The sequence below is a fragment of the Tiliqua scincoides genome, chromosome 3 (genome assembly GCF_035046505.1).
Source record: "Tiliqua scincoides isolate rTilSci1 chromosome 3, rTilSci1.hap2, whole genome shotgun sequence".
Classification (NCBI taxonomy): Eukaryota; Metazoa; Chordata; class Lepidosauria; order Squamata; family Scincidae; genus Tiliqua; species Tiliqua scincoides.
Genome location: NC_089823.1, coordinates 197142406 through 197214494, shown reverse-complemented (window position 1 = coordinate 197214494; position 72089 = coordinate 197142406).

Here is a 72089-nt window from a genome sequence, read left to right as displayed (position 1 = left end):
AATGAATGCGGGTCTACCTGAAATTGGCTTGCAACTCATCTAGCGGGCCCCAACCCATAGTGTGAGAAACACTGCTCTAGCTTGTATTATTATTTTTATTATTATTTTAAACACACATTTCTAATCTGTGGCACTAAGCTTGGAAATGTGTGGGTAATACTTGGTTAAATGTTGGCTTCTGGGATAGAACAAGGGGCCACGCAGGAGCTGCAATGCTCAAGAAGCGAGGACTCGGCTGCCCCGCATATTCCGACCTCTCTCCCCATAACTAGGAGAAGCATTTCAAAAGAGGGTCTTCCTTCTAAAGAACTGGAAAAGGTGACCCAGGTCAAGGCCCAGATATGCATGTAGATGAGTATTCAGATTTGTCTGGTGCTAGAAATACAGACATATGCGAGCTGCACGAGGGGAATCTGGAGTGTTGCCGGGGATTGGCCAGCTTGAGTCCTACAATTTGTTTTGAAAATTCCACCAAATAATGGGCCCAGTTCCCCATTTATCATGAAGTGAAAGCACACCCCTAACATGAAAGGATGTAGAAGACAATGCTGCATTAGTGCATGAACAAGGAGGCAAATCGCTGTATGCCTTTGAGGGCAAGTAATCTGGTGGCAGCCTCTCTGCTGTGACTATAACTAGTTTTCCTGGTACATGAGCATCATTCATCAAAGCCTGCTTGGCTTGATAACACTGTTGCCGCAGCATCTACTCCAGTTCTTTGCATGCTCTGTTTTAGGCCTTCCGCGTTATTGCTTCTGAAATGCACTGTACCCTTTTCAGCTGCACAGTCAGAGTTCTGCCTATCTGAATCCCAGCTGGAGCAATAGGATATGGTGTTGTTACAGCATTTTAAAAATGCAGTTTACCATTTCTGACCAACCTTAAAGGAAAGTGGGAGAGGACGCCTGCTAGGGGGAGAGGTGATGCCTCAGTGGTAGAACACCTGTTCTGCATGCAGAAGGTCCAAGGTTCAGTGCTGGGCACCTCCAGATAGGGCTATGAAAGACCCCTATCTGAAAACCCTATCCTAACAGGCCATCGCACTGTCAGAACTCACATTCTGGCAGCAGAGTGGCTTTTCTGGCGTCACAAAACACGATGCGCTGTTGCATGCAACCAATGGTGAGTGATGGCAGCCATGTGGGAGTGGCAATCCCATAAATTACTGAATCCCAGTAAGTTAACGTGGGGGTGGGTGGGGCATGGGCAGAATAGAGCAGAGAAGGGGAAGAATAGAGCAGGGACGAGGTAGAGAGGGGGGCATGTCTAAGGTAAGTGGATATTTTTCCCCTTACCCTGAGTAATGCTCCAGCCTGCCCAATGGGGCTACTTGGATCTGCGCCAGCTATTTAGCTGGAGCAAGTTTGAGCAGCCCTGTAAAGGGCATTCATACCCACGAGGGAGGATAGGAGATGATGGAGGCCTGTTCCGCTGATCCCATCCCCTCCCAGTTCTGATCCTCCCCCCATTCTGCTCTCCCCCACTCAGAAGCCCCCGCCTCTGTTCCACCCTCCCACCATCCCTTCGCTGCCCAGCGTGACTCTTAACTGCACTGGAGGCCGATCATCAGAATGCAGCTTCAGCAGGGTGGTGCAGATTTCCCCACTGGGAGGGTCTACTTGTGCGGTGCCACAAATGTGCTTTATAGCACATTTACAACACAGTGCCAGCTCAGGGACCATTGCACCAGCAGAGCGGGGAAGTAGGATTGGGCTGAGAATTGGTGTTTTTCACCTGCGTATCTTTTGCTTATAAAAATAGACTTATTCACTATTTAGAGGCTGTGAATTGACATCCTTCAGGAATAATGTGGAAGGATCATAGATTCTTCTCTATGATTGCCTTTCTGAGCCCAAATAGCAGTGAACATGTGGCACAGGGCCCAGAGAATTTTGGTGCCCAAGGTAACCATTTGGCACTGAGTGCGCTTCCTGTCTTAAAATCCGTCCTTCAGATGTAGTGATATTAGAATGTGATTCTGTCTTTGCCAGTCACAAACATGTGGGCCAGCAATGCTGCATAGCACATTTTGTATGTTCCTGTTGCTTCACTGTCATGGAAACTTTTAAGGAACCCCTGTTGCCACTCTCACATGTCACCTTTGTGGAGTTGTATAAATCTCAACAGTTGGAGGGGAGATGTTGTGAAAAGGGCTTCTGTGGTTGTGGGTTTGTGTTTTCATGTCCTCTCCACAATGCACCATTTACTACAGTAGTAATGCACGCTAGTTGATGCACTGGATTGCACATAAAAGGCAGAATTACAAAGCAGTGCAATCACCGGAGCTGCGGAAGGCTGTAGATAGAGCTGTGCTGTGTTCCTTCCTCTTGCCAGGTGCTTTTGATGAGTTCTAGTGAAAGATCAAAGTCCATTATCATTAAGTCTCCCACCTCCTGCTCCCAAATTCACAGTGCAGCATAAAAATTAATTTGCTGGATTTTGCGATGTACTGTTGCCAGCTACCTCCACTGACTCCTCAACTGCAAGGAAACAAATTTTCCCCTTAAGCACTTTCTACTTGACCTGCTCTTTTCTCTGCACAGAAAATTGAGGTCATTGAGCTGGTGTTCAGCAGCAGCAGCCATTTTCCGAGTGCCCTCGGTGCAATGTGCACGTGCTACAGCACCGCTAGGCCCCTGTTTCCTGAACCACCTCACATAAATGGTGGCTTGGCAGCCTTCTCACTTTCTCCCATATGCCCTTCTCTCGAGAGATCCTGTACATCCAAGGGGACATTAGTAGGGTGGGGTTTGAACTCCCAAGTGGCTCTATTATTTTTCACTGCTCTGATATTCTGTACAAAAGGTAATGTCTGACAACTTCAGTAAATATAACTAGGTCAGAAGTGGATTTGAAAGGGTGAAGTAACACTGCTAAAGAGCATGAAGGGTTGAAAGAAAGAAAGAAAGAAAGAAAGAAAGAAAGAAAGAAAGAAAGAAAGAAAGAAAGAAAGAAAATATTATTCTTCATTTTAGGGATATGGAACCATAGTTCTAACCAATTGTGATCCTGGCTCTTGTGCCACCTGGGGCCATGACTACAAAATGCCACCCCCATGCCACCCCACCCAAACCGGACATGTCAGGAGGCCATCTGAGGTCCAGAGAGGCCACCCATGGCCTCCCTGACATCCGGAAGGCCTAAAAATGTCACTTTTGATTTTCAAAAAGCCTTTGAAAGGCCTGTAAAGGCCTGTTTAAAAAAATATGGTAGTGAGGCATTTGCCCCTTTGACCCCTCAGGTACGCCAGTGGTGCTAACTTACAGGTGAACCTGTGCTGTGCATTAAACTTTTAATTTCTGAATTATTTGGATTCCTGAATGAATGGATTTCTGTGGATGATCACAGTTCACTCACAGTTGCACTGCATCATGGATTTTGTAGACTCCTATAGCCCTGCCTCTACCTCCCTCTCATTCCAAGAGGAGAGGTCAACATATTGGGGCTGCAGGAAAGATATTGAGGGTGCCACTTCTTGAGGAAAAAGTGGCACCCTTTGGGCACCCTGCCATTTATGCAATAGGCAGTTAGCAACCTTCAGCTCTCCCCCCACCCCAGTGCCAGTCATGCTTTTTAAAACACATGTAACATGTACACACAGGGGGGGAAATTTTGTGTGAGGACTCAGTGTAATGGCCAATGATACAACTGTGTGATTCATGAAAAGAAAATCTCAACTGCAATCAGTAAATTACTTGAATTAATGACCCACTCTTACTCAGGCATTACACCACCAGAACACTCACTGTTGCAAAGCAGAACACACAACTTGGAGTGATCAAATCGGCATGCCAGTGGATTGAGGATTTCCACCGACACCATTAAGTCAGTGCAGGGGCGTGGGAGGCAGGTGGAGAGGGTGTGGAATGGGGCAGGGAGGGGAGGAAGAGTGTGGAGATGGGGGCAAGGTGGAACAGGGCCAGGAAGGGGGTAGTATTGGCAGCAGAGGCTCACACTGATATCCTATCACCCTTCCCGACCGCAACCCCCCAACCTGTGTCCATGTGGACGTGGGCCAGCAGTATAGCTGTCACAAGTCCAAGTACACCCAGCCAGCTGGCACAGGTCCAACCACACCCAGCTGGATGGTACGAAGTTACTCTGGGGCAAGGGAATAAATGTTCCCTTACCCCAGGGAGGCCTTCAGGGCCTGGAACGCTCCTGCAAGATGCAGCAGACACCACATTGGCAAAACCTAATCGCTGCACAGGCAGTTGTGTTGGTTTGGGCTGTTCGTCTCATTAGCCACAATCCAGCAGAGAAGAATCCTTTGAAAGCAATGGGTTTGCTAGCATGCTGAATTCGGTGCTGTAGTATGGCCACTGAATTCACTGAGAATTAACTGGCTTCAGTTGAAGTATTCTGGTGTCAATGATTTGTGGAGCAAGCTGTAAAATTATGTATGATCAACATCAAGAGATGACCACTAAACAATTTTCTCAGATTTATGCCAACTTTAGACAAAGGTGAAAGATAAACATTTATCCAAATATTTATGGTTTTTTAAACCATCTAAACTTAAAATCCTATTAGCATTTTAAAAAAAGATTCCGTTAAGCTCATGTAGCTAATTTGTCATTTCTTCAGCAGCAGCAGCCCTTTTGCTCTGTAATCGGCAGCACTTTTTTGAAAGACATTGCAAGAATTACCTGCTTTTGCTCAGGCTGTTACTGCAATTAAAGTTGTTCAAAGACTATCTTTTGAAATCATGACAATGGGGACCATAATGAGATTTAGGATTCTTACGAAGCAGACTATCACAATGGAACTAATTATCACTAAGCCAATGAAATTAGTGCATCACATCAGAAAAAGTTACTCCACAGTGACTTTAGATTCATGAATTTGATCATATTAAATGATAAAAATGTACACAAGACAAAGACAACAATATATATATATATATACTGTATAACAATGGAGACATGTTTGTTTCAAATACTGGTATAAAAGTTTTGAATGTAGAAAAGGGTAACTAAACGAAATAACTAAATCCTAGATCATGTAATATGATTTGCAAAGTGCTCTTGATCAGATCCAGGTGACATTATCATCTTGATTACTGTTGCCTTTCAATTACTGTGGCTTCTTTCTCTCGTGCCCTAGTTTAGTCTCGTTTTTTTCTTTAATGGTAAGCCTGCAAGTGGGTCCTGTATTGATTTTCATTCTTGTTGTGCTCCTAGAAATTTTAGATTCTGCATGCATTTATCATCATGATGTCTAAGTGGCGACATCACAAAAGTCTGCCCCCACTGAAGATGGCAAGTCTCACAGTGGCCTCTAGACAACACTAGCATATGTATCGTCATGGATTGGACGGACCAAAAGAGGTACTGCATCACACAGCACATAAATAGTCTCTGGAATTCATTGTCACAAGATGTGATGATGGTTACTTACTAGCTTAGATGGCTTTAAAAGGGGATTGGACAAATCTGTGGAGAACAGGTCTCTCCGTGGCAGCTAGTCATGTTGGCGAAGCACTACCACCAGCCTCAGCAGCAGTATGCCTAGTGCAGGGGAGAAATGTTGGGAGAATATATCTTCTCTCCTGGTTACTGGGGTATCTGGTGAATTACTGTGGGACACAGGATTCTGGATTAGATTGGCTTGTTCCAGCAGGGATTTTATCATATGGCTAACTGACTTACAGCCCAATCCGAGTCCCCACCAGTCCATAGCATGCCACCAAGGGAGGCTGAACTTCATGCTATGGGGTAGCAACCAGAAAGAAATTTTTTTTTAACTTACCCCCATGTCATCCTTCTGACTACCTATGGGTCTCCTCTGATCCATGTCAGATTCGGAACTGGTGTAAGTCTAAGGAGAGGAAAGGGGCAGATGCACTAGGAAAGAAGGAATAGGATCATGGTGCAAGTTGCAGTCACCAGGATGCACCCAGTCCCTCCCCCAAACTGACCTTGCTTTCCCCACCCTGAAAAGCCACCTTTCCTCCCTGCCCACAACATGCCCCTGCCACTGACTTACTGGAGTCGGTGTAGCCTGAGCTCACAATCTAAAGAGATCCAGAACAAACACCAGCATCAGCCACTAGAAAAGACAATGTTTTAGGGTGAAGGCTCATCGCCTGCTACTAACTCTTCTTGTGGTAAATGTAAGAGAAGCACCACTTGAAAATGTTCCTCTTTGTCTAATTAGCAAGCTATTATGTTAATACATTTGTTCCACATTTCCAACTATGGGTGCAATTGGTTTTAAAGAATCTGAAAAAAAGACATATCAAGTACTGCACTTAGCAAATTGATAACTATTTTGTCTTAAAATTCAGCAGCAAAAGGCTTTAGTGGGTTTTTTAAACAGCCTCTCTCAACATTCAACTTCAAAATGCTCTATGGTAAAAAAAAAAAAATAGAGTTTTAACTCTAAAATCATCCAAACATGTTATTGCTACTTCAAATCAGCTCCAGTGTGGATCTGGTGGTGCCCCACTCAAGTGGTGGTGTTTTGTCTCAAGAGTTGGCACCAGAGCTTCTTATGAACTAGTGACCTTTAAGAAAATGTTTTGCTTTGGCTTGGGTCAGTTTGCAAGGAGTTAATTCCAAAGAGCTGCAACAGGAGCAAAAAGTGGAGCTTGGAAAAATACATGTCGTATCTCTAAATGAAGAAAGTGTTTGGGAAAATAATAACAATGTTCATCATGCAGTGTGGCCACCACTCATTCTGACATTACTTTCAGAAACAACCGCCAAAGATTTTTTATATATAAGGCCCTTATAAGATTTTGCTGTATCTTTGGCAACTGCATCACAAAACAGAAAGGGAAGAATATAGTGGAGAAAGACTCTAGTAAGTTATTGGCCAATGCACCATATGCTCACTACATTTGGCCTCTCTCCTTTTTTGCAGGATGCACATTAGTGGACTGCAATTCCCCCCCAATTTACATCATTAAAATCATTCAGCAGATGGTATTATAATTTACTGTTGGCTATATGTGCTAATTTTTAAGGAGGTCACTGGTCTGAGTATTTGATAGTAACCATTGATGCTATGCCAATTAGTTGGCATCAGTTCTATAAAGCTATGCAGTAATTTTCTCTTGTCAAGCTGGCTTGATCTATGCAGTTTTAAGTCCTTGGTCTAAATAGGTCTGTAGTTGGCAATGGGGCTTAACAAATGGTCTTGCTTCAAGAAAACACAGGAATGCTGAATCTACATGATCAGTGGTGCTCAAAGTGCTGACCACTGTGCACCGGGAATGCGTTCCCCGGTGCGACCCGCACTTTGAGTTCCAGAATGCCATGTTTCTCCCTGTCCCCTGATCAGGACAACGTGATGCTCCAGCCCATCGTGTCTATGGTGCAATGCCCCAGTAGGCACTGTGCCTGGATTTCCGGGAAGACATGATTGGCTGGAGAGTCATGTTGTCCCTATTGGGGGACGGGGAGAGACACGGTGCTCCGGATCGAGACGTGCCGATCACAGGAAGGAAGGAGTCACCTGAACACTGGATCCAGCCCTCAGGTCAGGGTTTGGCTAGCTCTGTACAAGATAATTGAGCATACTCTCACATACTAAATATTCATATATATGTATTATAGTTGTGGGCGTCTGCCTGGCAAAGGAAGGGCCATAGTTCAGTGGTAGAGCACATGTGTTGCATGTAGAAAATCCTAAATTCAGTCTCTACAGATACACCTGGAAAAGACCCTTGTCTGAAACTTTGGAGAGATGCCTTCATAGCCAATCCTGAACTATCTGGATTCATGGTCTGATTCAGTAGAAGGCAGCTTAAGAATTTCAGTGAGCTGTCGATTTTACCAAGATTACTGTAACTGTTCATCAGAGGTAGTAGCATTATTGATATTGCTCATCATTTATGGAAGCTTTCCAATTAAAAAATATCCTTTTCATCTTACAGACCTGCCCAAGGCATTGTTTCTGGCAACTGTAAAGAATACTGTGAAGTTTATTAAGTGTGTAGGAAGACTGGAAGATGTTTCAGGTGCCTGGTCATCCATACTGATTTTAGAAATGGGCTATGTCAGATGCAAGGGAGGGCACCAGGATGAGGTCTCTTGTTATCTGGTGTGCTCCCTGGGGCATTTGTTGGGCTGCTGTGAGATACAGGAAGCTGGACTAGATGGGCCTATGGCCTGATCCAGTGGGGCTGTTCTTATGTTCTTAAACTACAATTCCCAGGAGGCCTTGCAGGTCTCTTGTTGTCTGGTGTGCTCCCTGGGGCATTTGGTGGGCCGCTGTGAGATACAGGAAGCTGGACTAGATGGGCCTATGGCCTGATCCAGTGGGGCTGTTTTTATGTTCTTATGTTCATACTCTTAAAAATTCCAATATCTTGGACTAATCACGTAGGTGCCAGAGCAATGTACTTGCCTCAAGAAAGAGGTACTACAAAGTCAGGCACAAGGTCTGCAGGACTTTGGAGAGTTCTCAGAAAGCACAGATGTTACTCTGATAAGATCTACAGCTCAGCTGTGCTCTGAAATAACAAAGCAGGTAAATGGCTGACCTGAGTTCAGCCCTCAGCTGGGAACTACTTTGTAAAGGAACATAGGCCTGGCTTGGTTTGCACTGTTGCTTCTAAGTAGACTTTCATAAGGAGTGACTTACTATATTGACAGTTGTGCAGGCTTCCTGCTAGAGATGTCAACTTGCCAGCTTTAAAAGCAGAAGCAGATGTAAATGTTTTCAAGCTAGACACACAATCCAATCCTATGAGCCTGCTGCACTGCGAGAACTTGCACTCTGGCTACTTTATGGCCTTTGCAAAATGCAGTGTGCCATAAAATGGAGCCTGGCCTCTGCTACAAATTGTAAGCTGTGGCTCCTGGGCAACACTGACCACCATGGGGGTCCTGGCACTGGTAAATTGTTGCAAAGTGGGTGGGTGGGTGGGTGGAACATCTCATGGAGGGGGAGGAACAGGGCAAGGAATGGGGAAGGGGGGGTCGAAGGCAGGAAGGGAGCCATTATGGGTGATGGTGGTTTTGCTGATATTCTATTCCCCCTTCCTAGCCTCGATCTACATGCCTGGGTCCACCTAGACATGTGCCAGGAAAGTAGCTGGCACAAACCTGAGTTAGACCAATCAGAACAGTGGAGGCATTTCCTGGGGCAAGGGGGAAATGGAGGAGGCATCTGGAGTTCAACCCCCTTCCCCTCAGGATGCAACCCCCCTTCCCCATTAGCCTGGTTCCATCAATAAAGGAGGGTCACTGTATTGAATTCAGCTACCCATTTTTTTCTCCTTGAAATGTTCTTGGGTAGGCTTCAGGATCATGAGGGATTCTCAGGGAGGCTTCTCCACCTCGAGAGCAATATGTGAAGTGTTTGAGCACCTGAAAATTTGGTTCCCACAGATAGAACCAAAAGATTTCAATATTGTCATAGTTGTGTAGAGGGATGATTCCGATGTAATTGATGCTGGGTCTTTGAAATTTGAAATATTTTTTTCAGTCCCACATTACAGTTTCATTTTGCATGAGTGGAATCATTCAAAGCAACTGTGAGTGCTGATATTGTCCTGCTTGCAAAGAATGTGTTGGAGTTTTATGGATTTGTATTTTTAGAAAGCCTACAACTTCATTGCAAAATGTAGTTAATGGTACAAAATGTGGATAATATAGTTATTGGCATATTACTCATCCACACTTAAGTACTGGAAAATGAAGAGCCAGTAACCTCATAAATCCTACATCTACTATATAATACACAAATATATTACTTTCATCCTGTACTACTCATACACCCACTTTTAAAGTAAACAAATATATTTCTGTGATCAACTCCCCCCCAAAATATATTTCATCAAGTCATGACAACCAGAACATTATTAGGTCTTCTTATGATTATTTATTGTGAGTATTAGTGTTGCGATATGTAACTCTTTTCCTTTAAAATATATTTTAACAGAAAATATTATAGTATAAGAGTGCGACTGAGTTCTTAGCTTTTTTGCAGATGAAGGCTGAAACTGCAGTGTTGCTTGGAGTAAGACTGATTAACAGCTCAATCCTATTCCCCGCCACCTCATAGCAGGCCTCCAATAGGCCTCCTTGGACCAATGCTAGCTATTTAACTGGTGTAACCCTGAGGAGAGTCAGGGAGCATGTTGGTCCAGGAAAAGGGGATAAGGGGATAAGATCTCAGTGTGCACCACTGCCTCTGAGATCCTTCCCCTTTCACCCTCAAACTACCCCTGGCCCAGTCCCTGCCCTTGAACTTCTCATGATCCTCCCATAAACCACCCCTACCATTAACCTACTGCTCCAGCAACTGACGGCCACTGCTGCTGGTGTGGGGCTTCCCTCCTCCCATGCCATCATCAGTGTGCCATCAGCTGTCAGAAAGGCTTGTGCAATGGTGTCCAAGGCCTTACACTGGCGGATCACAAGATCTGTCAGCATATGGCCACCATAGGATTGGGCTGCAAATCCCATGACTTCAATAGGATTAAGATTGCAGTCCTTATGCACAAGGGAGTAGGTCCCACTGAATGGAGTGGAACGACTACTTACTCCTGAACTAATGTGCGTAGGATTGAGCTGCTAAGTAACCAAAGTATGTGAATAGCAATTTTATACTGTATTGACACAGTTAAACTGAAGTACCTTGTAGTACCTTGAAGTACCTAACTGAAGTATTGTAACATTGTTTTAGACTAGTGGTTCTCACACATTTAGCACGGCAACCCACGTTTTAGAATGAGAATCTGTCAGGACCCACCGGAAATAATGTCATGACTGGAAGTGACATCCTCAAGCAGGAAATTTTTTTAACAATCATGGCTGCAATCCTACCCACATTTACCCAGGAGTAAGTTCCATTGACTATCATTGTTAAAAGAACACACAGAGTAGCTTGTTAAAAGTACACTTCTGTAACATTTCCTCAAATGCAGTTACATCCCATGGTAGCATTAAGTCTAATATATTAAAAATATTGAAATGAATGGGGATCCACCTGCAATTGGCTTGTGACCCACCTAGTGGGTCCTGACCCACAGTTTGAGAAACACTGTTTTAGACTAGAGGTCTCCAAACCCCGGCCTGGGGGCCAGATGTGGCCCGCAGTGAGCCTCTATCCGGCCCGCAGCCAGCCTCTTGTCCCCTGAAAGCCTCTGGTCCACTTGACTGAACGTGACCAGAGCTATGCTCTGATTGCATCTGAAGGGTGTTCTGAGGACTGGAGAGGCTCATTCATTTATTCATTCATCTAAATTCCATCTCTAATTTATTTATTTAAATTTTATATTTGAATTTTTTTCCAGCCCTCAGCACTGCGCCAGATATTTCATGCGGCCCTCTGGCCAAAAAGTTTGGCCTTTGTAAATCAAAATATCTCATTTTTGGATCTTCTCTTTTCATTACTGATTAATTTTTTTTTTCCAATTGGTTAATAGCTTATGGTTATGAGTTTGTGTTGCTGTCAGGCTGCTATTCAGGGCACACTTACTTGAAAGTAAGTCACATTAAACTCAGTGAGTAAACATATACAGGATTGGGATGTCAGTCTCTGTGAATTCCTCACTTGCTTTCATTCCAAATATTCAGAACTTGCAAAGCAAACAAGTGATTTGCAATTAACACATCGTTATCTCAATGGTATAATGCCAAGACTCTGTTGGGAAATTGTGTAAACAGTGTCACTGCCCTAAAAACATTGTTTTTCCACTCTTTCTTAAATTTGTGCCAAAGGAGAAGATACTAGTTAGAACATAAGAACAGCCCCGCTGGATCAGGCCATAGGCCCTTCTAGTCCAGCTTCCTGTTTCTCACAGCAGCCTACCAAATGCCCCAGGGAGCACACCAGATAACAAGAGACCTCATCCTGGTGCCCTCCCTTGCATCTGGCATTCTGACATAACCCATTTCTAAAATCAGGACGTTGCACATACACATCATGGCTTGTAACCCATAATGGATTTTTCCTCCAGAAACTTGTCCAATCCCCTTTTAAACGCATCCAGACCAGATGCTGTCACCACATATTGCGGCAAGGAGTTTCACAGACTGACCACAAGCTGAGTAAAGAAATATTTTCTTTTATCTGTCCTAACCCTCCCAACACTCAATTTTAGTGGATGTTCCCTGGTTCTGGTATTATGTGAGAGTGTAAAGAGCATCTCTCTATCCACTTTATCCTTCCCATGCATAATTTTGTATGTCTCAATCATGTCCCCCCTCAGGTGTCTCTTTTCTGGGCTGAAGTGGCCCAAATGCCGTAGCCTTTCCTCATAAGGAAGGTGCCCCAGCCCAGTAATCATCTTAGTCATTCTCTTTTGCACCTTTTCCATTTCCACTATGTCCTTTTTGACATGTGGTGACCAGAACTGGACACAGTACTCCAGGTGTGGCCTTACCATCAATCTGTACAACAGCATTATAATATTAGCCATTTTGTTCTCAATACCTTTTCTAATTATCCCAAGCATAGAATTGGCTTTCTTTACTGCCGCCGCATGTTGGGTCAACACTTTCATCGATCTGTCCACCACCACCCCAAGATCTCTCTCCTGATCTGTCACAGACACCTCAGAACCCATTAGCCTGTATGTGAAGTTTTTTTTTTTTTTTTTGCCCCAATGTGCATGACTTTACACTTACTGACATTGAAACGCATCTGCCATTTTGCTGCCCATTCTGCCAGTTTGGAGAGATCCTTCTGGAGCTCCTCACAATCATGTCTGGTCTTCAACACTCGGAAAAGTTTGGAGTGGTCTGCAAACTTTGACACCTCACTGCTCACCCCTGTCTCCAGGTCATTTATGAAGAGGTTGAAAAGCACCGGTCCCAGGACAGATCCTTGGGGCACACTGCTTTTCACCTCTCTCCATTGTGAAAATTGCCCATTGACACCCACTCTCTGTTTCCTGGTCTTCAACCAGGTCTCTATCCAGGAGAGGACCTGCCCTCGAATTCCCTGACTGTGGAGTTTTCTCAGTAGCCTTTGGTGAGGGACCATGTCGAATGCCTTCTGAAAGTCCAGATATATAATGTCCATGGGTTCTCCCGCATCCACATGCCTGTTGACCTTTTCAAAGAATTCTAAAAGGTTTGTGAGGCAAGACTTACCCTTTGAGAAGCCATGCTGATTCTCCCTCAGCAAGGCCTGTTCATCTATATGTTTTGAGATTCTATCTTTGATGAGGCATTCCACCGTCTTACCTGGTATAGAAGTTAGGCTGACCGGCCTAGAGTTTGCCGGGTCCCCCCTCTTTCCCTTTTTAAAGATAGGCGTGACATTTGCTATCCTCCAATCCTCTGGCACTGTGGCCGTTTTGAGGGACAATTTGCATATTTTAGTCAAGAGATCAGCAACTTCATTCTTTAATTCCTTAATAACTCTTGGGTGGATGCCATCAGGGCCCGGTGACTTATTGATCTTCAATTTATCAATGAGGTCTGAAACATCTTCTCTTTCAACCCCTATCTGACTTAATCCTATCTGACTTAATTCCTTGGTCAGGAGGGGCCATTCGGGCAGCAGTATTTGCCCGAGGTTAGCCCTTCATGGGTGACGTAGTCAGTGTGATACTCCCAAGAAACCTTTGTTAGTTCTCATTTTCATTTTGGACCTACATGAAAAATTATCTGGGGAAAAAATATAAGTGCTAATGCAAGATGTAAATCCTTTGGGCTTTGCTTGATAATTGAAGCCTTCTGTTGAATTTTTTTCTGTTTTATCCTGTACTAAATTTCCCCAGTGACTTTAAGTATGAAGGTCAATATCCCTGAGCACTTATTCCCACACCAAGCAATTGCTAGTGGGAGAATGGTCAGACCCAAGAAAGGAATTATTGGGAGAGTTAACAGCTGTAAGTGGAAAATTCACCCTTCTTAGCCTGAGGTGAAATGTAGGAAGGAAGGGAAAGAATTCCTTTTGGCTTCTCTGTGGGATGTATAATACTCTTAGAGTTTACTTATTGTGACTAAGCAGGTCTTGGAGTTGCTGCGCTGACAACATTTATGAAATAGGAAGGAAGCACCCAATCAGAATACTGCTGCACAAAGAATTCACAAAATAATTGTGTGTGTAGAGCCATAACTAGGGCAGAGCCTGAGGGGCACCTGCCCTGGTCACTCTGCTAAGCGGGGATGTAGACTACTCCCAGGCTCCATCCTAATTACAGAGGAGGCGTTGGTAGCTTTGTGCACCCTGGAGGCTGGGACCCTCCAGAGGAGAAGAGGTGAGGCGTGTGATGCCATCAGCGCATCCTCCTCCAGGGAGAACCCAGAATGACTGACTTGTGCCGACTGACAAGTGACTGACTTGTTCCAGGTTCTCCTTAGAGGAGGATGCACTCGCAGCATCACGCGCCCTGCGCCTTCTCCTTTGGAAGCTCCTAGCCTCCACAGAGAAGGCACACAATGTGGCCACAACTAGCACTCCCTCCTCTGGGGAGAACCCGGAAGTGACATCATGGTATCACATGATGTCGTTGCCCTGGGTGCTGCGGAAGTCCATTACAGCTTAGTGTATATGAACACAACTGGGGCACAATTCTGATAAACATGTGTGCTGCCTTGCTGAATTGGCTCCCCTAGCTTCATCCCCTTTTATCAGCATCATTGTACCAGGTTTAGCATTCTAGAAATGGGTATGCCATGGCCACCATCCTTGCTTCTTGAGTCAGTGGGAAGAGAAGGTAAAATTGTGCGGTATATGGCATCCCCATGTTGAAATGTGTGGGTTGTACCAGACATGCGTTTATCTCATGCCATTTTTCTTATATTCAAACTAGAATTGTTTTTTCTGTGCCGGGTGCATCAAGGCTATTCAGTCATGAGGCATTTCTTGGAATAGAGCAAAACTACTTCGCTTTGATATGGCAAGTCCCACAGATAGCCATGCAGCCTAGATGATGATTGAGGGCTACCAGATGGCTGCAAAAGCAACAGGTGATGCTTTAGTTGCATGTATCATGGAGTTACTGATCCATAAAGAGACATCACTGCTGCATGAGCCAGCAGCTTTATACATCAATTCCCCCTGGCAGCTTTATGCTCCCCATCCCTTCCATGTTTTACCTCCCTGCCCCATCTTGCTTGGCTGAACAATCACCATTCATTCATCATCATGAGACTTGACTATTGCAAAGCTTTTTTTCAAGACCATTCAGAAGCTCATGTGCATCAGTAGTCTATGTCCAGATGTGGATAAATCAGAGGGAACCCATTACAGAAGTCTCACAGAATTTCATGGGCTCTTCAGTGCTATGCGTGAATCACTGGAAGAACTGGTGATATATAGAACAAACCTCTAAGCCACTTGGACTCAGCAAACCATGGAGCAAATCATGGAGATACTGGTGACTCCAGCATTTGAGGGGGGCTTGGGGCAGAAGCTCTGCAGGCCCCCCAATGTGAATTCCCCTATGCTTTGAAAAACTTATGTGAGCAAAAAGCAAGCTGGTTATGGTGACCAGGAGCTGAGCAGCAGATGGACACAAGGCCTTCTACAAGCCACCATGCATAGCTATAGCAGCAATGGTGAAGTAAGACTCCTGTCTCTTTTCCAATTCTTGGTTAGCCTTAGTATTCCTGGGAACCCAATGGGAAGGCTTAATGGGAGGCAACAGAGAGCTGGCAACAGCACCAGGTCATTCTCTTTCCTGCAGATGTGTCTGTGAAGAAAATCAGACCACACTCCTTAACGGCTGTGTAATCTCTTTATTACTTTCAGGGTGATCAAGTAGCCATAAACCCTTATGGTCACTTGGCACCCTCAGGTCTACCCAAGACCAGTTGCCAAATAGCTCTTAATCCGCAGAGCTTCCAACCCTGGTAGCCAGGTCAAATTTGGGGAACCCTCCCCTGAGTCATACCCCAGCCCTCCAGGGTACACCCCAGACACACTGGATTGCCTCCCACAACCAGTTCCTGTGGCTTCTCCAATCTCAATAATCCAGTCAGTTGTAATAAGTAGGATTTATTGAATAAATGTTTAAAGCATAGTTATACAGACAGCACTGCATCAGTCAAAAGTTTAGGAATTTAGAGAAGAGCTCACCAATACAATACAACACCCAGCCTAATAAAACAATAACAACTAACTCCTAACTCTAACTATCACTCACCAAATTCTTAGCTTTCCAAAGTCCAATCTGACCCATCCTGCTGCAGACAAGTTGGGTTGCTCTTGCTAGAGTGGTCCAGGGTCTCAGGCCCCCTCAGCCAGAGACAAAGCTAGAACAACAACAACAAAAAAAACCTCTTCTCCCTCAACTTAATAGGTCTCCTGACCCATCCACCAATCAGAACTCGGTTCCAGCCGAACATTCTGTGGGTGGACGTGCCATGCCACAAGCCTTCTTACTCATGGTGGAATCCCCCCTCCCAACCTGAGACGTTCACAGCTGAACCCTGTTGTTAATCAAGTTGGCCTTGAAGCCCACTTGGTAGCTTGGTACGCTATCAGAGGGCCCTGGGAATCGGCCTCCCCCACAGTTCTCCCAAGCCTGGTATGCACTAATTGAAAGTTGGTTACAGCTGGGGCCCTGCACTTGGGCCTAACGACATGGCTACAAGCAGACACTTTCCTTGTTCAGATGTTACCTGGCCATTAAATTCTCCCTTTTTTGTCACAGTGTCAAGGGATAGGACATTGGAAATACATAATGGCACTGGGGGCAAAACATCTGCTGCTATTTTTGCTACTGCTTCCCTGCAGTTGTCCAGGAAGCACCCCATGAATCCCAGCATACCAGGCAGTGGTGGGCAGCAGCAGTACACCCTCACTGCCTCTGGACATGGCTGTGGGCCATTGGTCTATGCCAGGGGTGACCAAACATGGCCTACAGGCCACTTGTGGCCCGCGGTGGGTCCCCATCTGGTCCCCAAGTGGGTTGTGTGCCTCCAATGGGCACACGGCCCGCGGAAAAATCACCGTGGCCTGTGCTGACCCGGCGCACGAGCTCCCAGTATGTCTTTCCCTCGCTGCCAGCAGCAAGGGAAAGACCAGCCCAGCATCTGCGCAGGGCCTTTTATAGTCTTAAAGTAACACGAGACTTGCAGGTCTCGCATTACCTTACTGCTGAAAGCCCTTGTGCGCACGCGCTGGACTAGTCTTTCCCTGCCAGGCTCCCGGGCAACACGTGGAGCCTGAAGCAGCAGGGAGAGACAGAGTGCCTGCGTCGCCACCTCCATGAGGTGGGCGGGCAGGCGAGCAGGAAGGCAGGCAGGCGGGTGGTTCGCCAGCAAAGCGTGGGCGAGCGACGCCGATGCCGCCTAACAGCAGCAGCGGGTACCGTGGAGAGCGGGCGAGAGACTGCTCCTCCACCACTGCACAGCAGCAGTAGCACATGCCAGGGAGAGTGGGCGAGCGCCACCACAGAAGCAGCAGCAGCAGCCACCACCTTCACCTACCAGGCTCCCTCCCTAAATAACTTTGGTGCAAACCAAAGAGAGAGTCTCTATTTAAAAAAAACTTTATTCCTTTTTTACTGCTGCCTGCAACCTTCCCGCCTAAAATACGTGCTTGCTCCGTTGTGGAACTTTTCCTGTGGTTCCCTTCCTCTGCCCCCCCCTCCTTCCTGGATAAAAAGATGCATACCTGCCCTGCCTCTGCCTCTGGTTTTTAAAATGCTTGCTCTGTTGCTGTGGCCAGGTGCGGTGGGCAACAACCCCTCTGGTGTTTCCCGTTTCGTCCCTCAGATATATCTGCTTTTATAATTTTTTTTAAAATTCTCCTCTTTCTTTTGGGGTGGGGTTTTGTGCAGCAGAATGTGTATTTAGCTCCACTATTCTGTCACTGATGCTTCCATGTGTTCCATGTCTTTTTTCTTCTTTCTTCCTTGACAAAAGGTGTGTGCTTCAAGGCACATCCTGCCTGTTTCTGAACAAGTTATATCTGTGGGGGTATCCTGCCTCAGAGTCAGCTTATGTCGCCATGTATTTCTAGCTTTGTCTGTATGCTTTTTCCTGGCCAAGAGGTAGGTTCTTGTGGTGTGTGTGTGTGTGTGTGTGAGAGAGAGAGAGAGAGAGAGAGAGAGAGCACACACACATCAGTGACTTTACTAATACTGCTGTCTCATTACTTCCCTCAAGTATGGATAGAAAGAGGAGAAAAGTGGACAATGAGGGCCGTCTTTTCAACCCAGAATGGGGCACCAAGTACTTTTTCACACACTGCAATGAGAAAGCCCTGTGCCTTATCTGCAATAAGAACGTTGCTGTTCTCAAGGAATACAATCTGTGCCGCCACTATGAGACTAAGCATGAGAGGACATATTCGCAGTACACAGGAGCACAGCGTTCTGAGAAACTGGAGCAACTCAAACGAAATTTGGAGTCACAGCATGCTGTGTTCGTGCACAGGAGAACAGAGAATGAAGCTGTGACCCTGGCCAGCTACAAGGTGACATACAGATTGTCTAGAAGGGGGAAGTCATTCACAGATGCAGAACTAATCAAAGGCTGTACAGTGGATATGGTGGAAGAGATAACCCCAGGTTATGAAAGTGTTTTCAACATGGTGAGTCTGTCACAAAGTACTGTAACTCGAAGATTAGAAGATATTGGAAACAACATTGTCCACCAAATTGTAGACAAAGCAAGCCAGTTTCAGATATACTCTCTGGCTCTCGATGAGTCTACAGATGTGTGTGACACCTCACAGCTCCTGGTGTTCTTCCGTGGTGTCGACAGCGAATTTAATGTGACTGAAGAATTGGCATCAGTGCACAGCATGCATGGCACAATAACTGGGGAAGACATCTTCAAAGAATTAGAAAAGTCTTTATTAGAATACAAACTGGACTGGAGTAAGCTGAAATGTGTGACAATTGATAGAGGAAAGAACCTGTCTGGGGTGAAGAAAGGGTTGGCTGGACAAATAACAAGAAGAGTGGAGAGTAGTGGACTATCAAAGTCCATGTTTCTGCATTGTATCATCCATCAGCAAGTACTGTGTGTAAAATATGTGGACATGACTTGTGTTCTGAAACCTGTGGTAGATACAATAAATTACATAAGATCTCAGGGGCTGATTCATCACCAATTTTGTGAGTTCCTGAAGGAGACTGATTCAGAGATCATAGACTTGCCCTTCTATACAGCAGTCAGATGGCTCAGTTGCGGGAAGGTCCTCTCGTGCTTTTTCCAGCTCAGAGAGGAAATAAAATTATTTCTGCTACAGAAGAATCACCATGTACCAGTCCTGTATAACACTGACTGGCTTATGAGACTGGCTTTTTTTGTAGATTTGATATCCCACGTGAACCAACTCAATATCAGTATGCAAAGAGAAAACAATCTAATCAGTGATGTCTTCTCACTTGTGAAGACATTCAGGTCCAAATTGCTGCTTCTTGGAAGGAATGTACACCACCAGAACTTGGAGCACTTACCCACCTGTGCAAAATTGCATGCTGAGAGTGGAGCAGCATTTCCATCATCATTTGCTGCAGAAAAAGTCAGGGAGCTGCACAAACAATTCACAGAACGCTTCTCTGACCTCACGCGGAGGAAATAAAAATGTTTCAGAATCCCTTTGACTGTGATGTGGACAGACTGCCAGGTCGGTTCCAAATGGAGATAATTGAATTGCAGTCACATGATCTGCTGAGAACAAGGCACAAGGAAAGAGACCTGGCACAATTCTATAAATCTCTGCAGCCTGAGAAATTCCCAAATTTGAAAGAATTTGCTCGTGGATCTCTCTCTATTTTTGGGACAACATACCTCTGCGAGCAGACATTTTCAAGAATGAAATATGTAAAATCAAAATACCGGTCCACATTAACTGATGAGCATTTGAAGTCATTACTGATCATTGGCTCCTCCAAACTAGTACCAGATTACAATGAACTATTGAGATCAAGACAACAGCTCCACCACTCTCATTGAAAGTTCATAGTGCTCAAAGTTCATAGCTTATATTGCTCAAAGTTCATATTGCTCAATAGTTCATAGTGCTCAAAATTCTTAGTTCTCTTGTGTTTTGCCTATATTATAGTTCTCATGTGTATTTGTATTATAAAGTTCAGTAAAATTGATTTGTTCATTTAAGTTCCATCTGTAATGTATTCATTTATGTAAATTTATTCAAATTTGAAATGCAAATTAATTGGTTTTTTTCTTTGGCCCCCCACACAGTGTCAAAGAGATGATGCGGCCATCCTGCCAAAATGTTTGAGCACCCCGATCTGTGCTTCAGCAGGCCCCACCTGTGATGTCACTTCTTCATGGAGATCAGCTCTAGAAGTATTCCCCCTTATAACATTTATCTCTAATTTTCAGCAGGGCATGTGAGGAGAGATTGGCTGTCCTCCAACACTGAAATTTGTGTGTGTGTGTTGGTGCTCATTTTGGGGAAGTGATGCAAGACTTTTTATTTCAGCAGGCTTTCAGTGACTGGAGACACACAGAAGGCAGTTTTAACTGCACCATTTAATCTGTATTTAGTACAGTTTATATAATTTTTAATTGTTGTTACTCTCCTGAGCCTCAGGGATATAAACATTATGCATATAGAAAAATATCTGTCCACTTTTAATAGCGGAGCGTTTAAACTTTTCCCCATTTCTGCCCTTGAAATTGTCTCGCCCATGCAGTGAAAAGGGCCTCATTAGTTCAGGCTCAGCGAGAAGCTCTTTGCCAGCATTTGCTTTTGCATGGGTTCTGCGGTCACGTTAGTTTAAGTTATTCCAAGCGTTCTGCCTTTACGATGGCCTCCCTTCGTGCTGTGAGGCACCTGGTAAGTGTTACAAACGCTGCTTGCAGGTCTGCAGCGCTTCTCAGCACAGAAAGTCATTGTCAATGCCAGAGAGAAGCAGGAACTGTCAAGGGGTTGATGATACTGCTGGAAATACCGGCTGCACATGCATGTTTTTGTGGCTTCACTTTCCACAAGGCATACCCATGAGCTGTGCAGAGACCGGCAGTATAGAATAGGGAGATCACTTCTGATCGACATGTGGACATAACAAATAAATACGTCCAGAAGCATGGAAATGGGTCACATAAACCAGACCGAAGCTTCTAATAAGCTGCATAACAGCACAATCCTATGCATGTCTTCTCACAAATAAGTCCCATTGAGCCCCATTGAGTCCAGCACAAGCTGGACTTATGCCCAGATAAGAGTGTATAAGATTGCACCCTTACAGCCTAATCCTATCTCCTACCAGCCCATAGCACATAGCGCTGCTGCTGGAGCTTCCATTGCATGCTATGAGAGGGGCATCTAGACAGCCCTGGAGAAAATATTTTCTTACTTACTTCTCCATAGGCTACCTGGGTTTCCTTGGCCCTACACCAGCTACTTGGCTAGCATGAGTTCAAGGAGACTCAGGGTGCACCACATTTCTCCATGTCAAAGGGTAGAGCTGTTGCTCAGGCAAAAGCAGGTATGATAAAGAGCAAGTTGCTGCCTTTATACCATTGACCTGTCAACCTCAGTATTGTCAACACTGAATGGAAGCAGCCCTTCAGATTTGCAGACAGGATGTGTTTTCTGCCCAGCCTGGAGATGTGAGGTATGACACCTGAGTCCTTTGGAATAACACCACTGAGCCTCAATCCTTCCATGCTACCAAAAGTTGTGGCATACTCTTTGTGACATTAATCCCATTCTTCCTTTTGCTCTGATTAATTCTTTTTTTAAAAAACCCAACAAACTGAGTTTTGAAAATCCCAGTCTGAAATGAGCTGTTGCAGCTCTTTGGAAAGACAGGCTGAGGTGTTGTAAATAAGCTCCAGGCATACATAAGCTCTTTTTCTGCAAAGAGCTATATTCACAGCTGATACAAATTAGAAAAAGTCCTCTTGGAGTCTAAACGGAATATCTCACCTGTGTACGTAATGTGGGAGAATTACAGAGAACCAAAACATTGGAAAGCATAAAAAAGCCATGTTGTTCAGTAGTATTCACCTGTATCTGATGATCAGTCTTCGCAGTCCAGACCCTGGAATGGCACAAACAGAGAGCTGGTGCACTGCAGAAGCTGCCTGGTCAACAAACAGTCCCAAATAAGTGTTGTAGTAAGAAACGTTCGGGCCTATTGGCCATGGTCTATGAAGATTTTTATTTCCTAATGTTTCGCGCACAACTATGGTAATAAGTCAACAACAACAATAGGGGGAAGTAAGTCCCAAATAAGACCTGCAAATATTGCAACTGAAGGGAAAAAAAGCATCCCCCAAGATCTCTCATTTAATCTGGGCTGAGAGAATATTCCTTTCTGAGCATGCATATGATAATACAACCATGACATGCAGATAGCAAGCCCACCTACTGGAGAAGCACTTAATGCAGTTCCATTCCTGGCAACTATCTGACTGCAGTTGCCACCATCCCAGAGGTTTCTCTGATGCCCCCATGGTGGGTAAAAGAGTGGCTTCAACATACCACAGACCCATCTAAGCGAATAATGGCAGTTTCGAGGCAGCAAATGGAATTCTGAGACTGCATCTCAGCTGGGGGAATCAAATTGGAAACCTCTTCCTGACCCATGGCTCTTTGAAATCTATGCCCCACTGATCTGCTGAAGAGAAAAGGAGAGCCGCGACTGACTGTTCCCTCTTTCATACCTTTGTGTCTTTCAACAGACTGCTTGGAAGAGACTCCTCTTCAGCCTCCATTATTAGCCGGAGTAAAGCAAAGCTCAACTGAGTATTTCTAAAGACTTTGATCCCCTGTCAGCTGAAAAGATGGTATAACACAGTCTTCCCCCCCCCTCATCTCCTATGCCTCTATTGTGCAGCAAACGCTTCAGAGTCTAAGTAATTGGTGGCAAATCAGAGATCCTGCTTCCTCATGGTAGGTGCATGGAGAGGCCAGATTCCCTGCTGCCATAAACCTGTGCACCATCCTTGACACTGATGCTCCTGAACTCACTGCCTTTTGGTTTGTCACTCCCAGCAGTGCAGTCAGATATCTACATGGTACTGCTTGCCCATAGCATCCCTATGGGCAAAATGCCACATGCAGAAAAGTGGTAATGCCAGTGATGGCACTCTGCAGGTCCCTCCCATAAGAACATAAGAACAGCCCCACTGGATCAGGCCATAGGTCCATCTAGTCCAGCTTCCTGTATCTCACAGCGGCCCACCAAATGCCCCAGGGAGCACACCAGATAACAAGAGGCCTCATCCTGGTGCCCTCCCTTGCATCTGCCATTCTGACATAACCCATTTCTAAAATCAGGAGGTTGCGCATACACATCATGGCTTGTACCCCGTAATGGATTTTTCCTCCAGAAACTTGTCCAATCCCCTTTTAAAGGCGTCCAGGCTAGACGATACGATGTCTGCAACATGGCATAGGAAGTAGCATATGCTCTTGGTTGCATTAAAAAATGCAAAAAAAAAAATGCATCTTTTTCTTCCTGCTAAGATCCGAGTTATAAAGGGAAATAATGAAGCAGACACAGAAGCAATTAAAACATGGTGTGCATTTATACTACTTGTGATCATAATACACTGTTGATCTCAAGATCAAGATGGAGAAATCCAAAATATTACTCATCTTGCAAAATCAACCCAGTCTCGCTGCTTTACTGTTCTCTTTTCCTTTAGATAGTAAGGGCGTAATCCTAACCAACTTTCCAGCACTGGCATAGATATGCTAATGGGGCATGTGCCGCATCCTGCAGTTGGGGGGCAGTCACAGAGACCTCCTCAAGGTAAGATAATGTTTGTTCCCTTACCTCAGAGTTGCATTGCCCTTATGTCAGTGCTGGAAAATTAGGATTGTGCCCTTAGCCATCTCAATGTAAGTGTCCTTCTAAGCTGTGTCCAGATGGCCATCACCCTCAGACTTCTGCATTGGCACTGTGAAGACACAGTTCTTTCTCTTCCTTAACACAATTAATGGGACAAAAAAGGATAGATTGTGGAAGGAGATATCTTGCCACAATTGATGAATTATATTTGCCAAAATGTGCCCTATCAAACAGACCCAGAAAAAAAGTATTATCAGGTCCACCATTGTTTATCTCTACATGATTCAGCTTACATAAGCCAAGCTCTTTAGAAAAACAAAAATTAGACCTGAGAAAGTGCTTCCATGCACAGGCCTGAAACTCCACAGTTCACAAGTGTCACAAGAAGAAAACTGGAAACAAGAAACACATACACATGTTACAGAAATTCTTAGCACAGAATTTGAGTTAGCTTGGCAAAGACTTTTGTCAGGATATTTTGATCCCAGGTACCAGAAATTTGCTGTCTGAATGCAGTAGGTCCTAAATGTTCTGACCTGTCTTTTTGCAAACCCATGTAAAATGTTAGAACCTGGATGTAACTCTCTGTACATCATGTGACTCCAGTTTGACCAATCCAACAAGCCTCAATGTGCTGTGTCATGATGATTCCACTGCCTCAATTTAAGTGAATGGGAAAGGTGACATGTACATCCTGGGAGGCTGATGCAATGGACCTCATGAGGATGAGGTAATGGGATGAGGTCATCCTCACCCTGATTGGGCAACAAAAGGGAGGCAGGCACAGCCCACCTCTGTGGGTTGTTGTAGGTGAGGAGTCTGAGAGAGAGCGTGTTTGGAGTGTCTAAGATATGTGCTATTTTGCTCCCAAAGAGCCTGGCTATCTGTACACTTCGTAAATAGAGCTTGGTGGTGGAATTCTGCCTCATCTGTGTGATTTCTTCATGGGACTGTCCTGGATCTCTGCTGGTGCCAGCATTTCGCTGCACTTTATCTACCTCTACGGGTTGTGCACACAGCATAGCCCCAACAACTTTTGATTTTCGTGCAGAGTTTCCAGAATCCTGCCCATACTAAATTATACCCTGCCCTCTCTGAACCCTAAACCATTTACAGCCAAATCCTAACCCATGCTGGAACAAGCAGGCCAGCTGGCCTGTCTCATATCCAGCGCAGGGTTGGGGCTGACTGCTGCTCAGCCTGAGGCAAGGCGAATTAATTCCCCTTAGCCCGGGTAAAGTGGCAACAGCCCCAATGGGGCTACTCAGATCTGCGCCACCTAAATTGGTGGCACAGATTGCAAATAGCCAAGCACTGCGTTGGGTAACCCAGGAGTGGGGTTAGGATCAGGTCTAAGTCTGGATCTGGCCCCAGCCCCCACCTGGGTCGCCCACGGGCTTGCCCGCCACCTGCCCTACCCCACCCCAGTACACCTCCATACCACTCTCCCCAGACTCCCATGCCAGCCTGACTTGGCTGGCGCAGATTCACTGCCCTCTTAGTGCAACAGCGCCAGATTTGGCCTCCGGACTCCTGAGGTGACATGAAAACCACATCTGTACACCAGCTTCCCGACTCCTGAGGTGATGTGAAAGTGCTTTACACTTTTGCGGCACCTCTGGGTCAGTAAAGGGACTTCGGGCCCAATCCTGAACTCTCAGTGCCAGCCCTCCACTGGTGCCGAGTGTCACAAATGTGCTATAAGTCACACCCATGGCAGTCAGAGTCGGGTCAGTGCTGGTGCCGGCTCATCGCTAGTCTGCGCTGAGTCAGTGCCGGCTGGAGGCCCACTGTACACTGCCCAGAGCAAAGAACTCCTGACAGCAGAGAGGTCAGTCAGGGTGGGAGGGAGGTGTTTTGGGGTGGGGGGAAAGCAAGGAATTGTGGGGCAGGAGGGGAGAAGGGTGAGAGCAGAGTGGGATCCAGGACCCTACGTCTGACCTCCCAGCCCAACATGAGGCCTCTTAACTCTGCGCTGGCTAAACAGCCAACACAGGCTTGAATAGCTCCATTGTGGAGCCTGCTCTCTTACCTGGGGGAAGGGGAGGAATGTCCCCTTCCTCCAAGGAGCCAGCGGTGGCTGCTCAGCACACTTAGGATGTGTTGTTGGCAACCTTCAGTCTTGAAAGACTATGGTATTGCGCTCTGAATGGTGGTTCTGGCACAGTGTCTAGTGTGGCTGAAAAGGCCGATTTGGGAGTGACAATCCCTTCCACACTGGGAGCAAGTGCAGTCTGTCCCTGGTCTGTCTCCCTGGCTATGGGCCTTCCTTCTTAGCCTCAGACTGTTGGCCAAGTGTCTCTTCAAACTGGGAAAGGCCATGCTGCACAGCCTGCCTCCAAGCGGGCCGCTCAGAGGCCAGGGTTTCCCACCTGTTGAGGTCCACTCCTAAGGCCTTCAGATCCCTCTTGCAGATGTCCTTGATGTAGGAGTCACCATTTTGGCTCTGCTGTTCCTATGGGCGCTGAGCAGCTCAGGATTGGGCTGCCTGTCATCTAATATTCCTACAATTATTATATAAAATGAGGTAAACAAGAATAAAGATAGAAACAATCACCCATTTTTCCTACTCCTTGGCATCTTATTCTGCTGCCCATGGAAATCTTGCCTGGTTTCATTTTGCTCTTCAGGGTTCAGGCAAGTAACCATCCTGTAAATTTTCCTAGTACTAGAAACTGATCACTGTCACCCAGCGTTATGAAGAAAGCAGACAGAGTTCACAGAATTATAGAGTTGGGACCTACAAGGTAATCTAGCCCAACCCCTTGCCTGTAGCAGAAAACCCTGCTAGTGTTTGAAGACTGGGATTTATTCACTGTCATCTGGATCATTCAAGGGCCTGCATACTAGATATAAACACTCTTCACTCCCACCATTGCAGGGTCTTCCATTTTCCAGCAGATTCTGTTAAATCCAACCCTGGACATATTTTGCTTGTAACCAAACATTTCATTACCAATCCAATGAGCCATGCCTGTATTCCAAGCCAGCAGTGAACTGGGCCCACATCATTTCCATGTACCTATTTTTATAGTCTTAATGCCCATGTGTTAAGTGGGGAGCTGGAGTTGTGTTTGTGCAGTGCCAGCCATTTACTCTGATCAATGCACATGCCGTTCGGATGCGGGCTTCATTTGGAAGATAAGTGGTGGCCGCTTCCATCAGTCAGCAGCAGCTCTCTGCCAAGCTATTTAAAAAGCAACAATGTTGCCCTGTATCTTCTCAGGCACCTGCTTGCACGACAGCAGTACTCCTAAGCATGGGCAAAAGGACACTTCATGGCTTTGACCAGCACAACAGTCTCTTGAAAGGAACATAAGCTGGCTCCAGGCACACCGTTCATGCCAGGGTTGCTTTTCACAGCTGCACAGCACTAAGCCCACACGTCCAGGTTTTTACAAGCCTTTTTAAGTGAGCTTGACAGTGGCTTGCCCAGAAAAATGCAAATCGCAATGATTATGAAGGGCTGAGCCTCAAGGAGTGCATATATACATGAGAAATAGAGATGCATAAACTGCCACTGAGAATCTCCACGGAGAGTTCCTAATTTCTATTCTCCTGCCATGAATGTTCCTCACAAAATTCTGGAAGCTTTGGCAAATTGCATCCAGTTCTTTTGTGCATTTAAAATGGTCCTAACTTGAGTCAATGTGGGGAACTCAGTCAAATGGAAAGAAATGAATGTGGGTGATTTTAAGGGAAATGGGGGTGTCCTTGTAACCCACTAATTCTCAGTGTGTATGGTCAACTTCCTTCCAGTTGCTGAGTCAACCTGTTCCTCCAGCCAGCCAGCCAGTGTTTCTGTTGCTCACAGAGTAACTGTCACATACATCTCACTGAACAGCACCAACTAATTACACAGGCCAACACAAATTTTGCTTCCTTAAACGTTACACCAATTCCTGGGTATATTTGGGGTGCCAATTCCAAAACTGGCATCCGTTTTGCCCTATCACATCTAGTTTTGGAGACAAGGCATAGCCTCTTTAGTGAATGGTTCAAGCTGCTTCCTCATGAGGAAGCCTACACCATGACTTCCTCATGAAGAAGCTGTTTGAACCATTCACTAATGAGGCTATACTATATCTCCAAAACTAGACGTGATAGGGCAAAATGGATGCCATTTTTTGAATCAGCACCCCAAATTCATATCAAACTATCATAAAGTTTGGGGAAAACTTTTCTGACAGTTTTGTAGACCTGTGTTATGTGTGCTGAGATCACACACACACACACACACACACACACACACAGTCCATGCAATGTTTAGCAGCTGTCAAGCTAGTTTCACTGTCAAAGGAAAGGGAGCTTAAAGCAGTTGCTTTAAAGCTATGACCAGAACCAACTTGTTCTACTCCAGAAAAAGGATTGGCACTCTTGGATTTTTCATTCAATCATCCACCAAACTTTCCTTTCTCTTTAGGGAATTAAGTTCAGCTTGTGAAGGCCCCAGTTTCATTTCCAACTGAGAAAAGCTCCTGTCACAAGCTCAACCAGTGAGCTGTATTCCCATGTGTCAGGATATGAGCTGTGACCAGAGATTTGTCCAGTCCTAGCCTGACATACTACCCATTACCCTTTGAAAGCATTATACTTCTTTCGTGCTGTCCAGCCATGCAACTGTTAAAGGAATCCTCTAACCAAAATGGCACTTGTAACTTCAACGGATGTTGTTCAACAGATGAGTCAGGGCTGTGTTGGTGTGGTGTATGTACTCTGCGTGACTGGCTTTTTGACATGAGTTTTGGAGTATCCCAATATCTCTAGGGTCACTTCCTGAACTGCCATTTGTGTAGAGACTGCATCACTGAATTCAGACACATGGGATGATGCCATCTGAATGTGCCCTCGGTCCTTTGTAAAGTGTGAGAGGCAATTAGTCCATTAGAAAAAAATTAGCCAATGTGTGCTTTGTACTGTATCTGCACGAGTGCTCTCCAAGGACTAATTGCCATAGCAGGAAATAGCCCTTTACTAATTGGATAAAAGTACTTTAATAAGGAGAAATTGGGCTTGATTGTGTGCTGCATTCAATTGCAGTTGCCTTCTCAGTTCTCTCCCACCCTTACACCAGCTGGTTTTCTTCTTCTGAGGTCCCTCTTGTTCTTTCCTGCAGTCTCTATTCTCTCTTGCCAGCATTTGCAGCCCCTTCCACTCCTTTACTTCTTGTTTCTCCTCTCTGCCTTCCTCATTTCTGTGCCTCTTGGTCCTCTTCACCCTTGCTCCTAGCTCAGTTGTAGTCCTCTCCTTTCCACCTCCTTGTCTGCCCATAGTCCTTCCCACTCCTTTGTGCCCCTGAGCTGTTTCTCCACCCTCCCTGTCTTCCTGCTTCTTCCTCCTCTTCACTCCTTCCCCTCACCGGCCTGTAGGCCTTTCCATCCTTCTGCATCATTCCCTTCACTCCTACACCACCCTCCTTGTCATCATGTGCTTCCTTTCACTTGCTCTGCCAGTCTATCTAAGGGTGCAGTCCTAACCAACTTTCCAGCACTGGCATAGCTGTGCCAGTGGGGCATGTACTGCATCATGCAGTTGGGGGGCAGTCATGGAGGCCTCCTCAAGGCAATGTTTGTTCCCTTACCTCGGAATTGCATTGCCCTTATGTCAGTACTGGAAAATTGGTTAGGATTGCAGCCGAAGACTCTATTCCTTCCTTTCCATCCATCCTGTTTTCTCGCTTCTCCCTTTATACCTCTTGTCAGCCACGCCCACATCCTTGCTGCAGCTGTGTCTCCTGCAGGCAAACTCCAGCATCATTCCTTGCCATTGCCTAGCACAATGCAAGAGAAGAGGAACATCTAAGCTGTTGTTCTAATATTGCCCACAGAGCATAGAAACTGTCTTTGAGCATAGGAAAGGTGGCATATAAATCTTTAAAGTAAATAAATGACTTATTCCAGCACCTACTCCATGAATCACATAGAGTCATTAAACACTGAAATGAACTCGGAGATTATAAAATTAAGATTGTGCAGTTTGTTGATAAATTCCCAGTTTCCTCTAAGAATGTATCCATACGTTAGACACATGTCAAGATCTGTGGATAGACTTCTGTTATTATATAACTAAATAAATGGTATGCAGTGTCAGATTTAATCTAAAAGCTCTCAAGGAACTCAAGAAAGTACCCTATGTCCTGGGTGCTGCCTCAAGCATTCTTGATTTTCTAAGAAGGACTTGTGCTGGAGGCATACACAGGTGCAGATTAACTATGACCATTATCTGAGCATTGACCATTATCACAATCCAGAACCTGCACACTTTCTTGATCATTTTAGGCCTCCCCCCCAAAAAAAAATTGGCATTCCTTTTGAATCATTAACTGAGTTATGGAAACTGTAGCACTGTTGACCAACAATGAAGGAATGAACCACACCATGTGCTTCAATGCACTTTAGTGCTGCTTGGTTAACTTTAATGATTTTGAATGACGCTGTGTAGACTGCACATGATGAGGTAACAAGGTGTTAATGGGGCAGAATGAAGATGTAAATGGCTGCTAACGGAGTCTTAATGGCTGCTTGGTGGGCAGTATATTCCAGAGGTAAAGTAAAGGAACAATAACTGCATTTCCTTCTTTCCCAGGAGTCCTTACCAACTAACCTGGCCCTGGGCATGCAAAGGAAACAAAAATCCCTCATCTGCCCATGAGGAATGCTTTGTGATACTTGTTTTCATAAGATCTGCCCTGACTTGCTTCTGTCTCTATTATTTAACCAGGCACCTTGGTGAAGCTGGAAAGGTGCAGTGACTGAGAGACTCCATTTGCTTTCAGATAATTGAGAGTTATTAAGGGTCTCTTGCAGGCTGGCAAACACTAACGGAAAGCCAGGATTTCTTGCTGCTTATCAATGGGGAAATGTCATTTTCTCATTAGATGTGATAGACAAGCAAGCAAACAGCAGCCTTTCCTTGCTTGATAGGCATAGTCAAGCAGCTGCTTCTCACAGAGGGGATGGCCGTGTCTAGTGGTGGCAGCTATGGGGGAATCGACCACATTGCAGCACTTCAGCTGTTCCACAGCTGGATGCAGGTATTTATACTGGAATGAAAGTTCTGCAGCTTGTTAAGAAATGATGGGGTAGAGGGAGCGACATTTCGAGCTGTTGAAATGGAATATCAGCAAGATGAAAGAACCATCCCAAAGTAATTAGACTTGATACAATTGATCTCTCACTTATTGGCTATTAGATATTCAGCACATCTGTTGAGCAACCTTAAGAGGCCTGCACGAGTAAACGTGAGTATTACTAACCTGAGTTTGGCTATTGGGAGAGGGCTTTACGAAAACAGAAGCATCTCCTGCAGTTGCAAAATGGCTGCTGATGGCGAGTGCAGCTCTCCATTGGAGGCCATTCTGCCAACAAGCCCTGCTGCAAGAGGTCCATGCCTGTTGGACCAAGTAAGGCGGTGGTGGGGGTGGGCTAACTGGTGGCAAATGGGTGGGGAGGGGATAATGGAGTTGGGGCAGAGATGGAAGGTGTGGATTCAGAAGCAGTAGTGCACACTGGATCCTATCCCCTCTGTTGAGGAGCTCCCTTTCCTCTCCTTAGAAATATACCACCAAACCTGACAGTGTACAACCAAGTTGTTTTATACGAATCTACTGATTGCCCTTTGGTTCCCCCCTGCTTTGCCCTTTGGTTGCCCTTTGGTTCCCCTGTGCCAAAAGTGTGAGCCTTTTTGGCACAGTTGCATCACTGGAGGGGGGAGGGGATAGCTTGGGCTCTTACTTACATAAGTTTGTACACAAGATGAATGCTATATTTAAAACACTGCCCACAACCCAGGGTGTCTTGGTATGTGTGATGAAAGTCAATAGGACTAGCTTATGTATCTTCATGCACCATCCTGATGCCAAAAAGGCAATTCCATGCAGACCTAACAAATAAAGATTTGCTGAAAATAATGTGCAATGCTTTGAAGAAGCCCAGCAACGTTAAAACATTTAGATCTGGTGTCAGAGTTGGCCTGGTTGGGCATCTTCTGGGGCCCATGACCTGGCAGGATGTCCGTCACCTACTGGGCTTTTGGAACACATTAGCATACAGGCCTTCAGTGTCCCTTAGAATAAGAACTTATTTCTCACTACTTTTAAGTGCTTCTGAAGTTCCGTGTGATGTCAGGGACAATATCCACTCTTCTCCCAAGTTCCAAGTTTGAAAGGAGGGCAGGGGTTCATCCTTGCTAGCCTCCTGAGCTGCCTACATAAATCCACAGGTGGAAAATTTATCTACAGGAACATGCACAGTAACAAAAGATCTCTATTAACGTTAATTAAAATCTCACAGGAGGTTGCTGTAAACAGTTGTGACATTTCAAGGCCCTTGTGGAACAAGAATAATCTCTTCGCAAACTTTGGTAGAAAACAGAAGTATTGAGACAACGGGAGAAAAAATACTAAGATTAAAGCCACATGCTGTCATCAGTGGATGCTATGTCCGTAGCTCAGAATGTTGCTATGCCCACAGGACACAAGACAGAAGGCCTTTATTTCATGAGACTAAAACATCACAAAATAATAGATATAAATCACAGTGGTGGGTATATGATTTATTCATTTGGGAATCTAAATCTAGAGAGAATAAGCACAGAGTAATCAATCAAGGAGAGCAAATTGCCTCCTCTCCTTCTGTTCTCCCACCCTCACCTCACTATATATGAGTTAATTCCCAGGCATCTATAGACCTGATGTTGTAATCCAGCTATCAACACACACAAAAAGAGACAATAAGGGTTGTTAGAAAAGGCATCAGTTATACTAGCTTCAGTTCAATGTAATGAAGATGCAAGATCCTTCAATGCAATTCAATCAAATCCATTCAGAAACCACCATATGACCCACCAGTTCAATCCCCCCAATTTGATTGCAGAGTGTTTTGATTCAAATCAATTGTTTTCAGTCTTTTGCCATTGATTTCAATGAACTTGCATTATTCAACAGTTTTCCTTTAAACTCGGGGATTTAGACCAAGGGATCATTTTATCCAATAGGCTTTGAACAAGGGTTGACCGAGTGCTGAGAAGGCACCTTATAGTTACAAAAAGATTTTTTATCCAGGGTATTAAATAAAAAGATCAAGTTTTTCCACTTCATCACTGCTATGAAACCCAAAGTATTCTGCATTATTTAAGAAAAGTTTGTTGGAATAGAAACTAAACCACAGTTCCATGATCATGCAGCTTTGGTTTTAAAAAAAGCATTGTAATTGACTGACAAATGCTCTGCCACTTGTATTGCCTAACACATATGTGCACACATGTACTTGGTTCTGGGTCCACTCCAGGAGAGCATCGCTCAAACCAGTCTCACATTGCTGATGACAAGCATCAGGTCCTACATACCTTTGGGTCTTCAGAGCAACAACCCCTTCCCATTGCTGGTTAGTGAGAAGTCCTTGGAAAATTCCATGGTGGCTGAAACCTGTTCAGATCTACAAACAAGGCCACATCCTGGAAGCTTGCAGGCTCTGATCATATGTGGTTATAAATGATGTGCCTTTATCCCCTGGCTTCTCTCATCAACTTCAGTGACAAGAGTCTTTTGCTAATCAGACTGTAACAAATTTCAGAGTTTTAGGGCACAATCCTAACCAACTTTCCAGCACTGGCATAGCTGGGATCCTACAGTTAGGGGGCAGTCACAGAGGCCTCCTCAAGGTAAGGTAATGTTTGTTCCCTTACCTTAGAGTTGCATTTCCCTTACATCAGTGCTGGAAAGTTGGTTAGGATTGTGCCCTGAAGGTGCTATAAACTTTAGAGATAAAAAGGTTAACTATTATGAGGAGCAGAATGAGAACTGATCGGGTGGCAGTTACTGAGCAGTTAGTCAGTTGGCCTGAGCATTCCACCATCAGGGAGTTACAAGTATCTCAACTGACAGGAGGTCCAGAGAGAGCCTGATCTGAATAGATTTAGGCAGTGGTTTTCAGACTGGGGTGTTGCAACGCCCCAGCCTGAAGGCCCTGGCCTCTTTCCCCTTAAGGGGTGGGGGCAAGGGGGATGGGGAGGAAGTAGTGACTCGATCCCTAGGATCACACCACTCAAGAGGTCTGCAGGGACTGGGATGCACTCACCAGTCCCTGCAGCAGCCTGTCGGGAGTGTGGGGAACCCTGTGCAAGCATCTGCAAACTCATCAAAAGTGAAAGTGGAGCGATCACGGTATGCCTCCGCAAAATTGGAAGTGGAGCGTGATTGCTCCACTTTCACTTCTCATGAGCTGGGGAGCCCTGCAGACACTCCCGCAGGACTCCCCACACCCCCAACAGGCTACTGCAGGGACTGGTGAGTGCATCCTAGTCCCTGCAGCCCTCCTGAGTGGCGCAATCCTGGGGAATCGCATCGTTGCCTTCCCCCCGCCCCTGCTGCCTTCCCTGCAAGGACTTACAGCGGTGCAAACTCTCCAAGAGAATTTGAAAACTGCTGGATTTGGGGGATATTTATCTGAGGAGGCCAGCTTAGGAATTGGTTCCCAAAGGGAAACCCAGGGAGTTTTGTTATGCCAGATGCTGTTTCCGTTTCTGTGCCTTTTTGACACAGTAAAGTTTGGCTTGCCTTTGATGTTGCCTTGGTCTGGGCTCTTTATTTCTCCTAGCACACCCTTTTGAATTCCTCAGTCCAGGCACACGTTTCATGCGCAACATTTGGCACCCCAGATGGGACCACAAAAGGGGGCTTAAACCCCCACACATGGTCCTCAAACCCAGAGGAATTTGAAATGGGACTGAGAGAAATAATCCATAATAGCGACTGTTTATTTCTGTGTAAAATTTTGGCAGGAATTTGGGATCCTGAACTGTGAGCGAGAGACCTCGGTGTGGCCTTTTGCCAAGGGAATTGTTAGAGAATCAAAGACGTGAGTGTGAGGTGAATTCAAAATGGGTGGAAGGTTTGCGAAACAAGAAATTCCTCAGGCACCCCACTGGCATTGATGTATGAGGGATGGGGGCCTTTAACAGAATATGTTCATGACATTTTCAGGGAGAAAATGGTGTTGCTATGCACCTGTACATGGCCCAAACTGGGAACTGATTGGCCCAAGTGTGGGATATTTGAAATGGGGAGTCCAAATGGGTTGCAGGGAGTGTTAAAGGAAAAAGGCAAATGGAAACAACATCGCTACTCTGATTATTGGAAGCAGCCTAGTTTAGGGGGAATAGGGACAGACCAAAGGCGAATACCCTGCTTAAAAGTGACAACCCTTTAAAGATGGAAGGAGGCAGCAGCTTGGGATCCAGTAGAAGACACCATGATTTCCCCTTCCTACTTGAGACCACCTCAGAATGGGAAACCCTGGCCTCTGAGCGGCCTGCTTGGAGGCAGGCTGTGCAGCATGGCCTTTCCCAGTTTGAAGAGATACTTGGCCAGCAGTCTGAGGCAAAGAGGCAAAGAAGGAAGGCCCATAGCCAGGGAGACAGACCAGGGACAGACTGCACTTGCTCCCGGTGTGGAAGGGATTGTCACTCCCAAATCGGCCTTTTCAGCCACAATAGACGCTGTTCCAGAACCACCATTCAGAGTGCGATAACAAAGTCTTTCGAGACTGAAGGTTGCCAACACACCTTAGTACGGTGACCACCAGCAAGCTTCCAGGGCCACCACAATCAGCATGGAAGGCTGCCCACACTCCAGCAGGTGACCAGACAGTGCCACAGCACCTGAATATCCCAATGAGATACCTACTGTCCTGAGGATCCCACCCCCATTGAGAGGCAAGAACCAAACCTGCAACTGTAATGTAAGCCCCGATGCGCACCATCCTAGTGGCAGTGAATGATGTGGTACAAAGCCGGATAGTTTATCATCATTACCAGAGATTGGTGAGCATGATTTTTACTTCATAATCTGCTCCTGATATCAAGCACAGGCTCCAAAACATTGAGGGCTATGTGGGAAAGTCCTTCACTGAACTTTTATCTATTGCTCACCAAGTCTACCTGAATAGGAACAGAGGAACTCCAAGAAACCTACCTGAGAGATGGAGGAATAGGGAACATCCTCAGTGATGGCATCCCAGTATGAAACCAGAGTCCTGCATCACCTGGGAGAGTTCCTGCCCAGTACAGACTGACCAGAGACAAATGTGCAGAATGCCACCAAATTAAGACATTGGAAAAATGAGTGTCCCAAATGGTTACTCTCCTATCAAGGAGATGTGCCCTGAATGGAAACGCCCCTCTGAAAAGATGGCCTGGAATGCACAGAAGTCTGCATGACACCAGAAGGTCCAGGGTAGAGTGCCAGCCCAGAATGCCACAACAACAGCATCTGAGGTAAAGGTTCAGAGCTCTCCTGAGAACCCCAAGTTTGAAACTAATACCACCGTCAAGGAGGTGGATTTTACTGAAATAGAGGGACAGATAGATAGTTGCAAATTTTTGGAACCTAGCCATGTAACATTGGAAAGCAAGTTATAAGTTAACCATGCCTTCCTTTACACGCCACAATGTTCTACCAATTTACAGGTTCAAACACCAGCTAGGACCACACAGTGCGAGAGTTTGATTCTGGAAACATCAAATGTGACTCTACAGACTTATGATGTCCTGATCCCTGCCAAACCCATAAAGGACAGCCAACCCATTTCTGTCTTGGCCTGTTAGACAATGATCTGCCTCTGAGAAAGGACCTGAAGGATGTTCTCATAAACAATGCTGACTGGGAAATATTTGTGGACAGATCTGCCTATGTTAAGAATGGACAAAAACATACCAGGTATCCTGTTGTTGACATTACATGATGTTTTAGAACAGAGTTTTTCCTCCAATGTACCACTTCACATGGTCCACCTATTTGAAGTATTACTGGAAGTAATTGGTGATGACATCATCACCAATTACTTCTGGGTTGGGAGGCCAGATGCAATGCAACAAACACCAGTAAGAGACTCAGGGTGGAAGGGAGGGCTTTTTTGAGTGCAGAAAAGCATGATTTAGAGCTCTACCTACCAAGCAGAGTTCTGCTACTGTTGTTTGTTGTGTCATGTTCCTGGTCTTGTGGTTTTGAAACTGTTTCTCTAAACCAGGAGGTTGTTATGTCTTGGCTAACTAGCTCCATGACTCCTGCATTAACTTAAGCTTCAATGAAACTGTCCCAGAAGACATGAATAGGTAACCTTGGCGAATGTCACTATTGCCATAAGGGGTGTATGGACCTTCAGTAATCCTCCCCATCACTATGTTCAGAATAGGGAAGAGGTGATAGCTATGATGTGATGCTCCTACCTGATTGGGAAGTCTTCTGTGTTTTCATCACAAAGGTCTCTGAGCCAATCAGGGCTAGGCTCTTTGTGATATCAGAGGTCCATCCCCCCCCCCCCCAAGGAGAGTCTAGGTCTGGTCCAGAAATGGCCAGAGTAGCTCTTGCTCTTTGGTTGCAAGGTAGCATCATGTTCATGCTCATGACAGACATGCGCTACTGTGACTTTGTTGCAGGGCTGCAGCAGCTCTTGTTTCTGTTTCTCTTCACCATCTTCTGGGATTTCTGGTTGGCTTACCAATCTCAGGTAAGAGAAAAGGTTCACTGTGGAAAGATGAGTTTTGGTCTGATTTAGGCAGTCTCTGTGCAGGTCTGTCAATACCTCATCCAAGGAGGAAGAACTGAATCTGTCCATTACTGTTCTCTTCTGAATGTAAGAACTAGCTTTTTGGCCTAGACCTCAGGACCATGAAGGCATGTTGCCAGAACTCCTCAGGTTTAGGCACCAGGATTGTTCTCATATGTAAGAGAATGGAAAAGAGCAAGGTGGGTGGAGCACATAGCAGTCAATGAATAACACCTATCTCCCTGCCTCACACTTTTCACTGGAGTGAACAGGGAAAAGCTGGCTCACACTGCCACCTGGGGTGGATCGGGGGGGGGGGGCATGGGTGCATGGCACTCCCTAAACTGTCTGCCAGCAGGCAAGGGTGCCCACAGGGCTGGGGAGCAAAACCGGGCCCTAGGGGAATGCCCGCTCGGTGGGCGCCAGTAAGATTGGCTGGAATGGGTGTCCAGGTATACTCAGTTGGTAGACCTGGGCTCCAAGTCCAGGTGAGAGTCCATGTCTACTAGCTGGTAGATCTGGGCTTCAAGGTCAAGTGGGAGCACAGGTCTGCGCAATCAGTAGACCTAGGCTCCAAGCTCAGGTTGGAACCCAGGACTACCTACCCAGCAAGCCTTGACCACAGAGGCCATCAAGTTCAACCCAGAGCCCAGGTTTATCCACCTGGTTGATCTGGGCTCTGGAATTGGTAGTGCTCATCCCCCCCCCCCCCCAGAACACAAACACTGGATCTGTCCCTGCTGCCACCACCTAAAGTTAGAGAGCCTACATGGATAGAAGCTTTCTTGAGATAACTTTCCCCAAATGAAAAGTAGTCTCCAAATATGGGGAGTCCCCGAAGAACTGAACAGCAGCAGAATGTGTGTGGCAATCTGTCACTGAAAAAAAGAACATATCAATTCAAAAGAAAGGAAGACCAGATTTGATTATCTGGTCAAATCTGGTTATCTTTCTCAAGTACTAAAGAAAATGTTGCAACACACAAATTACTTTGAATAATATTGTGATGTTTATATACTATGTACATTTTATGTATGTCATGGTATTTATCTTAAAATAAAAAAATATACATAAATTATCAGATTTGACATTTAAAAACATAAGAGGAATTAAATTTAAAACAATTTTAGAAAGAATTATAAGTAAGAGACTGTATATGATAATTTGTTTAAAGATTACTTGTCTGTTTTTATAATTTTTTGTTGTATGTTGCGGTGTGTATTATTGTGTTATTGTATGTTTAAGGTATTGTGGATTTGTGTTTGTTAATCTTAGTTTTCTTCATAAATTAATAATTAAAAAACTAATCTATATATAAAACTGTTCCCTCAACCGTCAGTATTGTGCCCCTCTGAGGTCTGCACCCTAAGGCCTAGTTGGCCTAATGATAGCACGGGCCCTGGGTGCATCCGTGCACATCTTTTCTCAGTGGTGACAAGCACACCTTATTATTATTATTACTGAACTGAATTTATATACCACTTTTTGTTATAGCGAAATCCACACTGGTCCCTTCTGCACTGCCAGTTATCATCTAGCAGACTTTCTGACTCTGTAGGAATCCAAGAGCCCTTGCAGCAAACAGGGTGGGAATTTCCCCCTGAGACTTTGCCTCTTTGAGGGCAGGAAACTTACTGGTTTGCCCATATCATCTGATTCCCCACTCCAATTTTGAGTGTTCTTCTCCACGTTCTGCACCTTTGTTCTTCAATCAAGGAAGTGGGGTTCTCCCAACACGAAACACTTTTTGACAGGATGTACTTCCCAACCCTGGTATCTTGCAAAAATGTTTCTCAAGAATTAAGTGAAGTTGGGTCTCACTGCTGCAGCCCATGATCAAAACCATCACTGTACACAGTATATCAGCCAGAACTCAATACATGCCTCTACTTCCCTCCCCACCAGATCATCCAGAATAAATTACAATGTCATATGACAGCCCCAATACAGTGGCATTACAAGGGTTGATGACACCCCCATTAACTTTATTTAAATACATAACAGTACAGGTCACCCAATAAATCAGTAACCTACAAAAAACCAGTGGCCAGCTTGATAACACTCACACAACTGAGTAACAGCGCAATCCTGACCTGCCCAGCATGCGGGGATGCAGCTGAAAATGGCTGCTGCCGCATCCAGTGCGCTCCAGGAAGCTGTTGCACCCTCCTCGGGAGATGGGGACTTTCATCCCCTTTCCCCAGGTAAAGTGAGTAGCTTCGCAATTGGGCTACTTGATTCTACATCGACCCAAAGATTGGTGTAGAATGAAGAGCCTTTGTGCCGGGCAGCCAGCCTGACATGGAGGCTCTGCATCCTGTGGAGTGAAGCTCCACCGGTCCCGCCTCCCTCCCGCCCCGCTCCCAGAATACCTCCTCCCTTCCCCTCACCTCCTCCCCAGCTTCCCCCCCACCCCCCACCAACCTTTCTGCTGCTCAGTGGTCCACGTGACTGCCAAGCAGCGGAGCTCTGGTGCTAGGGTCCACAAATGTGCCTTATGGCACATTTGTGACACTGTGTGCCGGCTCACTCCATAGGATTTGGCCCTAAGAGCTCTAGTATTAGTTCTGATTCATGGAAATGAGAGCTGATTCTTACTAACACCTTATTGCAGTGGTACTCTAACTTTTCCAGCCAGTGGCTCCCTTGACCCCCGTGGCTGTTGGCCATGACTCCCCATCATGTTCCTGAGGGCTGGAAGTGACATCATTAAACAGGAAGTGGCCAGAAATATTAACTATATAAAATATATTAAATATTATATTATAATATTATATTTATTATAATATAATATTAAATATATATTAACTATATTAATATTAATTATATTAATCATATCATTAATTAAATGCAGATCTTAAAAATATATTATTAATACACAGCAATATACACACTTTATAAATGATCAGTTGCTGATCACTGTTGGAGACAGGATGCTGGAGTAGGTAGATTCTATGCTTGGGATCTTTAGAAAAGGAATTGAGAACAAAACGGCTAATATTATAATGCCGTTGTACAAATCTATGGTAAGGCCACACCTAGAGTATTGTGTCCAGTTCTGGTTGCCGCCTCTCAAAAAGGACATAGTGGAAATGGAAAAGGTGCAAAAGAGGGCAAATAAGATGATTGCTGGGCTGGGGCACCTTCCTGATGAGGAAAGGCTATGGCGTTTGGGCTTCTTCAGCCTAGGAAAGAGATGCCTGAGGGGGGACATGATTGAGACATACAAAATTATGCAGGGGATGGACAGAGCGGATAGAGAGATGCTCTTTACACTCTCACATAACACCAGAACCAGGGAACATCCACTAAAATTGAGTGTTGGGAGAGTTAGAACAGACAAAAGAAAATATTTCTTTACTCAGCGTGTGGTTGGTCTGTGGAACTCCTTGCCACAGGATGTGGTGATGGCGTCTGGCCTGGACGCCTTTAAAAGGGGATTGGACAAGTTTCTGGAGGAAAAATCCATTACGGGTTACAAGCCATGATGTGCATGTGCAACCTCCTGATTTTAGAAATGGGCTATGTCAGAATGCCTGATGCAAGGGAGGGCACCAGAATGAGGTCTCTTGTTATCTGGTGTGCTCCCTGAGGCATTTGGTGGGCCGCTGTGAGATACAGGAAGCTGGACTAGATGGGCCTATGGCCTGATCCAGTGGGGCTGTTCTTATGTTCTGATTTGTCTTCTTTACTAGGAGATGCACAGCTCAAGCCTATGCATGTCTCCTCAGAAGTAAGTCCCATTAGAGTCAATGGGGCTTACTCCCAGGAAAGTGTGGATAGGATTGGGCTGGCAATCACTTCATCAATGGCTGATAAGTATTCCCTTCAAATAGCAAGATCCATCACTTTAAAAATACAGCCTTTCCTCTTCAGTCAAACAACAAGATTAATAAATCGCTTTAAAAACAGTACCCTTTTTCTGCTCCTGGTCAAGTAAAGTGTGTGCTTCTCTCTCCCCTCCCCCTTTGCCAACTGCATGGAAACAACTTTAAGACCCCCTGGTGACTGGTAAAATAGGAAGTGTTTTATTTGGGTAGGGGGAGGAAAGTGGGAAGGTTTGGAGGTCGAAAGGGTGGAGTGGAAGAGGGAGGGGGTTGAAAAGAGACATTTCACTTTGATGAGAAGCAATCCCAGGCTGGGAACTAGGAACCAACCAGACAAGGATCAGCGAGGGTTAAGGACTGCAAGCTGAGCAAGCTCGGTACTTGCCAGATGGGGGTTGGAGTTGAAGAGCGAACACAGAAGGTGGCAGCCTCAGAGTGGAGGGAGAAGAGGGCGGGGCAGCGGCAGTCACTCTCGCAGTTGAGCAGCTCCCATTTCTTCTGCTTTAAAAAAAAGCACAAACGACGGGCAGAAGATGGGCTCGTATTCTGCCCAGGGGTGTGACTGTATCGCTGCGAGAGGACATCCCGCACCTCCCCTTTGAGCTCCTGGCGCCTCCCTAAAAAGCTGCGCCTCACAGTTTGAATAACACTGCCTTATTGGTTTTCTGCTGTGTTATAACACCTCAGTGGCTCTCAGAACAATCAGTCTCATTGGTCAGTTCTGAGTTAAGAAAATCCACTTTTAGTTACGTAAGGCAATTGCTTTCCTTTTGTGGTTATTTGGCTATACTGTTTGATAGAACACAAATATTTCAATGTGGTTTGTTTCATTGCATTCTGCATTAAATTACCCATCAAATGTTAAATAACATGAGGGTATTATTCAAAAACATCAATATTTTCACAATTTTGGTCAGTAATTGTGTCAACCTGCCCCCCGATGGTGTCATTCAGTGAGGTCTACACCCCTGTATCCCTAGTGATGTCATTGCATGAGGCTCAGTTTCGTTTTCCATAGGGCTTTTTCCATAGGGCTCTAACATTTTCCTTGATAGCTTGGAAGGGGGACTTCCTTCTCAAGAGATTTTTGGGGTCTACTTTCATTGGAGCAGGACCATTTTGGTGGCGTTGCATTCCCCTTGGCCTGCCCTTCAAAATGGACTAAGCATGCTCCCCTGCTCACAAGTAAATGTGCATTTTGGTTTCCACCAAATTCAATACATTCTCCTTGTCAGCTATCAGCTTGCCAGTTTTGCAACCCACCAAAGATCAGGTCGTGACCCACTAGTGTGTCCCCACCCACAGTTTGGAAACCACTGCAATAAACCATGCTTGTTTGAATTGTCTAAAGAGGCTCTTCATCTTAGATAAAGTCAGTGCAACAAAAGCAGTCCAGTTTTAACTGTTCACACTTGCAGTGGCCCTTGGAGCAATCAGAGGTTTACACCCCTGACATGACATAAGTAGCATTTCAGAGTGCTACTTAGTCTCTTGTTATATAACAATGACTTTTCAATGACCTATCACATGCCTTCCTTTGGTTTTGTGCAACATGCAGCCAGTAACAGATTTGTCAGCAAAATTGCCTTGCTATCAAATAATAAAAGACAACTTGCAAGGTGACATTTCGGTGGAATTCAATTCGGTTCTTGCTGTTTTCCGTTCTCTTTGTTTTATGTATGATATCTTTTTCTCTTTGATTCTCATTCTGAGGTCAGCAGAGCGGAGGCAGTAGAGCCGTTATTAAAAGAGAAAATCTTATTTGATTTGGAGTAGACTCTAGGGTGATGGAGAGGATTTCTCACTTTGCAGCAGTACACCAATCTCTTTTAAGATGTACTGAAAAACGGTTCACTTGCAGAGATTGGGCTAAACTCTGGATTTGTCTTAGGGATATGGTGAGCCACAACTTTGGGACTCTGAGAGATTTCCATGTTAGGCTTGAGTGACATACAATCTGGTACATACTCAAGAGAGGACTGAACATAAGAACAAGTATTGCCAGGTTTGTCTAATACAGTTGTGTCCAAAGTTTTTGGCAGGAGGGCCACATCATCTCTCTGACACTGTGTCGGGGGCCAGGGAAAAAAAGAATTAATTTACATTTAAAATTTGAATAAATTTGCATAAGTTTGCATAAATGAATATATTAAAGATGAACATATGAATGAATGAAGGTCTTGCAATAGCTCAAGGCCTATAAAAGGCCTTGCACAAAGCAAGGCTGGCCTATGCTGCTGCTACTGCATCACAGATGTGAAACAACAAGCAGTGGAGGGAGCTCTCATCTCACAGCTCATGCAAGAGGTCAGACAGTCGCCCTCACACTGAGAGCAGTTGCATAGGGCCAGTGTGGGCTTCAACAAATCTCTGGAGGGCCAGAGGCTCATTGGAGACCAGAGGCTCCCTGAGGAATGCACTGAAAGGCCTTGAGGATCGCAAGTGGCCCCAGGGCCAGGGTTTGGGCACCCTTGGTCTAATATAGTACTCTTTCCAGTGGTGGTCAACCAAGTCTCCCTGGGAAGCTCACAAACAGGTGATAGAGAGTAAACGTTCCCTGTTTGTCTCCTGAATCTGACACTGACAGCACAATTCTAACTGGACATCCTGCATGTCCTTTGCACCAGCCTCGGAGGGTCGCAAATGTGCTGTATAGCACATTTGCGCCTCCTCATGAGCAAGCCACGCCAGTGCACAAAGGAGTGCTGGCACACAGAGGCTGAATCCAGCCTCCATGGTGGCTTGTAGGGCAAGCCTTGCATCGGCCTGGCTGGGCCAACACAAGGTTCTGGAGTGTGCGGAAGGGAGGCATTCCAGGGCAGGGGGAGGGCAGGCAGTAGGCAGTCCTGGGGACGGGCGGGTGGGGAGTGGGAGGTGGGACTGCGACCCAGCAGTTATGCTGGATCCCAATACCTGTTCCCAAGGAGCACGGAGTGGCTTCAAGCTGCTCTGCTCTCCTGAGACATGTGCTACCTCAGGAGGTGGTGCAAGTCCAAGGAGACCCATAGGGGCCAGGATAGCTTACCCAGAAGTAAGGGGAAATGTTTCCCCTTAACTCCGGCTGAGCCACTTTGGGCATCTATCCCACGCTGGATACAGTGCAAACCTCCTGGCTTGCCTGTTCCAGACCAAGATAGGATTGCGCCCTGAGAGGTATATTTAATCTTTCTGAAAGTGCTTCCATTCTGAGCCACCATGGCTATAGTCATTCATAGAGGGACCACTCATTAATATACTCATCTTTCAAAATAGTCTTCAATTTCTTCAATAGTGTTATTGACCATTACATTATGCTGTGTCAGGAATTCCATCTGTTGAGTCCGTATCAGAATCTAGTGGATGGAGAGAGAAAAAGAGCCAATTCACATGATGCTTTCAGTTCGTAACAGCTACCCCTTTTCAGTTAGCCAGTCCTGTTGTTTAACTGGACTGCCACAAGCTAGCCTGGTTGTGTGCATGCCAACACCATGCCCTGAAGATAAGGATCTGACAGTCACATGCCAATATTGGTGCTTTCAACAGTATGCCAAAAGTGGATCCATGCCAACCAGCACATGGCATCGGTATGCACACAACAAAAATTCAGCCCACATAGGAATAGCTAAAGTCAGCATGTGCTAAGTGACTGAGAGCCATGACTGCCATGCACTAAATGTTTCCTGGGAATTTCTCTTTTTTCACTTTGTTCACACTGATACAGGATATAACTCTACCATGTCCCTCAGTCATCATTTTTATCTAAAAAGACCCCACATTTTCAAAAAGATGCTCCATCCTCACCACTGGGCAGCCCAATCCTGAGTACAGGGCTGACAAGCACCAAAAATGGCTGCTGCAGTTTCCTGCATGCACTGGGCAGCCGACGGCTGCTCCTTAGGAGAAGGGGACATTTATCCCCTTCCCCCGAGTAAGGGAAGTCATCCCGCAATGGGGTTACTCAACTCTGCAGTGGCTCTTTAGCCAGTGCAGAATGAAGAAGCCTTGTGTAGGGCCAAAAGGCCCAACACAGAGCTCTGGCAGGGCTCAGTTCCACTGGTCCTGCCCCACTCCATTCTCCACCATGCCTTCCCCCTACCCTCCACCCACCCCAGAATGCCTCCTTCCTGCCTCCCCCCATGCCCTGACGTACCTCTTCACTGCCAGGCGCTTTGCACTGAGCACTTGGTGGCAGATCGCCAGCCTCCAACTGGCACTGTCCCAGTATAGGCTTGCACTGGGCCAGCTCCAGTGCTGAGCCATTGGTAATGCCCACAAATGTGCCTTATGGTACATTTGCGACAGTGTGTGCCAGCAGTGAATCATCGTGCACTCAATAGGATTGGGCCCAATTCTGTCCAATATTCCAGTGTCAGTGCAGCTGTGCCAGTGGGGTGTGTGCTACATCCTGAGGTGGGGAGGCTGTCACACAGACCTCCTCAGGGGCTGCATTGCAGCTGTACCGGTGCTGGAAAGTTGGGTAGGACTGGGCCCCTAATCATTTGATGTGCCTTTCTCCAGTTCAACCATATCCTTTTCAAAGTAGGTACGCATTATTTCACATTATTAATATGAAAGGTACACTTTATTTCACATTATTTATATCATTGGACTAAGATGCTGGCTGTTCTAGTTTCACACATTTGTGGCTCTAATCTACTGTTGATCATTTATATGACCCATTCAGTTTGTAAACAACTATTAAATGTATCACGTTTGTCCTCATGAGCAATCCTTAGTGAGGTCACTATTATTTCCATTTCCTGGATGGGTAACTAGGGTTAACTCACCAAGGCTGAGTAATGAATCCAAGGCATGCAGCAGTGTCACCTCCTCCCTTGGGAGGGGGGGTGGATGTTCAACATCCAGGGGGTTCTGAAAGGCGATAGCAGGAAAATAATCAATGGAGACAGCTCTGTCACATAACTTTAGGCGTGTTTCCTATGTGACACAAAGAATTCTGGGGGGGGGGGCTTTCCTTCACCTTCCCCGGGGTTCTGACACCCTGGCCTCTCAAAGTTTCTTGCTCTATCTTGCTCTCTGAGTTTCTGCCAAGGGGTCAGGAAGAAGCTCTTCACCCCAGGACTGGCCCAAGATATAGTTTGATGGGGACCATAATGCCCACCATATTTGCCTATGGCTAGTTTCTCCAGGGTCCAAGGTCTCACAAGGATTCCTGTCTCTCTCACAGTGCCTTTGGGCTCACCCCAGTCCTGATAGAGAAACTGATAGGGTGACTCCCTTGGGCCTCTTGATTTGCCCTGGCATACCTTCTTCTCTCCTCTCTCCAGTCAGCTTCGCCCCCACATCTCCACTCTTCCCTTTTCCCTCCATCTTCTCCATTTGCTCTTCCCCCTTTTCCTCTTCCTGCCTCCACACTCAAGCTCTCTCTCTCTCTCTCTCTCTGTTGCTAGTCCTTACTGTCCTTCTTCTATTCCATCCACATTCCATCAACACACTCTCTCTCTCTCTGTCTCTTTTCCCTTCCATCTCTTGCCTCTCTGCTTCCTGCCCCAAGACTCTTATGGCCTAACCCTGATACTAACACTGAGCTCTAACTATCAGCCAGCAGTGGGAGCTTGGTGGCACCTCCCCATCAGCATGGCGGGGCACTGTGGTCAGCCATACTTCACAAACTGCAACCCAAGTTGCTCGGTTTCTAGTCCCACTTGCTAGAACCTGTTTCATGTGGCTCAATTCTCAACCACCTACAGTTATTTGCAGGCAAACTGTTTATGATTTTAAGCTTTGGGGGATGCCAAGTACTTTGCGACTGCACTATAATAATTCCACTACATTCAGCAGGGTCATGATTTGATTAGACTGTCTCCAAGGAAACAGAATTAGTCTAATGACAATGAATGGAAAGGGCTAATAGCGATCAAATACAGAAACACTGGGTATGGCCTCTGGATCAAATTAATGAGTAGAAAATCATTTTATGGCTCTTTAGATCATTATGAAATTCTAAGCGATCTTCTTTTCATAACTACAATAAAAACAAATTAAGAATGGTGAAGATATTCAAAAATCATTGGGTGTTCCGGGGAGACTTAATATACGTATGAGGTTCAGATTGGGAGACCATCTCATTTTTTAAGTTCTCTGTTTCTTGTTATGAGAGAGATCTTGTCAACAGGAACAAACATTACCATCCATCCTTTTAGACTGGCATTTTTATTTAATATGGCATTTTTTTTTCTCATTCTTGGGAGGCACAAGGCAGGATGGGGAATCCTGGGCTTCTTATTGGTTGAGAGTGCTGGAAAGGAAGCACTTGGGCAGTCATTATGGCTGTTCCGCCTCCCAGGGCCTCAGTGTACATTGAAACATTGCAGCACAAAGGATGAGTAGGATAAAAGAGCAATTTAAACAGGTTCTGAGTATGCTTAGCAAGGGTGACAGCTGTGGTGTACTCCAGGGGACCAGCCCTTTCAATACTGACATTTTTTTGAGGTGAGGAATGTTTTTACCTTTTCCTTGGGGAGGAGGGCTACTGCAGGGTTTATGAGCAGGGCTGGAGACTTACAGCTCGATCCTGAGCTGCACTTGGGCCTTGCGCTGGCCCAGGAGGGTTGCAAACATGCTGTAAGGCATGTTTGTACCTCCTCATGAGTCGGCTAGGCTGGCGCATGGAGGGACACCAACCTGTGGAAGCTGGAATAAGCCTCCATGCTAACAGAGGCTCTGAGTTTTGTGTCGGCCAAGCTCAGCTGATGCAAGACTCTGGGATGGGCAGGGAGGAGGCAGGATGAAGGCATTCTGGGGCGGGGGGAAGGCAGGCGTGGGCAGCCCCGGGAGCGGGTAGGGAGTGCAAGGCAGGGCTGGGACCTGGCAGTTAGGCCAGCTCCCAACCCCCATTCCCAGGGATTATGGAGCGGCTTCAAGTCGCTCTGCTCTCCTCAGACGTGTGCCACCTCAGGAGGTGGCGCAAGTCCGAGGAGACCCATAGGGGCTAGGGTGGCTTATCTGGAGGTAAGGGGAAAAGTTTCTCCTTACCGCTGGCTGAGCCACTTGGCTTGCCTGTTCCAGCGCAGGGTAGGATTGTGTCCGAAATCAGAGAATCCATGCAGTGCAGTTACAAAAGCTGTCCAGCTGGTTCTGAAGGACTACATTTTTTCTCACATGTCCCTGCCCAACCACTGTGGATATTCCTCAGCTACCAAAGGTTCAATTAGTGGGGATACGAGACATGACCATCTTAGTTGTGGGGGCCAGGTTCTGGAATCCAACCTCAGAAGGCCTTCTTGGTTCTCTCTTTATTGACACTTGGCAGACTATTAAAACATTTTTTGTTTTAGCATGCCTTTGGCTTGGTTCAGTCCCTTTTATGGTTCTGAAATGTATGATTCTTAGCTGCTGATCCTTGGTTTATCCTTCTTGTTCCTTTTTTGGACATGAAACATTGAAACATTTAATGTTATAATGACAGAATGCATGTTATTTTAATTGATTGTGCTGTGAGCTGCCTTGGAAGTCTTTGGGGGGAGATGGAACATAAATATTTTAATAAAATTAATAAATTACACAGTATAGAATCAATTAAAATTAGCCTTTTGGGAGGGGTCTGGCATGGAGCCTGATAAACCTCCAGCAGAAGTCAAAGCAAATGTTGCCCCTTTGATTCTTGTGGCTTGCAGCCATGGTGACCGATAGCACAGGGTGCAACAAAATCTGTACGGAGCAGATAATGTGGCCAGAGACAAGCCTATATTTTATTTCTCACTAAAGCATAAGACTCTGTAAAAGACACATTTCCATTGGAGGCTTGTTGAGAGAATGTGTGGCTGCCATGCTCAAGCCATCATTCACTGCCAGTTATCTTAATTAAAAATATTAATGGGGAAGGATATTGCTGGAAAGGTCAGGATTGCACTTCCACCTCTTTTAAAACGGCTTTGTAACTGCCTCAGTTTCTCTGTCTCGGGCAGGAGCATTCCCTAGTGACTCTCACACCACCCCTCACACTCAGACATGCTTACTATCCCTGTTTCTTCTGTGCCTTCACAGTACAAAATCCTTTATTACTTTGCAGAATAACTGCCAAGGTGTTTTCGCGTAATTAGAAAGAAGGGGGCACACTGAAAGGTCCACTGACATCAGTGACAATGATTAAGGGAGCAACTACAGGTACTTGTCCTGATCAAGAGTCCTTCTCTCAGACCACTGGACATTGGCATTCCTCCCAAAGGCATGGCAGCTGAGTGGAATAATCTCATTATTCTTTGCTCTTTCGAGGAGGTCCATCAGGTCCTCCCTGTGTAAAACCTCCATAATGAGGCCCTTAGGGCACCATCAATACACTCAATGGTACAAGATAACTATTAAATATGAAAACTCCAGCACTATGAGAGATAGATACATCCTTGGACACATGCAGGTTGAAGTGTAGCTATTTTGAAGCATAATTCAGCATATTGTAATTTAAAATCCAGCCATTCTCCACATTCCATCACCACCACCACCACCACTGCCACCGCATCACATAGCCTCTCTCTTACCCATTGTAAGGTTTGATTACAACCATCCACTTGCCTTGTTCCCCTCTATCCCCTTGACTTGCTGGCCTTCAGCCACCATGCTTACCAAACTTCTCCCTACTCCTTCTGGAACTTGTAGCAATTTCTAGATCTTAAATGAGTTCCCTTTACCTTTCCAAAGAGACTTCACCTGAAATTTAGAAATGGCATCAGCTGTAGTGATTTTCAGCATTCCATAATGAGACTACCAAGTTTAGGGACTACATTTCCCACAGCTCCTTCCTCCTGATGGCCATCTGGAAGAGAAACATACAGGCTGAGTGTGTGAGAGAGGACTGCAGCCTTGGACCAGGTCTGTGAGGATTCGTAAAGCTCCAGTAGGGAACTGAAGTGAAAGATGATTATTAGAGAAGTGAAACCAACACTCTGTGATGGTTACGCAACTGATTGTGCTGGGAAAGTCCTGGATCAGAAGGCCTCCTATACTATGAATTGGAAATTGCAGAAGCCTGATTATGTGAATTATTGCATTTCAAATTCAGTTATCATGTGCCACCATCTAGGTGACCTCAAAGTTACTATTAAACCATCTCTTGTTTGTCACCTATCATTATGATTGCTTGAAAAGAAACCACTGGAGTAACTTTAGAAGTTGCCAGCACTAGAGTACCTTCAAACTTTGCCCCTAATTTTGGACTTACAGAAACATTATCAATTTATACGCTTGTTACAATTCTAATCAGTAATTGTGTTTTCACAGATGTTGAAATATTCATTAATATTCCATCAAATCATAGCAGCTCAGCCAATGGCGAAGGACCAAACTAACAAAACAGGAGGAGTGTGTGAGATCAGTGATGCTGATTCAACGCAATGGAGCCAAGTGTGCACAGCAGGTGCTGTAACAATGAAGTTGGGAGCCATGGGGAAGAATGCGTGGATCAATCAGTCCATTCTAAAGCCATGACAGTGACTTCCCCATAAAGCTGGGCTTTCAAAAGGAAATGTATTTTTGTTCAAAGTTGGAAAATATGCTGTGGAAACAAAGAAAATAAAACTAGATAAGGATGAACTTGTCTATGCAGAATTAAGTCCTGCATGCAACAAAGGGAACCACAGATCTCAGGCCTGTTAACTTTGCGCTTGAAATCTGGTTTTTATCTGTATTCTTCGGAATCTGCCTGCAAATCCTACAAAAGATTTCAAACATTCTCAGCAAACCGTGTTATCAATTTGTGCTGCCAACAGCCAAGCAATTGGAGTTGAAGATGAAGAAGCATTCTTTTTAAATATGTGGCGGTGATATAACAAGGAGGATGAAGTGCTCCAGCTGCATTTTCTTGGCTTTGCTTCCTTGACCAGGAACATGTGCCCAATCTCAAAATCTCTCGTCTTTAAGTATCTGGGAGAAGTTTGCCTGCGACATAGACAGAGTCAGGGTCAATGCTGCTGAAACAGAAATTGTCTGTTATAAAACCAGGTAGCCAGAAAACCTCTGAGAATCCTCTCTTCTTGTGAGCCATAGGAGCAGCAGTTGTGATTATCTTTGCATAGATATAGCCTACATTTCAATATGTTGTCTTAAATCTACACCAAAAAGGGCAAAAAAAAAAAAAAAAAGGAAATTTCAATCAGGGTCACTGTGACCTGAGATGCTGTCTGCCAACATAGTGGGCAGCACCTCTGCCATGGCACACCAAAAGACGTAGAAGGCCCTCCTCATGCTCCTTGCACAGTGATTGTGTTTTTCCTTTGTTTGCTATTGGTTGAGTTGTTACGGTAGTTATGTCAGATCCCAACCCCTGTTCTTGAGGAGAACGGAGCGGCTTCAAGCCGCTCCTCTCTCATTGGACTTGTACCACCTGATGCAAGTTTGAGGAGACCCATTGGACCAAAGGCGCCTTACCCAGGAGTAAGGGGAAAAGTTTCCCCTTGCCTCTGCCTGAGCTGTCTTGGGCCCCTGTCCTGCACTGGATACAGCACAAGCCTCTTGGCTTGCCTGTTCCAACGCAGGATAGGATTGCGCCTTGAGACAATTGATAAACAAAATCACCAGGGAGCCGTTCAGAAACATGGTGGCTGACACATGTTTATTGAATGTATTTATTTCAGGTATTCGTATCCCACTTTTAAATATCGGTTCCCAAGGTGGCTTACAAATTACAAATTATTTTTTAAAAGTAAAAGACAACCTATAAAACACTGATATAAGCAAATACATAGAAAAATAAGCCCCCTCCCCCCATTCAGTTATAGGTTGAAGATGTGGGTGTGCTGAGAATTAATGGCATGTTTCTCAACATCTTTTACAGGAAAAAAAAGGATTCTTTTCCCCTATGGACAGAGGTCTCCAAACATTTTATTGAGCTAGTAAAATTAGGAAGCCAGAAGTTCTGATGGAATGAGCTATCAAAGATATATTGAACTCAAACGGCAAACACTTTCAGAAAAAAGCAAGAGGATGGTCCCAGTACACTTCTTGCTTTTTCATCTAGTAATTTCTGCAGAACTGGGAGAGGCATAGCGGGATGCTAGTCAGAATCCTAAAGAAAGTCGGGAGGGGGGTTAAAAGGATATTACTGTTAAATAAGATTTGATGCACTTTGAGATGAGGCATTCAGTCTGGGACTTGGATATTTTGTTCACCCAGTGTCCAATCATATGAGCTGTGAGCACCAGCACAGTAGCTGCAGCACTGGGGCTAGATGTCATAAAAGTGCCATAAGGTGCTTTTCACTACCTAGTGAGTAAGCAGAAAAGGTGGAAAGGCCTGTGCTATCCTATCCCACGACTGCTACATCCCATCCAACGGTTATCAGGGCAGGGGTGTTTTGTGCCAGACGGCAAGGAGGCAGGGTGAGGGTGTTCAGAAAGTGGGATCGGGTTCGGGTTGGGGGAGGGTGGAATGGTGGTTAGTCAAGCCAGGAAGGGGGGGGAAGTAGAGCAGGCCTCTGCCACGTCCTAACCTTCATCCTGGACCTGCTAGCCTTACATGGGGCTACTTGGTTCTGTACTAGCTAAATAGCTGGTCCAGATCCAAGCAGCCCCATTGGGCAGGCTGGGGCTTGACATGGGTTAAGGGAACAAATGTTCCCTTACCTGGAGGAAACCTCCTGCCTGCTCAATTGCAGCACTGGCTATAGTGCAAGCCTGGCAACTCCACTGCACTGTGTAGGATTGGGCTGCTCCAGTCCAATCCTAAGTCCCCATGCAGCAATGCAGCAGTACCAATGTGTTGGCAACCTTCGGTCTCGAAAGACTATGGTATCGCGCTCTGAAAGGTGGTTCTGGAACAGCGTCTAGTGTGGCTGAAAAGGCCGATTCAGGAGTGACAATCCCTTCCACACTGGGAGCAAGTGCAGTCTGTCCCTGGACTGTCTCACTGGCTATGGGCCTTCCTTCTTTGCCTCTTAGCCTCAGACTGTTGGCCAAGTGTCTCTTCAAACTGGGAAAGGCCATGCTGCACAGCCTGCCTCCAAGCGGGCCGCTCAGAGGCCAGGGTTTCCCACCTGTTGAGGTCCACTCCTAAGGCCTTCAGATCCCTCTTGCGGATGTCCTTGTATCGCAACTGTGGTCTACCTGTAGGGCGCTTTCCTTGCATGAGTTCACCATAGAGGAGATCCTTTGGGATCCCGCCATCATCCATTCTCACAACATGACCGAGCCAACACAGGCGTCTCTGTTTCAGCAGTGCATACATGCTAGGGATTCCAGCTCATTCCAGGACTGTGTTGTTTGGAACTTTGTCCTGCCAGGTGATGCCGAGGATGCATCGGAGGCAGCGCATGTGGAAAGCGTTCAGTTTCCTCTCCTGTTGTGAGCGAAGAGTCCATGACTCACTGCAGTACAGAAGTGTACTCAGGACACAAGCTCTGTAGACCTGGATCTTGGTATGTTCCGTCAGCTTCTTGTTGGACCAGACTCTCTTTGTGAGTCTGGAAAACATGGTAGCTGCTTTACCGATGCGCTTGTTTAGCTCGGTATCGAGAGAAAGAGTGTCAGAGATCAGTACCAATGTAGTGTCTTTTGAATCTCATAGGGGAGTTTCAGCCTCAGGAGACCTCCTCAGGGTAAAGAAACATTTTTTTTTCCCTTTCCCCCAAGGTAAGCTCCTGCTGGCCTGGTGGGTCAACTCAGACCTGCAGTAGCTATATTACTGGTGCAAGTCTGTGTGGACCCACAAAGGCAGATCAAGCCCAGGAAGGGGGTTAGGATTTGGTGGGCACTGCTGCCGCCACTGAACTTACCCCTTTCTGGACCCAATCTGCCTTCCTCCCCATCCCATCTCCTCCCTGATCCACTCACTCTGCACCCACCCCCTCCTCACCTCCTTTTGAGGCTACAAGGCCTTACCTGTGGCAGAGGGAATACCTATTCTGTAGATCTTGTTGCTTGTTGCTTCTGAAGGTGGCCAGGCCACCAGTCTCATGTTTGTGATAGCCAAAAAGCATGTTCTGCTTACGGAACATGCATTCTGGTGACATAACCACCAGATAGGATCAGGCCATCTACAGTCTCTGTGGGCCTCAGAAAGCCACCCAGAGCTTTTAAAGTGAACTTCCAGTTTCCACCAAAAACTGGAAGTTCCCTTTAAAATGCTCTCCCTCAGAGGCCGCAGGCAGAAGCATGCAGCCTCAGTGGGCTTCAGAAAGCCTCTGGAGGTGACCAGAGCACTGCTTCAGTCACCCTTAGAGGCTTAAAGTGCCCCCAAAATCCACGGATTCAAACATCTGCAGATTTTGGTATCTACCAAAATCTTCCTTTTCAGAAACGGAAGCCCGGCGGATAACATGGGCCAACTGTACATCTACTGATTACGAAGCCATTTCATTTCCTTCCCATCAAGGTGAAACTATACGAGAAAAATGAGGGTACTGTGTTTTTAGCAAACAGCTGCCAAGTGTTGATAATCTGGAAGAAAAATAAGGAGCTCTCCTCCATGCTCAGAGTTTCTGCTTTCATATAACTTAGGAGGAGGTAATGAGTTATGCAGAAAGAACAGAAGTCAGGACAGTAAGACATAATAGCCTGCCACATCTGTCCCCAGCAATCATTGCTGTTGCCTGAGATACCAAGCAGAAAGGCAGCAGAACAGATCAAGTAGATCACTCATAAGTGAAGAGTACTTTTTTTCCCCCCAAAACTGTGTCCACAACTTTTGTGACTTGTGCCTGGAGCAAATACAGAACAATTATTAGAGATTGTCCAAATGAATGTGTTTAATTTGCATAGCCACAAATAATGTGCATAATATGCAAATTAGACTTCCTAGATTTACAGAACTGGGATATGGCAGCACACATCATCAAGCAAAATGTGGTGATTTGAAAAGTTACAGACCAACATACATTTTACGGTCTTAAAAGTTAGACATGTGCTTGGGTATATTTGGGGTGCTGATTCCAAAAATGGCATCGGTTTTGCCCTATCACACCTCGTTAGTGAATGGTTTGTGCAGCTTTCTGGTGTGGAAATCTATGCCACGACTTCCTCAAAAGGAAGCTGCTTGAACCATTCACTATTTAGGCTATGCTGAAAATCTAGACATGATAGGGCAAAACCGATGCCTTTTTTGGAATCTGCACCCCAAATTCAAATAAAACCACCACAAATTTTGAAGAAAGCAAAACATTTTTCTGACCCTCAATTTTACAGGCATGTATTATGTGAGCCACCAGAGTTTGGTGCTATGCTCTGCGGCCTATGCTCTGCAATTCACAGGAATATTAATGTCACTATATTTTAATAAGAGTGGGCTGAACCAAAACTTAGCAGTTGAGCCAACTGATAAGTTTTGGCTCAAAATCTGGTATGGGGGGGGAATGGCAATCTTCTGACAGTCATTCTGGAAACAAAATGGCAGCCATCAGTCAGTGACTGCTAGGAAGGGCACTAGTGCCACCAGTTTCACCCCCAATCCCTTCCCCCCCAAAAAAAATTAGCCCCTGCCCAACCCCATAGGCCCCAATGAGACCGCAGTTGGGAGCAGTATTTCAGCACAGACCCATATTAAATGCCATTAGCCTATCTGACTTTGGGCACAATCCTAACCAGGTCTACTCAGAAGTAAGTCCTATTTTGTTCAATGGGGCTTACTCTCAGGAAAGTGTGGTTAGGATTGCAGCCTTTACCTCTCTAACCCTGTATTGGAATCATGGAAGATCTGGCGAGGAGGTAGATGTGGTGTCAGCAGTGGCCCCTTTAAGGGTAAGGCCTGGGCATCCAGCAGAGTGTGCTGCACAGCTGCAGCCACTTGAAGGCAATAGGGCCCTCAGAGATATAAGGAGCACCTGAGGCAGGAAGGGTTTGTGGATAACAAAAGGAGGACAGCCTGAGGAAGTACAGATTGAGGAATTGATGGCTAATAGACTGATGTGTGAATGGCTTTTGGAAGCTGCTGGAGCAGAAACTACTGGAGACACTAAGATGGATGTTTGGCTGCTGTGCCCAAGACCTGCTGAGGACCAAGGGGCTGCTGTAGTGGTGGGAGGCTGCTGGCAGGAAGGAGGACCTCTGTAGGTTAAACAGGTGAGCTACCCTGGTGGTGGGGTCCAGCAGTACTGCAAGGCAGAACCAGGGCCACTTCTGAGGAAAGAAGGGGAGCTAATTAGCTAAAAGTGGGTATAATTCTCCAGGCAGAGCTTGGACTGGGAATCTGGCAGAACAAACCCACCTGATGGTTCTTTATCCTCTAGCCTGTGAAGTACAATGATGATGAGCTGTACTACACCTCTATTGCCAATTTAAATTTGCACACTGAATTTGAATATTTTCATGCTCTTATAAATATCCAAATGTAAGACCCATAGGAAATTAATTAAATTTGGAACATTATCATTTTGTTATTGAGAATTTCTACTGTTTGCTATCTCCTTTTCATCATACACCCAACTTCCCAAATCCTTAGCTTATGCTAAGTAAATGATAGTATTCAATATAGTAAATGAATAAAATGTGAACAATTCCTCCAGGTATCACCCCAAAGATCACTCCAATCTCCTCTCCCTAAAATTGGCCCCTGCCCAACTTCATAGCCTGTGAATGGGACTGGACAGTAGGAGCAGCACTTCAGCCCAGACCACTATGGAATGCTATTAGAAAGTATAGTTGCACAGTTTATCTAAGGGGAGGCTGTAATAGCAATGCATCACTATTGCCCTGCAGCATATGCTGTGCACCCACTGATGAATGATTAGTATGCAGGAATGCTGGTTTTCTATGGAGAGTATTCATTTCAGGTTTGCTGGCACCTCTCCCTAGAATATTGAATGTGTAGAGTTAACAAAAGGTACTTTGAATAAAGTTACTTTATTGGCATCATGCACGGGGATCAGCACTTGCCCAAGTTCATTACAGACTCATCATAGGATATGACAGGAGTATCACACAGCAGTGCACTGCCATTCACGACCAACTGGAATGAGGACTCAAGATACCAAACCTTGTCACAAGAGCTTGACAAGAAGCGCATAATGCCTGATGACAGTGTGGTAATTAACTTGCATCACCAGTGAACAGGAACTTTTTTGGCCAGCACATGGCATGTAATAACAGAGATTAATTTCTGGTATCAGTTATTTCTTTATTTGTTGCCAATCAGAGCATGCTGCTGAATGCAGAATGCCATATTATTAGCACACAAGGCTCTAGGATCTGGTCTATCTCGCCCGGTGAAATCCCTTGACTGGCTACCCTTCCATGCCTGAGGTCACAGAGCTGATAGGGAGAGCCGAGAACCTGTGCAAAGAAGAAATGAGACAAGGACAGAATGTGAAATTCTCAATTGACAGCTGCAATGCTTTTGATGATCTGTTTTCCACAGTGCCTCACACTCTGCAGTCTCCTTATATCCAAATAAATCATGCTATACAATCATAAACATACAAGGCCCAGAAAGCGAGAGATGCTGCCCAATCCTAACACCCTGTATGGCAGGGCTTTGCAAACTAGGGCATTGTGATGCCCCAACCAGAGGTCCCTGGCCTCTGCCCCCTTAAGGGGCGGGGACAGGGGGAGGCAGCAGTGCGATAAGGGGGGGTGCAGGAACTGGCATGCACTTACCAGTCCCTGCAGCAGCCTCCTGGGGGCGCAGGGAGCCTTGTGACTGCCTGCAGGGCTCTCTGAAGCTTAAAAAGTGAAAGCGGAGTGATAGTGCTTCACTTCCGGTTTTGCGGAGGTGGTGCAAGATCACTCTGCTTTCACTTTCTAAGCTTCGGGGAGCCCTGCGGAGGGTTGTGCAGGGATCCCCACACCCCCGGGGGGCTGCAGTAGGAAGGTAAGTTCATGCCAATCCCTGCAGCCCCCTTAGCGACATGATCCTGGGGATCGCATCACTGCCTCCCCCCCCCCCGTCCCCAAGGACTTACTGCAACTCAAACTCTCCCAGAGAGTTTGAGAACCATTGCTGTATGGCAGTGCAGTGTCACCAACATGGCTACTGCTTTATCCTGCAGGGGAGTTTTGGCCTCTGTAGTCCGCCTCAAGGTAAAGAACATTTACTCCTTTGCCCTGGAGTAAACCCCAGCAGCCACTATAGGTCAATATGGACCTGTGCCTGCTGCATTGAGCTGTGCAGGCAGAATGGGCCACAGAAGGCGATTAGGATTCGACAGGTATTGCTGCTGCCAAACCCTCCCACTTCCTGGGCCCAATCCACCCAGGAATTGGGAACTGCAGTTCCTGGAAAGTATGCCACATGGAACTGAGTAAACGTACAGAAAGCCAGGCTGTTTGTGGGTGGACACTGCAGAGCTGGACGTTTTTTGGAAGAGGGGTAAGGTACTGTGTGGCAATAAACACCTACTAGCCAATGACATTTGAATGTGCAAATATGATTTCTGGCAGATCCTGTTTCCCCCAGGAATACATCTCATTTTATCCTTTGCTAGGGAGCAATTGGCAAATGCACTGGCTACTGTTTAAGTGATTGAATAACCAGGATGGTTTCAAAGCACTGTCCCAACTGTTCTGATTATATGGCATTTTCTCTGCATTTTGTTTTACAGTCTGTGATTGCACAATTCTACATAAGACTTAATTCAGGTAATCACAGTGACCAGCTCCATTGTTAGATACTAGACAGATACTATGATTGTTTCATAAACAGTAACACCCCCATTTACTAGAGAGAAAACATTTCTAGAATACAGGAATCATGGGAAGCCTTTGTAAACCATGCACAGAATATTGAGAAGCACTGTTCAGGCATCTGCCCAGTCATTTTATACCCACCTGTACACATTTAGGTACATTGCTAGTGCATGAATTATGTTGCTGTCATCATTGGCTGTTGCCGTCACCACTGTTTGCAGTCACATGTGGAATTCCAATATTTCTTCCACGCAGCAGCAGATGATGTTGTTTGGGACACACTCGACTGAGTCTTCCCCTTCAGCTCTCCTCTTGCAGTTTCTTGTATCTGAGCATGCAGCTCTCAAAAAACAAAGCAATGGCAATATTAACAGTCAACATTTGCAATCATTGCATTTCTGTATCACTGTTTTTAAACCTCTAGATTTTCTGTGCTACACGGGTGGATGTGCGCAGCTTCTATGGGCTTCAGAAAACCTCCGGAGGTGACCTTTGGAGGGTGCAGGTGGGCCTTTCCCTGAGGGTTTGCAACCTGTGGATAAAGAAATCTGCGGTTTCTGAATCTGTAGATAACAGGGGCCATCTGTAATATGCTTGATACAATTCTATGTGCAGTTTCTTGGGAGTCAGTCCCATTGATCTAATGGAGTTTCACAATAGTTACATATCAGTTATTTGGATTTTGACTTTTTAAATGAGTCACATTCTCCTCTTCTAATTCTATTGAGGATGATGCAGTTCAAGACTGCTAGTGTGAGCCTAACAGCCTAGGGCTTTGGTTTTCAAACTCTCCAGAAGTTTGAAACCTGAAGTAAGTCTTTACGGGGGGGGGGGGGGGAGAGACAGCAGGTGCAGGGGGAAGGCAGTGATGTGATCCCCAGGATCACGTCACTCAGGAGGCTGCAGGGACTGGGGTGCAATCTCCAGACCCTGCAGCAGCTATCCCTGTGTGCGGGGAGCCCTGTGCAAGCATCTGCAGGGTGCCCCAGGTCAGGGAAAGGGATAGTGGAGTGATCTGCTCTGCCACAGCAGAAGTGGAATGCAATTGCCCCACTCTCCCTTTCCCTGACCTGGGGCACCCTGCAGGCGCTCGCGCAGGGCTCCCTGCACACAGGGACGGCTGCTGCAGGGAGTGGAAGGTGTGCCCCAGTCCCTGCAGCCCCGTCAGAAGGGAAAGTGGAGCGATCGTGCTCAGCTTCCGGTTTTGCGGAGCGGGCACGATCGCTTCACTTTCAATTTCCTGAGCTGGGGAGCCCTGCCAAAGGTTGCACAGGGCCCCCCGCACTCCCAGGAGGGTGCAGGAGGCTTGGGCAAGTGCACCCAAGCCCCTGCATCCCCCCTCTGCCTTCCCCTGTCTCCTGGCTGCCCCTGCCCCTTAAGGGGGCAGAGGCCCAGACGCACAGGCTGGGGCATTGCAATGCCCCAGTTTGCATACCACTGGCCTAGGGGATAGAATAGCAGAACCTGGCCTGCTTCTGACCCCACACTGCCCACAATTCTCCCCTAAACAGCCCCCCCTGCATATCTACCTGCTGCAGTGGTGATTCAGCATCACAAGGTTTCCTAACTTTCACCATTGGCAGTGACCTCCCTGCTGTTGGAGTGGCTTGTGTGATGGCAGGGTGTGGACTTATGCTGTCAGATCATGAGAGCCATCAGCATAAGGACCGGATACATTTACTCCGAAATAAGCTCCACTGCATTCTATGGGATTTACTCCCAAGTAAGTTTGCACAGGTTTGCAGACAGGCAGCCCAATCCTAAGCTGCCCATTGCACCAGGACTGCCATGGTGCTGAAACGATTGCCACAGCAGCCTGTGTGCAACAGGGCAGCCACTGGCGGCTCCTCGGGAGAAGGGGACTTTCATCCCCTTTCTCCAGGTAAGGGAAGTAGCCTCACAATGGGCTACTTGATTCTGTGGCAGCCCTTGGGCCACACAGCCTGACATAGAGCTCAGGATCCAGTGGCGTTGAGCTCCACTGTTCCCACCTCCCTCCTGTTCCGCTCCCTCCCCGACATGACTTCTCCCTGCCCTCCCCCTGCTCTGGAACACCTCCTCCCTACCTTCCCCCATGCCCCCACCTACCTCTCTGCCACCCAGTGGTTCGGGTGACCGCAGAGCACCGCTGTTCCAGTGGTGCTAGCCCAGTGCTGGCTGGTGCTGGGCTAGTTCAGGTGCTCAGCTGGTGCTAAGTGCTTGCAAACATGCTTTATGGCACATCTGCAACAGTGTGCACCAACAATAAGCCGATACACACTGTTTAGGATTGGGCCCTGAGACTCCAATCCTTCACACACTTGCCTAGGAATAAGTCTCTCGAAACTCTATAGTGGGTTTATAGCAGGTGGATGCTATAAAAGTAGTAATACTGCAGTCAGAACATATACAAGATCCACTTCATCCAATTCCCAGTAATTTTTTCCACTCTTCCCACAACACACTGCTGGCACTTCCTATCTGACTTTCTGATTCTACAGTAAGTACGAGTAGTTACCTTACAGCAGAAGGTTTGACATAACATCTTTACTCAGCGCGTGGTTCTTTACTCAGCGCGTGGTCGGTCTGTGGAACTCCTTGCCACAGGATGTGGTGCTGGCGTCTAGCCTAGACGCCTTTAAAAGGGGATTGGACGAGTTTCTGGAGGAAAAATCCATTATGGGGTACAAGCCATGATGTGTATGCGCAACCTCCTGATTTTAGGAATGGGTTAAGTCAGAATGCCAGATGTAGGGGAGAACACCAGGATGAGGTCTCTTGTTATCTGGTGTGCTCCCTGGGGCATTTGGTGGGCCGCTGTGAGATACAGGAAGCTGGACTAGATGGGCCTATGGCCTGATCCAGTGGGGCTGTTCTTATGTTCTTATGTTCTTAATGGGGAAAAATACTGCAGCTCTAGTTCTGATATTAAGAATAGAGAGGAGATGAGCATTCTCATAGTGGCCATTAGAGAACAGGTTGACCAGGACTTATTAGGGCTGCCTCATTTTGTTGAGAGCTTGGCATCATGGGCAACAGAAACTTGTAATGTGTCTGTATATACCTCTATATTTGCCTAGGTAGAGGCTGATCACAAAAAGGAAGGAAAAACTGACTTGCTTTGTTATCGTACACCTGAATTCTCTTCTACTTAGAGAAGCCATAAGACACAGAATTGATCTTGATTTGGAAATGTAACCCACAAGGTCACCTTAACAATCATTAGCATTATTATAGCTGTTAGACACAGCCTGCCAGATGTTGGTGGTTGGATTTGGCCTGTTAAATATCAAGTCCTTCACAAGGACCCAGGATATTCACAAATATTTTCGTAAAATGTATGCTACTTAGAGCAGGGGTGTCCAAAATTTTTGGCAGGAGGGCCACATCATCTCCCTGACACTGTGTTTGGGGCTGGGGGAAAAAAGAATTAATTCACATTTAAAATTTGAATAAATTTACATATGTTTACATAAATTAATATATTAAAGATGAACTTATATAAATGGATGAAGGTCTTGCAATAGCTCAAGGCCTATAAAAGGCCTTGCACAAAGCAAGGCTGGCCTTTCCTTTGCTGCCACTGCTGCATCACAGATGTGAAACAGCAAGCAGTGGAGGGAGCTCTTATCCCACAGCTCATGCGAGAGGTCAAATAGTCGCCCTCATGCTGAGAGAGTTGCGTCGGGCCAGTGCAGGCTCCAACAAATCTCCGGAGGGCCAGAGGCTCATTGGAGACTGGGGGCTCCCTGAGGGACGCATTGAGAGACCTCGAGGGCCACAAGTGGCCCCAGGGCTGGGGTTTGGGCACCCCTGGCTTAGAGTAAGACTGCTTTCTGTAGTTGATGTGCAGTGATTTCATCTACACCTAGGAAGTTCAGGTGTTTCTTTTTTTATTAAAGTTGGCATACAATAGTTGACATTATTGTTATTGTTGCATAGGGCACCTGATATAATTACTTCAGCAATATATGTAAGTTTTAGTTCCCAAAAAGCCTGCAATCTAAAAAGAGTGAAAAACAGGAGGTGGGAGGTACAGACAATGATAGAGAGGGGACAATGCAGGACAAAGCTGTTTGTACTTAAAGTTTGGTTACCACTGAGAATGAGGATTAAGAAGAGAAACCAATAATGACAGGGAGAAGGTAGATTTTGAGGAGAGTGTACATATTTAGACAAGACAGACCCAGGCTGACATGAAAGAAGAAGAGGGATAATAGCAGACTAGCCACTGTTCACTCTGTACTGAGCTAGAACAAGCTAAAGAATTCACACACACACACACACACACACACACACACACACACACACACACACACACACACTATTCTCCTAAAAAGTTGTCCTTTACCAGAAACATTCCTTCTCCATAGATTTTAACCCACATTAAGATATGTGTTGCTATCTAATGTTGCCAGTCAACCACGGGACTCTGGACCAGGATCCACCAGTGTGTACATCTCTTGAGTTAGATCCCTACATTGGGAATCTGACTACCTACACTGTCTACAATGGGAATCTTATGATCCCATGGCCTGTACCAGTGTCAATGGTGGGCTAGGAGAGAGTTGACAGAAATGAAAAGGAATGCAAAACTTTGGGGTAGGGAGCTGCCCCTTAAAACCTCTCCAGGAGGGGGAGTGGAGCGGGGTAGGCTGGGGAGGATGTGGGGGGCTTAAGGATATTTCATACCTTTGTTGAAGGCTGGAAGAGCTTGTCTGAGCAAATAGCTTGCTTGGAGTTCTCCAAAGTGCTGAAATTCTAACCTATCCCGTTGCCTTCCAGATGCCTTAAATATGCCTTATATAGGTTCATAAGAGTAGGCACACTCTTGACCAAGAGAAGCAAGCTGAAATAGAGACATAGGACACTAGACTCAACAAATGAAACTGAAACATTCTGTGAACCATTCTTAAAAATAAAATAGAGCTGGCAAATAAGAGTTGACAAGGAAGTACGGGAGAGTCTGTGTGTCTCCGGCAGTGCCATTTGTTGTGAGAATAGGGATGTTATAAGTGTACAAGTGAGTCTGAATGTTTTCATCTATGAAATGCTAAAGGGTAGGTATGTCACAGAAATCAATCTTGTACTTTATAGTATTAATAACACCATCTTTACACTGGAAAGAACAAAAGGCTAACACAAGTCTAACATCTTTGTCTCCAGCTGCAAGTCAGGATTCTCCATGTATTCCTCCTTCCCCCCATAAAGTCACACAAACCAGATCACAGAGGGCCATAAACGGATTATGAACACACCACAGGAAGGTGATTGCAGAGGAAAGAATTTCAAAACAAGTCTAGAACTGAATTCTTAATCATGTGGAGACTATATATTATAAGGTGATACTGCAAATATAAAGATGAATGTCATTCTTTGCCGTATGCCCCAAAGCAGATACACAGCAACAGGCACTGAAGCTGGTCAAAATCTCGCTATCTGGGCAGGTTGACAACACTAGGAAGGAGCAGATCAAATAAGTGAAAGTTGATGCTTTTTTCACCCTTGAGTGATATATACTTCTTTTTAATTGTATAGTTGTAGTTTCTGACTTCCAGGTCCTGCTTCTTACTCATAACTATAACTAGCAAAAGTAGAATAAATAATCAGAATGAATATATGGTTATACGAATTGGGGTCATGTACTTTTTCTGAAGAAAAATTGATTTGAGTTGCTACGTAGTGTGGAGTAATATTATGCAGTTCTTTCCCTAAACCTAGTAACCTAAGAATAGTCCCGCTGGATCAGGCTAAAGGCCCATTTAGTCCAGTTTCTTGTATCTCACAGTGGCCCACAAGACAACAAGATATCTTCATCCTGTTGCCATTTTCTTGCACGTTTCTTCTAACATTGACTACTTCTAAAACCAGGTTACACATAGCCATCAACAGCTTGTAACCTGTGATAGACATTTCTTCTAGAAACCCATCCAATCTCCTAGACCACTGGCTCTCACGCATTTAGCACTTTTTATCTGTCAGAATCTGTCAGGACCCACCAGAAGTGATGTCATGACCGGAAGTGACATCATCAAGCAGGAAAATTTTTTAACAATCCTAGGCTGCAATCCTACCCACACTTACCCAGAAGTATGTCCCATTTACTATCATTGTTAAAAACATATACACTTGTTATACACTTGTAGTATGCAAGCTACACTTGTAGCTTGTTAAAAGTACAGTTTGTAACATTTCCCCAAATGCACAGACCATGGTAGCATCAAGCCTAATATATTGAAAATGAAATATTGAAGTAAATGGAGACCCACCTGAAATTGGCTCGTGACCCACCTAATGGGTCCCGACCCACAGTTTGAGAAACACTGTCCTAGACAGTTAGATTTTAGCATGATGCAGTTTGATGAAGTAGGCTGTTGTCAAGAAAAGCTCACATCACAAGTTGCACTTTTTGGCACCTGCAGTAGTATGCAGTTTTCATGCCCCCCTTTGTATGGCCTGTTGTCATGCCAAATATCACCTCACTTGGTGGTGTGTCAGCCTCCTCCTTTGCTGCTATTCTCTACCACCATCACCCAAAGGAAAAGGAAGAGAGGGATAAAACAGAAGAAGACAAGTGAAGCAGGGGAGAGTGGTGGGCTAGAGTGAACAGGGGCAGGGAGAAGAGAGGCTGTGGGCACACCCTGGCAACTCATGGCTTGAGGCAATCACCTCATGTGGCCTTAGAGACAGGCCTGCCCTGAAAACCTGGTCTTTAAAGTGTCAAAATATGCAGCATCTATAAATGGCGAAAAAGACTTTTGTGTGAGTCTATCAGCAATTCTAGACAGCAATCAATAGCAGCCCACAAAATATTCCTATAACTCTTCTGACAATTTGAATGGTTTGAAAAGTAGCTCCATCTTATCACTGCTTTACAGCCCAATCCTATTGGGCTGGACCACTAGCAGAATGAGCATTGCGCCAGTGGAGACTGCCTGATGGCAGCGGCAAAAACCTCACCAGCAGCTCACAAAGAGCTGTCCAGAGATGAAACCCCTTTGAGGAACTGCCTGCCTCACCTACTCAAGAGTGCTAAGGGGGTGGTTCAGGCAGTTGCCTCCCGCAACATAGACAACTGTGGGGCTTTGAGGAGATGGGAGCAGTCAGATGTCTGTTGCTGCTCTCTGAGCCTGAGTGGTTCTCCCAGAAAGAGAGGGCAGTACCTGTAGTGTTGGTACTCCACCCCCTTTAGGTTCTACCTGTGCTGTAGTTAATCTTAATGAGTTGACACTGCATATCCCTGTCAAAGTCAGTTAACGAGGCTGTGACTCAAATTTTAACCCAAGATTGTTTAGAAGTAGGTTACCCCAGAATGCCAGATGCAAGGCATTCTGTTGTCACCAGGCCCCTTGTTGTCTTATGTGATCCTGAGGCATTTGTTGGGCCACTATGAGATCCAGGAAGCTAGACTAGATGGGCCTTTGGCCCGTTCCAGCAGGGCTCTTCCTATGTTCTTATGTTCTCTTATTCTCTTATTTTTGGGTGTAGACACAATAACCACCCTCTCTGCACTATTTCTGTGCCCTAGATCAACCCCTGCCCCCCCCAAGCGGCTTTTCCTTAAAAGAAGAGCAGTAGGGGTTTCATAACAGGTATTTCCATGTCTGGTGTAGTTTGGCTTTATGTTCTGTTGATTGAATGGGACACTTGCAGATAAAACTTCAAGCACATGAAAGGCAGGCTCATTAAATATTTGTTGTTGGACCTTACTAGTTCAGACTGCAAGCAGGAGATGAATGCTTGAATGCTCTCCCAGAGGGGAAACACACACACACACACACACACACACACACACACACACACACACACACGTTTTCCTACAAAATGATTGTGTCAGGGAGAAGGCTTCTTCAAGTATAGCTTTTCACTGGATTTTAACTACCTATTTCTGGGGCTTTCATGTCTTGTTTCCTATTTTGTGCATTCAGGATCAAGGAGACTAAAGTTGTAACAAGACCATTTGGAAAAAAAAATCTTTGAGGCTGAAAATGGGAAGTTTTCAAATGCATAGAAGGGCCTTCATTAGGCAAGAATGTCTTCAGAACAAAAATGAAATAAAATGGAATTGTGTCTCTTCTTACCCTCCTTTGTTTTGTTTTTGTTTTTTTAAGGAGGAGGCTCCCACCACCTCATTCGTCTTCTATTCAATATCTGTGTCATCAGTGAGGTCTCATATTGTTCAGATTAAGGAAAGCATTAGTCAGAGCCCAGCCACTCCCTCCCTAGCTTACACGCAGTTACTCACTCAAACATAGGGAACCTTTGAGCTCAACTGTGCTAGAAGAAAAACAATGAACTGCATTCCATGGCTAACAGGGACATGGCAGCTCCCTTCAAGAAACGGCAAGGAGAATTAGCCATAAAGTCATTGCTTTAAAAAAGAAGAAGAAAGAACTGGACTTTTGAAGACCTAAAATGAGTACCCTCTTCAGGTAAACGCTGGAGGAGTGAAATTCTGATTACAGCCTCATCGCTTTGCTGCCTGCAGTCTTTCCCTCCATTTCATTCAATAGTCTGTCATGCTTGTTACTGGGAAATGAATTCCCTTCACCCTGACATTTCATATACTTATTGCTCTAGCATATAATGAACACTCTACCTAACTGTCAGCTTATAAATAAAATTAACTTTTTTATTACGTTTATTTTTTTTAACAAGAACCCAGCCCTGCAGTTAAGTTCAACATATAGGATGACGGTTTCTGCTCACCAACCAACCCTATCCTTATATGACCTCCTCTTTTCTTCTGGAGCTATTGCTTCATTTTCTGAAGAAAAATCCTCACCAAGTTCTTTTCCTCTTAAGAGTTTCACCTTTTCAGTTCGAAGGCACTGACTCTGGTGAAATGCAATAACTGAAGAAATTCTTGATCTGCCCTAGATAACTTCCTGGAAGAACATGGAATGTTACTCTAGATCAGTGATTGTCAACCTTTTTCATCTCATGGCACATTGACAAGGTGTTAAAATGGTCAAGGCACACCATTGGTTTTTTGAGAATTAACAAGGCATACCACAGTGCTAGTTGGGGGCTCACATCTCCCAATGGCCTTACTAATGAATGACCCTCCCTCAAACTTCTGTGGCAAACCTGGCGACCATTTGTGGCACACCAATGTGCCATGGCACAGTGGTTGCAAATTCTTGCTCTTGATTCTGTTCTAGAGAAGAGTTTCCTGCTCAAAACATAAAACATTTTCATTTTGGAGGAAATAAACGATTTGTATCATATGTGACTCTTGCTTTTAGTCAGCATTTGTTCTATGTTATTCATTGAGCTGTTATAGTATTGTGGTTCAAAGGGGTTTATCTTAAGGGTTCTGTAATAGTTGATTCTGTGCCAAGGAAAATGCAGTGGTGCAATGGCTAAAGTGGTGTATTTGGCTATATGAATCGCATGATCTGGTTGTTTCTCAGCACAGGAAGACAGTTGGTAGATTTTGGCCCTAAACTGTCTCATAGAGTCGCTGTTGGAACACAGTTGGTGTATTTCAGTCCCCAAGGTACTCCTAACGACATTTTAAGCATGGATTTTATTAAGCTTGGTCTTCATGCATCACAAACTCTTTAGGCAGAAGTCAAATGTATTGTGTTGTCAGTTGAAGGATTGCCTTTTCCCACATGAACCTGCCTGGATATGCCAGAGAGATCTTGATTTGCATCCCACCTTTATCTGAAGTGTGTTTGGCTGAGAAGTAAGGCAGAGGCCTTCTCTGTGGTCATATGCAGACTTTGGAACTCATTCCCCAGGGCTGCCCCTCCTGCTTTGAATGTGCTGGCATTCCACCACTTTGTCAAAATGTTTGTTTTGTGAGGCTTTCAGTTCTGATGCTTTATTCCTGCTGTGTTACTTGTTGCATCTATTATCTGCTGTTTTTCATTGTTTTACTGAAACCTGCTGTTTTTATTGCCATGTTTGTTTTAATGAATGGGGTTTTTTTAATGATCCTATTTCTACTTGTGTTTGGTTTTTATTTCATTTTTGTCAACTGCTTTACACATCCTGTGAATGACTAGAAATCAGGTTATAAATGTTCCTGATGAATAAAATGAATGTGGGGTGACAAGGTAGGGCCACTCTGACCCACTTTGCAGGGATGGGAGAAGAAATAAGGCACCCAGTTCATGAACTTGACCTTCCCATACACTTTTAAAGCAGGATGAAAGTGTTTCGGGAATTAGACCTAGAAGTTCCATGTTCAAATCCCCCTCAGCCATAAGGTTTCCTGGGTGTCCATTGGCCAGTTGCTATATTTCAGACTCGCCTGTTTCACAGGGTTGTTGTGAGGACAAAAGGAGGAAAGAAACCATGTAGCTCCTTGGAGTAAGGGTGGTAAAAAATGTGAAAAATAAAATAAATAGATTTTGGCTACCTTCAGAGTTGACTGTGCCAGACATGGCACTCACAGTCCCAGAAAATTACAGCCACCAGGAAGGGAAAGCAAAAAATAAAGACATACCCTTCTCCTCCACTCTGGTGAGAGCCCAAGTACTGGGTTTCCCTTGCTGCAAAAGCCAGCTATCTACAGGAGTGGCCAGGGAGGGACCATAACTCAGTGAGAAAGCATTTGTTTCTTATGCAGAAGGTCCTAGGTTCAATCTCCAGATAAGACAGAGAGAAATTCCTGTCTGTAAACTTTGAGAGCTGCTGTCAGTCACATGGACAATATTGACCTAGATAGGCCAGTGGCCTGACTCAATGTAAGGCAGCTGCCAGTGTTTCAGAGAGCCAAATAACCTAGTCAAGTCCAGAAGCACTGTAGCTATACACACAACCTTGTAGTGTTGTCCATAAGTAATTTGTAAGAGACAAGAGCTCTCTGTTGCAGTCTGGCTGAAACGGGGAGAAGACAGCTCCTAAATAAAACTTGTTAAACAGGAAACTAAGCAAGGATCAAATGTTTAAAAAAAACAAAACAAAAAAAACAGTCACTTGAAATCAGGTCAAGCCAGATCTTGAAATGAAAGGCAAATGAAATTAAATTTTTAACACACTAGTCCATAGTGCACAGCACCACTTGAATAATGTGTTCTGCATGCTATGGAGGAGGGTTGGGAAGAGGTAATGCTATAGGATGTTACATCTCTACATATATAGAGATGTTACACAGAATGTTAAAGGATGCCTGGCTACCAGTGGGTCTCCTTGAGCCTACACCAATTATTTTGCTAGTATAACTCTGAGGAGACTCAGGGGATGGTTCAGGACAGGGAAAGGAGGATAGGATATTGGTATGCACTGCTGCCTCCAAGATCCTCTACCTCCCACCTTTGAACTGTCCCATGCCTGGTCTACTTCCTGCCCTGAACTGTCCAGTCTTTCCCCAAACTACCCCCACTGCAAACCTACCCGATCTGGTGAGGCATCTGGGAGCTGCTGTCGCATGTACAGGACTTCCTGCTGTTTGGACTGGTGGCCCCAATGTGCATGGAAGAGCTACAGCTTTTGCACCACCGGTCCAGGGCTTAGGGTAGCAGATTGCAAAATGCACCACCCTGATAGGCTTGAGCTGTTAGTTGCAGTTCCTTTACCTCCTGAGTCTGTAGGGGCAGGACAGTCAAGTATAGGTAACCCTGCAAGGGCTGGAACAAAAACTCATCACACTCACTCCAGTCCTCTCTTTCCATGGGGGGCAGGGGCATCAGTTCTACTTCTGTCCTTGGCTATTCCAGTGGCGGTAAACGTAGCCCTGGCCCTTCGGCCTCCCCTCAGCCACAGTAAGGTAGATGGACATGCCCAGAGGACAGGTACAAGCCAAACCTAGCAGATTACTGGTGTTTTCTTCCTGGTCCATTGCTTTTCTGGGCCAAGCTGTCAACCAAACTGGCATTGCCAGTCCACATCTCAGGTTAAGCATTAGTTGCACCTAAGAAAAGTCAGTGGCATATTATACAACTGTTGACTTCCTGTTTGGGTGAAGGGGTCCCATTCACCCCAGAGTGGTTCCTGACAAATAATAACTGCTGCAACAACAGCTCGCATGTTGCACAGGGACAGTCCACTGGGTTGAACTAGAAAGAGATTTCAAAATAGCAACAGGCAACCAGTGGATTGGAATCCCATCTGCATCTCCTCCTGTTCGGCCGCCATTTGCTCAGACAGTTCCTATAGGAAACATGGTTGTTTTAAATGGTGACCAATGTGTTTCCCCTTTAAACACAATATAAACAACTGTTAGTGCAGCTGCCTTAGGGAATTCTGTTTCAATACCTGTCATGGTAGACAAGTCCCTCTGCTCCTGTAGCAAAAGTCCAGTCTTTCTACACCACTGGGAGCTGCTCATTATATTCAGAGCTCTGTGGAGCATGTTTCTATGGAAACAGGCAGGTATTGTGTGGCTGTTGACAGCTTGGGATAGTTTCCTTCTGAAATGCTTGGACATATAACAGGTGTACCCTACCCAGGTAGCAAACAATGCTGAAAATATAAAATCATTAAATAATCAGGCAAACATCTGATCTCTCTAATAGAGCAGGCCAGGCACTACAGCTAGATGATCAGAATGCAGGCCTTGTCATTACCTGCAAGGGAAAAGGAAACATCCCATGTGGTTTCAGTCTTTGCCTCCTGGTGGTCCCATAAATAGGGCTGTTTCCTCTCCTCTTATGTAATTGTGATTCCAATTCCTATTGCTAATACTAATGGTTTGCCTCTCCTTTTCATTATCTGATACTGGTTAGTCTCTCAATAGGATTCCATTAGGAATGGTCCAGTATTCTAAGATAGTCCTTGTGCTAGTTTTTTTTTTTTTCCTTGAATTTGCTAGGTAACATTAAAAAAAAAGGTTTGGATGAATGCTGGGAACTACTCCTTTGGAGAAGGAAGCACTGAGCAGCTTTAAAGATGCAGGGAGCAATGAAAAGATAAGGACTGTTCAGAGGCAATTACTCTGTTAAAACTAATTATGTCAAATGTTTTTCAACCTTTGCATATGTAAACTTGTAAACATCATCATCATTCTCACCGCATGTATGCCATAAACAAATAATGTCGCTAAAGGAACACATTCACAAAGTGAACCATGAAATGCACCTTTAAGTTTTCAGTTTTCCTATTCAGAAGAGGACAGGGAAAGCTGTGAAAATGGTCAAATAAAAATTAAGTCATCTTTGTCTTAGGGCACAATCCTAACCAGGTCTACTCAGAAGTAAGTCCTACTTTGTTCAATGGGGCTTACTCTCAGGAAAGTGTGGTTAGGATTGCAGCCTTAGAAAACAAAGTATGCTTTGCTCAGAATGTTGATGGTTTGCCTGTTTCTAATAAGGAGCAAGTGGTAGCTACAACTGGTATTCAATATTCCTCTAAAGAAGGAATACCTGAAGTGCACTGGAGTATTGATCAATCACAATTTCAGAACAATCCATTCTCTACATCATCACCTTCATCTTCCTTCTCCAGAATAAGTAAGCTGTTAAGAGCAGTGTAGCTTGGACACTGCACAACCCAAATCCTATTAGACAGTAGAGAAGACTATAATTTTATCTAATTTTATTGCAAGCTCATCACTCCATTCTTCTCCATAAGTTAGCAACCTATTTTCAAATAA